The sequence below is a fragment of the Centruroides vittatus genome, unplaced genomic scaffold, assembly GCF_030686945.1.
Source record: "Centruroides vittatus isolate TY-2023 unplaced genomic scaffold, ASM3068694v2 contig_628, whole genome shotgun sequence".
NCBI lineage: Eukaryota > Metazoa > Arthropoda > Arachnida > Scorpiones > Buthidae > Centruroides > Centruroides vittatus.
In genome coordinates, this window is record NW_027122385.1 from 4,535,644 (window position 1) to 4,607,732 (window position 72,089).

Consider the following 72,089-nt stretch of genomic DNA (forward strand, 5'->3'; position numbering starts at 1 on the left):
GAAATGGAAAATTTCAACAGGTGGCTTTGATATATATTTTAATTATATATAGTCTATTAATTATGTAAATATATACAAGATGTCCTATTTTAATTAGTCACGCAAAATATCTCAAAAAATATGCATTATACGAAAAAATATTCTAGACCGAAAATGTTCTGTATCAAGCGAGATACTGTTAGTAATTTCTGTTGGTGAAGTTGGATCAATTAAGCCAGCAAGGATGAAAACGGGAGACGAACTAAACTTCTATACGTCTTCACTCCACTAAGAAGAACCACACATAGACCTCCAACCACTGGTCGTTAACAAAAAGGCAAGAATTCCCAGGGACATGGAAACAAAGGAAAATAAATACTGTCACCGTACATCACACTATATCTGTCAAAAGAACAGGGGACAAACTTTAACACGTGACAGCCACACGTCCAACAGATACAAAGTAGCACTATCGGTTTCATCATAAATTGCGCTATTATCGGCGAAAGCGTGGTCAATTTCACTTTCTTAACTGGAAATGTCCATATTTTTTTAAAATTAAATATTATAATTCTGCACCAAAAGCAAACAAAATTTTATCTAAAAACTATTTTGAGGGATGCAATTATTAAAAGTTATGAACGTTTGAAGTTTTACACACTCGCCACACTGTGGATGCTTGAATCTGTAAGTTCACTGAAAAGGGAGAAGAATGATCTTTATGAGACTATTATTATATGGTGACATCGGGATCATTATATTGTTTTTATCACAAGCTTAAGGGATTTAACACGCTGCAGATGTTTTGTATCAGTTCATTATTTGAACAAAAATAATGATTCCCCCAAATAATTATAGTTTCCTAATGACTTTCTTTAAACGTTTTTCGTTTTTCTTTTTTTTTTTTTTTCAATGAATTTCACAAATATCTGCATAAAACTTTAAATGCTGATAACTTCTGTTGACTGCATCTTTCGAAAAAATTTGTTTCTTTTTGATGCAGAATTATAATATCCAATAAAAATTGGAAGTTTTCAGTTAATTAAGAAAGTGAAATTGACCGCTTTCGCCGATAGTAACGCCATTTATGATGAAACTGATAGTGATATCTTGTTTCTGCTATCTTGTATCTCCCTTGATGCAGAACGTTTTCAGTCTAGAATATTTTTTCTTTGGATAAATATTTTTCGAGATATTAAAGATTCCTTCAAAAACAAGGAGCTAGTAGCCTATTTGGCCTAACTTAGTGAATTTTTTTGATAGGGTCTGTTTATTATTCATTATTATTTTATTCATTAGAGAACATCACTTCTCCTCACGGGGATCAGTCTCCCCGCACCGCTAACGCACAACGGGGATAGAAACTAGCATACATGGGAATCCTTTTCCAAAACGTAACATAAGAACAGTACATAACAAATAAAGAAAGTACCAAACTGAGCACCTCGCTCAGAAAGTAGAATTAACATCGGAATAGAGCCACTTTGCTCTTTAAAATGGTACGAAAAAAGTCCTTTAACTTGTTAAAAGTAGTTTCCTTCCTTATAAGATGATAAAACTCACAGGGCCAAGATAACCCATCATCCAAAGCCGTCCACTTTAGGTAATATCTTTCCTCTTCCCATTGAGTACAATCGTACACAAGATGTTCCAGAGTTTCAATTTCCTCTCCACAGACACACATAGCATCACGACATAAGTTAAACCTTCTCCTATAATTACCCAGACCATCGTGACCGGACAGGCACACCATCATTGTTCGTTGCAGCCTGAACCATTTCATCTGACTAAGCCTCTCTTCAACATTGGGTAGAAATGTAAAAGTCCTTCGTCCTTTATCGCTATGGATCCAACCCTCTTGCCATTTCCTGATTGTCAAAGTCCTCAGCTCCTTCTTAACCCAACTGATAGGAACATAACGAAAAACTGGAACATTTCCATTAGCCGCATTCTTAGCCAAGTAATCCGCACGCTCATTTCCAATGATACCGGCGTGTGCCCGAACCCATTGGAATTGGATATGATCCACCAGATTACTATCACATAACATAGTATGGATCCGAAAGACTTGCGCATGAGTCGAGCTCCTATCCAACATGGCCTCTAAAGCACTCCGACTATCAGTATTTATCCGTATTCCTTCCAACCGATAATTCTTGATACACCAATCTAAAGCCTTTTCAATTGCCAGTAGTTCCGCCTGGTAAATGGAGCAATATGATTCCAACGTAAACATTTCATGATAGATTTCCTCCTTGAATTCATAAACAACAAAGCTGGCACCCGTACCCGAATCCAACCGGGAACCATCCGTATAAATATCCGTCTTTATTCGGTAAATAGCCTCAACATTAACAGTACATCTCTTGGCTGGATGTGGCAAACACTTAGCCGGAACACCCCTGTCAAGATTATGCAGATTAAACGAAAGACCAAACAAATTGTCCTCCCTAGTATTCTTAATCCAATACCGCTTGGCCCGTTCCTCAATAATTAACTCTCACAGGCGCTTTGCCTGCAAGCACCATAAGGGCCTCTGTCGAAGTGGTCCTAAAACACCTCGTCATCCGTAATAACGCCGTCCTTTGCGCCTGCCGAACATACCTCTGTTGCGTAGTATTTTTCGCCTTTTCCCACCAGGCTGACGCAGCATAAGTCATGATCGGTATAAACATCCCGTCGTAAATTGCCTTCATAGCATCCGCTTTTAACCCCCAGGTGCCGCTAGCAACTTGGGCAAGCTTAGAAAAAATAATATTACTTTTAATCTTCAAGTTCTTGATGTGCTCATTCCAACTTAATCGATTATCCAAAATCACACCTAGGTAACGCAGATGAGGAACTATAGCAATCTTCTCACTTCCCATCTTAATAATTGGAGGTCGCTTCTGAAGAGCAGAAGAAAAATTTCTTGCAAAAACAATCGCTTGAGTCGTCTTAGGATTAAAGAGCAACTTACTCTCCATCCCCCACCGGACAATATCCTCTAATAGACTACTACAACTGACCTCAATATCCATACGGGACTTGCCCGGACAAACCACCATAATATCGTCGGCATACGATGTACAACGAATCCCTTTATCGATAATCTTCCGAAGAATAATATCAAATTGAATAATCCAAAAGCTCGGCCCAGACTTCGAGCCCTGTGGGCAACCCCTTTCGAGGGACTTCTCAACCTCGATGTAGTTTAAAGTGTACCTAGCTTTACGCTCAGTGAAGTAATCCTTCGCTAGATCATATAAGTTCCGTGGACAATGAGTTTTCCGTAGTTGATGCAGAATAATCTGCCACCACGCACAGTCAAACGCACCTTTAATGTCCAGGCTAATCACAACCGCATACTTGGCATCATGTAAAACATCCTTAATATCCTGAATCACCTTATTAATTGCATCATCAGTGGCGCGTTGAGTCCTAAATCCAAACTGGACTTCACTTAACAGGTTGTCATGCTCCCAATACCTCATAATCCTTTTTATCATCAAGTCGTCGAGAATCTTCCCCATTACAGGCAAAAGACTAATTGGCCGAAAGCTGCTAGGATCCATCATATCCCTTTTACCTGGCTTTGGAACTATAACTACCTTTGCCTTCTTCCACCTGGTAGGGAAAACCCCATGCAGCAGACAAGTGTTATAAACCTCCTGGAGAACATCCGGTCAGACTTCCCAAATTGCCCGAACTATCTAAATGACCAAGCCATCCTCACCAGGGGCCCGATTGGCCTTAATTCTCCTCATACACTCCTTGATTTCCTCAGCAGTGAAAGGAGGGTCGTCCCGCTCCAAGTAGCATTCACCCACCTCCTGTCTGATTTGTCGATGAATATCTTGATCAGACAATACAGGGTGGACCAAAAAGAATATACGTATTTCAAACTGATATATTTAGTAAACTATCGATAGTAGCGGTGTGCTGCGGGTATCGGAGGAACGAGTGCATTGTCTAGTTTGTGTCCATGTCCCCCAGATGTCAGTTGTGCTTGGTTACAATGACGTATTCACAGTTGTTGTAAAATGGCTACGCCACAGCACAAAAGCTTTTGTATTCTTCATATGTTGCAAAACTGGTTGTTTCCGAGGCTGAACAAAGACAACCTCATTTTTCAACAAGACGGGGCACCCCCTCACTGGAATCGTCAAGTTCGTCAGTTTCTGAATGAAACTCTTCCGAACCGTTGGATTGGACGTCAAGGAGCTGACGATTTAGCACTTTTCAGCTGGCCTCCACGGTCACCGGATTTGACGCCGTGTGATTTCTTCCTGTGGGGTTTCATCAAGGACACCGTCTATGTTCCTCTACTACCACAGAACCTCGATGAGTTGAAGAATCGGATCCGTACTGCCATTATATCAGTGACACCGGACATGCTTAGTCGAGTATGGCAGGAATTTGAGTATCGGTGTGATATTGTTCGTGTCGCTAGTAGAGGACATATTGAACACCTGTAATCTAAACTAGAGAGTTTCATAAATATGTGTCCCAAGTTCCATAGTTGTATGTCTTACAGTTTATTAAATATATCAGTTTGAAATACGTATATTCTTTTTGGTCCACCCTGTATATCATCCAACGGGAAGAAGTGATCAAGAAGAAACCTCATAGTATCACCTATGGAAGTGGTGTATCCAGAAGGAGTTTGAATTGATGTAGGAATATTCCTTGGCTTTAGCTTCCCAGTACTTATCTTGAAAATAAAATTCCACGGGTTAGCCGAATTTTCTTCACAGTAAGTTCTCCAAGAAGCCTGCTTATAATCCTTAATCTTAGCCTTGTAATGCCTCTCAAACTGAAGGTAGACATTTTTCCTTCTGTTCCTTTCAATACAATTTTGGCAACTTTGGAACCTTCTCCTCAACCTGTTATTATTTCTTCTCATATTCGTAAGATCACTATTCCACCATGGAACAAGGTGCCTCCCTGGATGCCTTAACGGGATACAATCCACACAAATATCATCAATCTTCTGTAAAACAATATCCTGCTTATCTTTAGTTTCCTCCCTTGTTGGGGAATTCCGTTGAATCAACGGACGGAGATCCCTAGTACACCTGGTTAAGAACCTTGACCAGTTAATCCTGTTAATGTCGAACCTCCTACTCACAATCCTCTCACAAACCTTTGGGAGTTGAAAGTTAAACGAAATAGGGGAATGATCACTAAGGCAGCTATCTGCCCTTACTTCCCAGTCCTTTATCCAAGCAAGTCCTTGATTATTACTGATGGTAAGATCGATCCAGCTTTGTCCACGTGGACCCACAAAAGTTGGTGGAGATAATGGATCATTAATAACATGTAACTCCTGCTCAGCCAAGAAGTCAACGAAATCATCAGCTTCCAGATCCTGCACAGTACCACCCCAACTGGGGGAATGAACATTAAAATCACCACAAAATATAATAGCATGTCCTGGGAACTTCCGCACAATCCGCTCGATGTTTTCCAAAGTACTAGTAATCGAATCACCAAATGGCCGATATAAACTACAAACAATAATCCGTTGACCATAAACTAGCACCTCGCAGCAAACGCAGCAAAAATTGCTTAAGTCCTGATGAAAGAGAACATCCATATCATTGTTAGAAATAACAACTGCAGCTAGTGGTCGCCCACCATTCTCTTGAAGTACACGTAACCTCCTTCCTAGGCAGGCCACGGAACCATGGACCAAATACGGCTCCTGAATTATCGCAATATCTATCTGTTCCATCCATTTATTCAGTTCGGAGTTGGCCGCAACTGCCTTTTGAAGATTAATTTGCATCACCGTAATTTCCTGCATAATATCAAGTGCTATCGTCTCCATAATCAGTTCTACTAATAGTTATCGCTTTTATCCTCTGAACAATAGGACATTTCTTATCCAGGGCATTATGCCTTGTATCTCCTAGTTTTTCATTTTTACAGTTTATACACAGCCTTATAGTATTCCTGTTTGGACAATCTCTATACCGATGTCCTTGACCACACTGACTGCAAACCGGATCTTCCTGAGTGCAATCCCGAGCAAAATGACCCATCTTGCAGCAGTGAAAACACTGCACAACGGGAACAAAATCATCCACAGGGCACCTGACCCAATTAACGTTTAACTTCCCAATCCTGATCAATTTTTTCCTTAAACTGGGCGTCACATCCACAACCCAACTAGTAGTCGGTTTATTCCTGTTTCCGAGAGCAAACTTCACCACAAAATCCTGGGAAAATTTTTTCAACTCTTCATACTCCTTATAGATATCCTCATTCTGTTCAAAAACATACTTAAATAACTCGGCTTTCACTATTTCCTTTGGAACGGCATGAATTATTACTTTAGGCAATTTCTTTTTGGGTTCCTTTGCCGACATACCAGAAATGGCCTCTACAGCCTCTTTCAACTTTGACTTATCTTCCTTACTGTCTAATTCAACCGCAACAGATCCATTCCGTAACTTCTGCAAACCTTTAATACCAATCCTCAAAACTTCCGGTTTAATGTTCTCCTTTATAATCCTCTTTGTGCGTTCTGCATCACCATCTTCCTCTCCTAGCATTGGTTGCACTATAAGTACCTCCCTGAATTCCACAGGCCTTCTATTAACCAAAGGCGCTCCAGTAATTGCCTGAGCAAAAGTTTTTCCTCGAAATCCTTGTCCTTGACCTTGTATTTCATTCAGTTGTTCCTTTATACTAGTAACCATCTGCAGTAAATCCTCCTTCGCAGACAATAAATCAATAATTTTCTTGAACTTGTCCATACTCTGGGTAATATGATCTCTGGATCCTATCTTCGATGTCTTGTTGGCAATAAGATATTGATGAAGTTCTTCTTGTAGTTGATTAGCTGTGATGACTCCTGCACTCTTCCCTTTACCTTGCTGACTGGCAAGGCTAGGGAAGTTATCATCACGCCCATGCGTGAGATCCTCCTCTTCATTTCGGGGAAGCACAACTTGTGTCCCCGGAAGTGGAGGCTCAAATGCCATACCACTCCCAGCAAACTTGCCTGAATAGGCAAACGTAAAGTAAACGCAACCTGTCTTTGGTTTCCCTTGCGGTACTTGCGGGCCTCACCACTTGGAGGTAGACAGTCACTTTCCCAGAGAACACGAGTTAAAGCAACGAAAAGCAGAGCAAATAGCTCAAAAATCGCCAGAAAACACACTCGTATAGCTCACAATTGGGACCGAGGCCCGATAGGGTCTGTTTATCTAGTTGTTGAAACTGTTCCATACATGTCTTCAAAAAAATTTAAGTTGTCTTTGCGTGTCTTTTTTCCGCCGTTTTCTCACATTGTCAAAGAAGATTCTGCCGCCTCAGCTCCCCATTTCTCCCAGAACTGTTTCATCTTCTCTCACCAAGGAAATTTATCTACAGTGTGTTAGGACACTCTTACCTGAAAGAAGGAAAAGATTACCGTTGAGAGAAGCTTTAAGATTCTACCTCAAGGATCAACAGCTATCTACAGGTATTTATTTCCATGCGAATTAGTTGTGAACTCTCTCTCTCGTGAAGGTAGGCGCGGTTAGATAGATCTATCTACTAATGGTTTTTGTCTGTATCTGTTGACATTTTTTTGTGAAATAAATTTTAAGTTGTTCTCCTATAAGTACTGAATTCGGGTGAATTACTTCCAAGTCTTTGTCTCTCTTTTTTTTCTTCTCCGTCTGCTTACCCCGAGTTCTCCATTTGGGACCGTTCGCGCTCGAGTTGTGATACCGATTCACTACCGGTGTCAGAATACAGTACATGGCTTCTTAGATATGTGAAAGATTGAACTCGACGAAATATTCAAAAGAAAATTCATTTTTATCTTGTTTTTCTTACTTAAATCTTTTAAATCTAAAAGAAAAAAAAATTTCCATTTTATTACGGGATGATGAGTGCATTTCTCTCCCCCGGAGTCGTTTCCTTTCCCAGGGAACTCAAAATGTGTCACGGGGAACTAAAACAAAAAATTACCTATTGGCGAAAAGAGACAACGTGACTTGAAAATATAAAAGAAAGACGGAACAGAGGTCGCCGAGAGTCTGGGAGATTATCCTTAGTGCCGTCCACAAAGGTTTATCGTCGCCGCCCGTTCCTCCCCGAATATTCTGTGTTTCTCCGGGAACACCTCCAAAGAATCCACGGACTTTGACTCCCGCTAGGATTAACCGCTGGTAAAGGCCACCGAGACATTTCTGGGACCTTCTTAGGCCTCACCCAGTGACTTCACAACCAATTGGATTAATCTCAAAACGGCTGCTAGCTGTCAATTCGACAGATATTCGTTATCGACGGCCGGATGGCCGAGCGGTCAAGTTGGCAGCCTACCGCTCTGGGAGACCCGGGATCGAATCCGAACGGGTCGAATAATCCCCAGGAATTTTTCGGGGGGTGGTCCGTTCGGATATGTCGGGCCCCGTCCCTCACCACCCGGTCGCCCCATTGTGGGCCTGGCCGAACCCATAATGGGCCTTCTAAAAGAGGCCCTCTTAGTGCTCACAGGGCGGAAAGAGTTAAAAAAAAAAAAAAAGATATTCGTTATCTATTTACTAGCAGATGAGCCCGGTGTTGCTCGAACAAAATGAAACAATAGCGAAGATTAAAATTATTAGATTATAGCCGATCTTACCCGTATTTACCGGGTGCAGAATTAGGTCTCCTTCTTTCTAGATTAATTAGAGAATTTTTACATGGTCTGAAAATATGTTCGATTTTCTGCATAAACGCAAAAAAAAAACCGCATCAAAAATAGTACAGTAAAGCCGAGTTATTTGAGATAATCCTTAAAGAATTCGAGTTTCCTATTAATAAAGGAAGACGTAGATTTTCGCCCTCGCATTATTTGAAAGTGTTGAGCAATGATGAAGTCGTTGAGAGAAGTTGGTTGATTTACTCTGTTACAAATGATGCTGGTTTTTGCTATTGTTGTATTTTATTTGATAATTAGTCTGCTATTATTGACTGGCCCAAAAAAAGGCTATTCTGACTGGGGAAATTTTCCAAGTGCCCTCACAATGCACGAAAAGTCTGTAAATCACAGAAATACTTTTAGAGCATGGAAAGAATTGGCCATTCGATTAAAACAGAAAAAACTATTGACGCTGAATATCAACGAATTATGGATATAAAAATTCAGCATTGGAATGGAGTTGTAAAAAGAGTTATGTCAATAATTAGACTCTTGGCCTGACAATACTTAGCTTTTCGTGGAACAACTGAACACTTGTTTCAGCCTAATAATGGAAACTTGCTAAAATGTGTAGAATTGCTTTCTGAGTTTGATCCAGTTATGGAAGAACATATCAGGAGACACGCTTCTGGAAATCCATAGCAAAAATTTTCAGTTCTTATATGACATTTTAAACCTTAAGGCTAGAAAATTATTATACCAGTCTCCAGTCAATATTTTCGGTCGAAAATGAATCAGATATAAATGCAAATGATCTTCAAGAAGAATCACGTGATATATCTCGAATGCAACCATATTCTATGAAATCTTTGGCTGTTTTAAATAATTTGTGCTAAAACAACTTAATTACTTTGTATTCAAATACTGTTGTAGCTCTGAGAATTTTATTAACACTCTCTTTGTAGCTAGTGGGGAAAGAAGTTTTTTCCAAATTAAGATTAATAAAACATTACGTACGAAGTTCAATAAGCCAAACAAAACTTAGAAATCTATCATTAATTTCTATTAAATATACATTGGCTGCCACTCTAAACTACACATCCCCAATTAACGAATTTACTAAAGTTAAAGTTAGAAGAGAAAACTGTAGTTGATAGTTGATATCAATATTTTATAGTAGTTTATATTTTCAAAATAAAAATAGTATTCGTACATTTTGTGCAGTTAAAAAATCACAGTCGAAAGTTATTTTAAAGAAATAACATATTTGGGCAGCATTTCGAACACTTTCATCATACTGAGAAAACCTACCGCACGGCCCTGCGTACCGTTTTGTGGAATCCGTTGTTTCTTCCAGTATAAACACTACAGGATTATCTCCAACAACGTCCAGGTGCCCCTATAAATATATGATCGAAATTCCTACTTTGTTGTTTGCCTTCTCTATGCTTTTCCAAACTTGTGTGTCGCCTGATTTTCGTTTCTTGGTGTTTCACATCAACCGAAATCACATAATCGCAAATGGAACAGCAAAGAACTTTTCCGTCTGTGCATACGTCTTCGTCTTTAAACTTATTTGCTAAAATGTTCAATTTAGATGCGGACAATTTTGCCATTTTCTAATGTCGCCGACACCGAACAAAGGAAATTGGAACTTTTGATACCAATGAAACCGTGTTGTGATTTATGTTGCTTTATGCTGACACAATGAAATGACTTCTTTCAAACATTTGGCAGGTTATTCATTTTTATTTAATTAGAGGAACTATTGTGCTCACAAGACAGGGTAAGATGACTTCAATATAGAATTTTCTAGATTGTTCTTTTCTTAGAAAAGAAAACACATGTTGCAGATTTTCAGTGAATCTGTTTACATTCTTAGAACAACCCTAAGGCTTAATTCTTTAGTCCAGAACATCCCGCTTTACTCCCTTTTCTTTCAACAAAAGAGAGTAAGCTAATTATCGTATTTTTTTCCTCAGCATACGTGGTCTGGTTTAACGAATTTGTTTTTTCCTCCTCAAGTGAATGAATAAAAACCACAAAAAAAGAGATAATTGTCAAAATGTTGTTTGAAAATGTAAAAACGAGGAAAGCTGGGTGCAAAATATATAGTTTGGGTAATAGTCACTGTTTTGGGGCAGGTTTGTGTTTTGGGTACATTTGGGTGCTAAACAATTTGGCAATGAGTGGGCCTACTGCACTAAAACCAATTTAGTTTGTCTTTTTACACTCTGCTTCTTTCAAAAATCGAGTGGGTGCGGCACCCAAAATCCGGACTTTACTCATCACCCAGCAGTCTGTATTATAGACTGATCAAACCCACGATGGGCATGGGAGAAAATTTTTCTTAATGCCCATGGGGCAAAAAAAGACGAAAAAGACAAAATAAAAATTACATTTTTTTCAAAACTATTGTAATAATATTTTAAAATAAATTCAAACGAATTTTTAATTTATATAAATTAAAATTTTTAAACTACAAAAAATATAATTACTCGCTAGGGAGCGCTGACCGGTGCTTGCGGTGATTTTGTAATTACTAGTAAAGTTCGACTAAAAAAGGGGAAAAGTCCAAGTTAATTCATGGAAAAAACTATTTTTATGTAATCCTTTGAGTTGCAATACTTAGTCTTTAAAAATATAGATTTAAAAACATTAAAAATGAATCCAGCAGCCAGTCCAACTTTAATGAAAGACCAATATGGAGATGATTGGTGGATGTGTTTGGTGAGAAAGAAAAACTTTTTGCTTTGAACATTCAATTAATCCTAAAACTTTTTTTACATTTAACTGAAATCTCTAATAAATTTTGTTATATTGAATATCAAACTGATAAAAACCAATTTTTAGATGAGAAATTGATAATACTTATCTAACTTAAATAAATTGATTTCATACTTAACAGTCTCCATTATTTTATTTTCAGTTTAAAAATAAATTTTACAATTTCTTATAAATAAACTGAGTTATAATTAATTTAAGTATACATGATTATATGTATATATGAACTCTAAGAAATATTTACTGATGTTTTCATCTATTTATAACAGACATCTTCAGGTATATAACGCAGAACAAAACGACGGCTACGTCGAAAGGATTTTGATGTAGCTGTTTTCTTCTGTGAATTACACATACATAACCTACCGTATTCGTGTGTTGTGTACAGGGCCGGATTTACCAATCCAGGGGCCCTGGGCACAAATTCGGTGGGGGTCCCCCCTTTAAGAGTAGGCAAATTTGATGATTTAGAAAGTTTACACCAAATACTGTACTTTCAATTAGATTTGAACTAGGAAGTTGTAAATTTCATTTTAAAATAAGGTTATTGTAAACATAGATATATTTTATTGTGTAAAACTAATTATTTTAATTTAACTGAAAAATACCTATGTGAAATTTTTTCCCGAAATTTTCCGATGTTTCATAGGTTTTTTCCCGGGTTTGGTTTTCTCTGCCTGTTGCCCTCATGATTAGGCCACACTAGGCTGTCGCGGTAATAGAAAGTAAATTATGTTTAAACATAATTTTTTTTAGTTTTGTGGGGCCCCTATTTTGTGGGGGCCCTGGGCACAGGCCCCAAATGCCCTTATGTAAATCCGGCCCTGGTTGTGTATGTGTAATTCTCTCTACTTGAAAGTACAAGTGTGAGACTTGGCTACACAAACACATCATTAATAGTCAGAAGTTTGTAATATTAACATGCCAAGTATGTCACAAATAGATGAAAAAGAGAATATTATATCATGTTTGATATACTGCAATAGCAGATGAAAATGAGTGCCAAAAATTAAAGTTTATTTCAATGCAATTTTAGATTGTGTATGTACATGCTTTAAACATTTATATATAAAAGAAAAATTCGTAGTAGACTACAAAATTTTATAGAAAAAATAACATGCACATACCTATAAGCCTTTTACTGGTGTGCTATGGTGTGCGTCTCAATATGCAATAAATTATTGTATATTTTGTTCCGAGACACACCGGTAAAAGGCTTATAGGTATGTGCATTTTACATTACTCCAGTGTAGAAATTCTACTATTTTTAGAAAAATAACAATTTTATATACATGAAGTATGTGTAGCAAAAGAAAAAGCATTAAAATTTGTAATATATATTGTGAAGCAAAAATTAACACTTCCTCTCATTTTTTCAAAGTATATCACAGCATGTATTATTTGTAAATTTTATACTTATTTTTTAAAAGATCTTTCTGTAGAAATTTGCTTTTTCAATTGAAATTTAGAGGAAACAAAAAATACCAATGTGGAATCGTAAATGAAATACTCTTTGTGCTTATAAAAACAACAGTGATCTTAAGGCAGAACATACTGGTTTTATCTAGTGTGATAAGCACTACAAACTGCAGCACTCCAAAAAAAAATAAAGAAACAAAATAATGTCTTGATTTTTACTATATAATAATGTAAATTATTTTATACAAGTAAAATTAATTTTTTTTAAAATTGAAACAGCGTACAAAACAAAAATGATTTTATTAGAGAATTCTATTGATTGTCTCCTATGACAAAAAATAGACTCACTTGAACCTTTAACTGGTGCATAATATGAATAATGTTAAACATTTTATAATTTTTAACATTAATCATATTATGTGCCAGTTAAAGGTTCAAGTGAGTCCATTTTTTGTCATATACACCACGGTGTGCAGTTGCGATTCAGATCGTTTCCTACTAAAGAAAGCACTGTTAAACAGTATTTCACATGTTCTGTCTTGTCAAAAATTTTATTCTTTAGTCTACTGAAGAGATCAAAGTGAAAAAAATGTCACCCCAAAAAATTTTCCAAAGTTCCTGCCAGTTGATAAAAAAAGTCCCAATCTGGAAATGCTGGACAGCATTTCATGAAAACTATCTTTGGTTCTCAATGTCACTTTCTGTTTTCCTATCTGAACTTGCTGTGTGATGTCATGACATCACACAGCAAGTTCAGATGGGAAAGCATGAAGTGACATCCCAAGCATGATGAGAATTGGATTCTCATTGCACAGGAGCTCATCATTCTGCTGTTTTTTCTGAAGTGTGCTTTATGATTCAATTTCATGTTGAATGTCGAAAGTACAAGTGTGAGACTTGGCTACACAAACACATCATTAATAGTCAGAAGTTTGTAATATTAACATGCTAATAAAGTTTGTAATACTAACATGCCTATAGAGCTGTTGTTAAATCTGCATAAAGACTAGTTTTATTGCCACTTTAATAAAGATATTGCCAAGTGGTGATTTTGAGCACTGTAGTTTGACCCCTGCAATAGTGTGTCAATTATCTGAAATAATTAAGGTAGGACAATTTCAGACAATCATTTTTTTTTTATAACCAATTACTAATAAGTTACAGTTGGTAGGAAAAGAGTAGTACTGTTAGCAAGTGTGAAAAGGTGAAAAATTGTCAAGAAACATGATAAAAATGGAAATATTTTTAGTAAGTTTAAGCAAATATTTAAGTTAGATTAAATATTGATATATGGACTCCATATAATATGTTATACTTTGGTGCTTATTATTCATAATTCTGTTATAAAATACCATTCTTTAATATTTTAGACTTTACTGTTGTGCTGTAGATCATGTTGTTCATTCTTTGATTTTACAGTTTGTGTAATACTTTAGAAGTTGTAGTTTTCTATAATATATAGCTATGGTGCATTTAGTATTGGCTTATTGTCAGTTTTACAGCATTTGGCAATAATGTTGATGAGTAAGTTTAACATAATATTTTACTGTTATTTGTAAAATTATTAGGCTTAAAATTACTTTTGGGCTCATTTTTAGAATGGATTTGGTGCTTGTTTGGGTGCTTTTTCCCCCATTTTGGGTACTAGTTTGGGTACTTTTAAATGCTGTATTATTGAGACAACAACCAACAAGAAGTATTATATTTACAAACTACATAGTTGTTTATTGAAATTTATACATAAAGACAAGCATTGTAATTTACAACAGTAACCATTTCAATGTTCTTAAAAGGAAGTTTTCTTGTTTGGAGGATGGAATGTCTTTTTATAAGGAAAAAATTTTTCTATGTCGACCGAGACTAAGGGGGCATGTTTCATTTTTACTTGGAATTGCAATCCAAAATATTTTTCAAATCTGGATTTTTTGATAAACTAGATCTGAGTTTGTCCAGGACAAAACTGTCCAGTGCATCAAGCGCCTGACTTACAACATTCCACTGATTCCGCATTTCGGTTTCATGTCTTTTCAGCATGTTGATTTTATCCACCAATAACTTGTATGAATGCATTGAGCAGAACTCTGTGAACTACTGGATCAGCAACCAATTTCTTGACACTGTTGATGGCTGTAGAATCGCCAGGAGGAAGTTCATTGATAAATGCATTAATTTTCTGAAAGTTCTTGCTGCAGAATACTACATATTCACATTCTCTATGTAGGGCATGGGCAAGACAAGTCACATGCTTTAGGTTGTTGTAGATCCACTTTAAATTTGAGAATGCTGACATGTAAGATGCTTGATCTGTAACGACAAGTCAAATTTTTTTGTACTGGACACCATTTGGCCACAATTTTACGCAAACATCATTGAAAGCTTGGGACACTGTAGTTGACTTCATATTTTCAAGTTAGTACCTTTTGAACATTGGTTGTGCATAGCATCTGATCAGTGGTGCAATGAGAACATTCAGTACATACTGTTTTGTGGAATCCATTGTTTCATCCAGTATAAATACTACAACATTGTCTCTGATAAGGTCCAGGATTTTAGATGTTGTTTGATCATAAACAGGTTTAATGTAGTATTTTCTAAGAGTGCTCTCATTGGGGACAAGCTTTCCCATATATTTCTGGAGAATGACGTAAAGGCTGGATTATTTATCTTATATAAAGATATATTTGCCTGCAGAAGAGCTGTTGTTAAATCTGCATAAAATGTATTATTAGCTTAATCTTCCTTACACACCGGTGATTCAATCAAAAAATACACTTACGTAAAACCAGATAACCGGAGTGATTAGTATTCTGAAGTCTTCTAGGCTATTCTTCAGTAGCCTGAAGAAGAGCCTAGAAGAGGCTACGAAAATGTTTGCGACCCGAATACTAATCACTCCGGTTATCTGGTTTTACGTAAGTGTATTTTTTGTATTATTAGCCTTCTCAGATTCTTTTCCTCTTTGAAATGAGGCCCCTATAAATTTCTGCTTGAAAATCCTCCTTTTCTGTTTGCCTTCTCTATGCTTTTCTGAACTCGTGTCACCTGATTTTTGTTTCTTTGTGTTTCACATCAACCAGAATCACTTAATTGCAAATGGGACAGTGAAGAACTTTTCTGTCTGTGCATACATCTTCATCTTTAAACTTATTTGCTAAAATGTTCAATTTAGATGCGGATAATTTTGTCGTTTTCTAATGTTGCCCACACCAAACAAAGGAAATTGGAACTCTTGCGCTCACAAGACAGGGTAAGATGACTTCAATATAGAATTTTCTAGATTGTTCTTTTCTTAGAAAAGAAAACACATGTTGCAGATTTTCAGTGAATCTGTTTACATTCTTAAAACAACCCTAAGGCTTAGTTGTTTAGTCCAGAAAATTTTGCTTTATCCCCTTTTCTCTCAATAAAAGAAGAGAGTAAGCTCATTATTGTATTTTTTTCTTCAGCATATGTGGTCTGGTTTAACGGATTTGTTTTTTCCCCCCTCATGTGAATGAATAAAAATCACCACCAAAAAAAAGAAAAAGATAATTGTCAAAATATTGTTTGAAAATCTAAAAAAGGGGGAAGCTGGGTGCAAAATATATAGTTTGGGTGCTATTCACTGTTTTGGGACAGGTTTGCATTTTGGGTGCTAAACAATTTGGCAATGAGTGAACCTACTGCACTAAAACTGACATAGTTTGTCTTTTTACACTCTACCCCATTCAAAAACCGAGTGGGTGCAGCACCCAAAAATCGGGACCTTAATTATTAGTCAGAAAAAATATAACTAATATTTTATTCTTGAATTTTTATTAAACTCAAGCCAAATATTTTAATAATAATATAATTAGTAAAAAATAATCATATTCTCTCCAAGGAGTGGATGGATCATCAGGACTTGGAAAATCAGGGTCAAGAGATGTTGGTAGGGCCAGTTGACTGGTGCCAATATCTTCGTATTCATAGGTGCTGCCATTGGCCTATTTATTTCTGTGCTGCCTGAATAAATCCTATTCACACATGTTCTTATTCATAACATAGAACGTATTTAATCTTTCTTGTTTTATTAAACTCAAGCCAAATATTTTAATAATAATAATAATTAGTAAAAAATAATTTTATGCCTTGTACTTTGAATTTCATTCCTTCCAGGAGGCTATTCAAATTCTGAATCATTCAAAGTCTGAATCCATTTTTTCCATTAGAAATAATGGAAAGTGAATTAATCTATTTCCAGACTCTCCAATACCCATTTTAATAAACTTAAAAGTTAAAATTATAAGTTAAGTTATAAGTTAAAATATTTTTGGATAAAAAGTATATCAGGCATGTTAAGCTTTATGAGTTTCGGAAAGGATATAATGCTGTGCAAACAGTAAAAAAATTTGTAATGTCTATGAGGAAGACATTTATAAACTTTAAATATTAATAATGCAAAAGTGAGAGTGACGGATGACTTGGATGCACAACAGATTGTGCTTACACTTTGTACTTTTTTACTGTGTGCACATTTCAAACTTTGAAGCATCATCCAAATGTTGAAACAAAGTTTTGTCAAATTTAACATTCAAAGTTTTCAGTTTAATGTCAAGTGTTACAGAAGTATTTTCAACAATATTTTTTAGCATATTTACTACTAAATTCTGAAACCCTTGGATGTAGAAATCTGTCCTCAATAAATTAAAATATTTTTCAATTCAATAAAATAATATTGAAAAATAAAAATTATTTTTCAGCTATATCAGGTAAAATATCAATAGAGAATGTTTCATTTTAACTGTATAAGTAAAGAATCAGTGAGAGAAATTGGGATATATAAGGTTCCATTTTAATCAATTACTAGAATTTGAAAAATATGCATCTACAGAAAAATTCATTAAAACAAAAATGTTAGATTTCAAGGGAGCCACAAGATAACACTATTGGTTTTGTCATAGATGGCACTACAATCATTGAAAATGGAGTCAATTTCATTTCTTTAAATGGGAACTCATGTTTTTTACTGAATTATAATGATTGTACATCAAAAACATTCTTTGAAACATGTACATACTTAAAAGTTATGAGCATTTGAAGTTTTATACAGCCGCCATACAGCGTACATATAAATCTCTCTATATCTGTAAGGTTTGCTGAAAAAAGGAATAAAAATGTTAATATCTTAGGAAACAGTTATTATTTGATGGAATCTAGATTAACATATCTTTATCACGAGCTTGATGACTTTTATATGCTGTGGCACTAGTTTTGCATCAGTTCATTATTTGAAGAATGATTCCACTAGAAGTTGAGATGCGCTTTCTGTAATTTGTAATGCAAGTATTTATTAAAATGATAAAGCTAATGCAAGAGGAGGTTTTCCTTACTTGTATTTTATATGATGAAATGTCATCTCTGATTCTTATCTTGATATGAAGGTTTCTTGAACCTGAAAATAATTCCCAATTACAGTGGAACCTCGGTATACGACCTTAATCTGTTCCTGATGTTTGGACTTATACCAAATAGGATGTATACCAAACCAACCTTTACCATAAGAAGTAATGTAAAAATGATTAATCCGTTCTCATGTAAAAAAACCCCTCTTGATATGATATATTAATGGGGTTGTAAAATAATTTAAACACTGTTTGAGCACATTAATAACAAAATAAATTTTATCATAGATTTTTAAAGTTATTACAGTATATTGTGTTATATTATTTAAATCATTAAATCAAAATCAAATCAAATCAAATCAAAATCAAATCAAATCAAACTCTCCTTAATACTAATAATCTGTTTACAAATTGATTAAACCCCTTTCGCAACATTAGCAGATTTATTAGCGAGGTTGAGACCAAAGTTTTAAACGTGAAAATGTGTACGTTGGATGTTTAGTGCCGCTTTCCTGTAAGCCTAGAAGTTTGAGAATGGCGTTTGGAAAGTCAGTGGAATCATGCTCGACATTCCAAATGCCATTGTCAAACTTCTAGGCTTACAGGAAAGCGGCACTGAACGTTCGACGTACACGTTTTTGCGTTTAAAACTTTGGCTTCAATATCACTAATAATGTCTATTTTTCACGATTGTTGATATTGCCATTCTCGGAATACGGTATGCAACAGTTAAATCTTGAACATGCATGCCACCTTCATATTTCTCAACAATCTCTTTTTTCAGTTCCATTGTGATTCTAGTCATTTTTTAGTTCTCTATTGCTTTTCATTTGCCTTTTTGCAATTCATGATTAATAAAAATAATAAAATTTTACTTACAAATTAAAATCAGAAGAAATTTAACAAAGTTATAAACCGTGGCACCGCGAACGTCTAGTCTGGTCTAGTACACCGATAGTGCTACTTGTTCATAGCTGGTGCATATAATTGAATTAAGTAGTATACCGAACGAAAGTCGTATACCAAGCAAAATTTGTTTTGTCCAAACAGGACATATTCCAAATTGGATGTATTCTAAAGCAGACGTATACTGAGGTTCCACTGTACAAAGATCTTAAGTTGTATGACATAGACTTGAAACAGACAAATGACATTCTGAAAAGCATTGACATTGGCCATGATACACAAAAGAAACTGGAATCTCTTTTTCAAAATAAAAAACTTCAGAGAATGAAGAGAAAGCCTTAACAGAAACCTTTAACATGAGAGATTTCTTTCTCATGTAAAAGGTTTCTGTGGTACAATTACAGCTTTATCTGAATTAAAATGCATTTTGCCTATGAAAAACCTACTACTTTGTGATCTTTAGGCACTGTTCCATCAGTAAAAATTGAAGAATCTTATTACATTTATCAATGAATGTGATGTCAGGCTTATTGTGATGAATTGTCTTATCTGTGATTACGGTTCTGTCTTAGTATATTTTGTGGGTATCATTTTCTAATACTTTTATGGAATATATTTGTAGTATAATACCTGGATGTTTAGTAATCTGAGTTTGTGTGCAAGCTCATGGTAAATCATGTTTGCTATTTGATTATGTTTATGTAAATAGTCTATTTGTGCTAAGAGCTAGCAACCAGAGATTGTATATTGTATTGTTTCTGGCAGAATGTGGCATTTTCTGCAAGAGTCATTTGTGAGTGATGTATCCTTCAGAATGTATTTTCTGTAGATTTTAGTGTTTACTGTTAGTAACCTGATCATGAATGGCAAATGAAAACTCTTCAGTCTCTTTAAACAGGAAACCCCTAGTCTGCCAATAGTTTGATGCAGTTTTGTCAACACAGTTCTGACCTAGGACATAGGCATGTTTACTATGAAGTGGCTTTTGTGCTCATGACTTCTTAATGGGTATTTATGTTGTTTGTGTTGAGTTGTGTCCAGGTGCTCTGTCTGTAAGTTAATGATGTATTGTTACTGTCTACCAGAGTTATAGTTTTATGTAATCTTGATATATTTTGTGGAAAAACTGTGTCAGTATTTGTTTGTAGTGGAAGTTAACTACATTAGTTAGGCCAACCATCTTCTTTGCAAGGAAGAGTTAGTCTTTCTATGGATGATTTTGGGTGATTTTGTTTATACTTAGTTTTTTTGTTATTTTCCTTCAGAATGCTCAAGATTTGGGTGTGTCCAGTAAATAACTCAGAGTAAATGAGTACAGGGACAATATATGTATTAATTGCTTTAATGGTATGTTTTACATTTAGGTGTATTCTTAATGCTGCATTTAATTTGTTCTGGTATTTGAGTGTGTATTATTATTATTCTCAAACATTTTTTATGTCCACACAAGTCACCAAATTTTTGATTATCTGCCCTAAACAAATTCCTCTGTGTTGTGTCCGGGTTGACTTCACTGTTGCATAAAGAAGTTAAGTGCTTTTTTATTACAGAAAAACAGTATTTTTTAGGTAATAAACCTAGAACTAATTTCTGGTGTGCATAAACAAAAAGTAATCTCTGCACAAACGTTTTCTAACTCCCTAGTTCATCTTCAGGTGCAATAGAATGGTTACCGGATGGAGTGCCTTTTGAAACAAACGTAAATTTATAAAAGTTTTTTGAAAGAATGTAATTTGAACCACCAATTTGGATTATAAATTTTGTTCTGAACATTTGTTCTGAAGGGCACTTTATCGGGTAACCATTCTATCACACCTGAAGGTGAACTGAAGAGTTAGAAAATGTTTGTGCAGAGATCATTTTTTGTTTATGCACACCATAAATTGGTTCTGGGTTTGTTATTACAGTATATATATCCTGGTGTAGTGTGAAGTAATTTAGTATTTTTGAACATCTTACTTTTGTTAAGCTTTTGTAAGTCACAAAATGGGTTTAATCTTTCATTTGAAATATCCAAATAGTTCTCTTTTTGTCCAAGAGATTAATCAGTAAATTAAAGAGATTTTTTTAAAATGTTGTTATGATTTGATATTTACTATTAGATATTTGTGTTTATATTGCTATCATAAAATAGATCGTATTAAACTTTCAGATTCTAAAATTAGTTTGCTAGCTTGTATTTAACTTTACATTCATTTGTCTTTTTGTTTAGTGTTGAAGTTTGTTGGCTCAATGAATCCATTTAAATTTTTATTTTTATCATCATATGTCGATGCTTTCATTAGTTGTAGATGCATTTTTCAATAATCTCAAGTTTCTGTAAGATTTTACTATTTACTGATAAAAGTTTCCTAAGAATGAGTAGTATATACTTTTTAAGTTAAGTGAACAATGCAGCTATAGAATTACATTTTAATTTCTATTTTCCAGCTTTGAGATTTTTCTCATTAACGTAAAGAAAAGTAAACTTAAAACTAATTATAAGAAAATTAATTTTAATAGTGATAATGATGGAAGAATGCTGGTAAATATTACATTTATTATTAATTAATTATATAATAAAAAGAATATATGGAATGCAAACTTTCAAAAAACTAAGAAAAGAACTATCAATTATAATCCATTCTTCTCTCTAGATCATATATCAAAAATTTTATGAAGTTTTTTGCAAATGTTTACTTTAGACAGGTATTAGTAATACAAAAATAAGTTAAAGATTTTCAGTATATACATGCTTGTAAAAAATCTGAAACTGGAAGGAATATGATGCAGCCAATCATTAACAGTCTGTCTTGGCTACACTATATAAACAAGGGTCACACTGAAATATTTGAGATACAGAAAACTATTTACTTGGTGAAATAACTATTTCACATGCATGAACACCAATGATCTGCATATTCAAATTACAGTAGAGAGTCGTTAATCTGAACCCCGGAAATCCGAATCGCCGGTAATCCGAACGATTTTCAGTCAGACTGTGTCGTGCTGAATCGAACGTTTTTAATACTAGATTTACTTCTAAAGTATAATTTTCATGTTTTTATATTCTTCAATATATTTATTTTGTTTGTACAAAATAAAGAAATAATTTTTAATGATACAATAGCCTCAATTATTATTATAAAAATTTTTGTTAGGCTTAAAATCGACGAAAATTCAACATGAAGTGACACGCAACGGAGAAAAATTCAACACGAAGCGACACGCGACGGAGAAAAATTTGAACATCAGACAGGTTAATATATTTTTTTGTACATAATCGGTAATTTGAACAAATCACTAATCTGAACAACCCCAGTCCCCAATTGATTCGGATTAACAACTCTCTACTGTAGTAATGGCTGATTGCAGCACTTGTTATATAACTGATGGAACAGAAAGTGAAACTTACATTATTATAGAGTTAATACAATACCATTATTAAGCAATGATTTTTTATAATTTTAAAGTCAGGTTAACTTGAAAACAATGCATAGATCATCTACAATCAGTTTTTTGCAACAAAACACCATCTAGAGCCACAGTATTTATATTCAAAATGGGTTACAGCTCTCTATATGATGAAAATCATATAAGTAGGCCTGTATCAGCAGTAGTCACAAAAAATGTGTCTGCTGTACAGAAAATCATAACCAATGATAATTGACATACCTATCAAATGGTATAGGCTGTTCTTGGTTTCAGATCTGCAGCTAAACATAAGATCTTATATAAAAAGTTGGATATGAAAAACTGTTAGTTATTGGGTTCCATCACACTACACCTTACACACTTTTCCAGCACTAGTTTAATCAAAACAAATGTTTTCAATCCCATTCAGGGATCTGCCTTAGGTTAAAAAGGTATTAAAATACAAATTAAAGAAAAGAACTGAATTCTAATGGTAGAACTATAACTGGTATTTTTAAATTTACAAAATTAAAAAAAAAATAATTTACATATTTTTAAAATGAAAACATAAATTAAGTAAATAAAATAAATTACACATGTTATTAGCAAAAATTTTAAGTTGAGTGTATGTTGTTCTCTTGCCTCATTGGGTTATAAACTAGAGATTGATAATGTTTCTTTCTCCTTGAAATTAATGTTTTCACCCATTCTAGATGCTTGGAATATTTCAAAAGCTTCCATTGATTGTAACTTGTTGACATCAAATACTTTTTTTAATAATTTAGCCTGCAGTTTCACATATCTAAAAGCCTTTTTCTGGTGTGTGTATCATCACTCTAAACCAATTAGTTACAAACGTTTTCGAACCTTAACGGTTCTTTTTCAGGTAACGATCCCCTAACGGAAATGTGCTTCGATTCTAAGTTGTGAAGTTCATCCAGGCAAAGGTCATTCATACCAACCACTGCACTAACCACCTCTGATGGCTGGAGGCGATCTACATATGTCTTAACGCTATTAATTAAAAAAGGCTTTTAGATACGTGAAACTGCACTATTCTCCGGTGTAGATATTATAACATCATTTGAATTTAGCTTGGTCCCAACATGCTGACACCCCCTCTGTTGCTTGCAAACTTTGCAAGCACTGTGGATAGACTATTTGTATGAACATCATGTTTATGTTCTCTAAGCCTTTGGGTTAATGATCTTTTAGTGACACCTATGTATGTTAACTTTCGACCAAATCTATCATTCCACACTGGGATAGTGTATATCCCAGGGGCTAAGATACTATCTACAGAATTTTTACCATTAGCTAGAAGCTTAAATATAATTGGATTATGTCTATAAACTATTCTGGCATTCATGTGCTTTGCTAATGTTTTATATGTGGAAGTCACCCTTGGGTCCACAGCTATAAATTTCTGAGGTAAAATCTCAAAATACTGTGTATCCTTATTAAGCCACAATGCATTAATGTCATCTTCCATGTTTTTAGCTAACGTAGAAATCATATTTTTGCTGTAGCCTTGAGCTCTCACTAATTCTTTATCTGCCTTATCTCCTTAATTGTGTGTAGCAGTGCATGTAACACTTGTTCAAAGGGCCTACACACACTGCTCTAAGGAAAATCTGTATAAAATTACGATTTGAACATACAATAAACTTTGAATGTTGTTAGGGTGCACACAGATTGAGCCAACTAGATGTAGATATGCAGAGCTATGCATGCCTATTGCAAGTTCAGTCAAATTTAGACATGTATCTCCACTACCCTTTTGCATTTTGAGGAAACTTAACTCCATTTCCAGATGCTATGGACAGTCTACTATTGAGATATAAAATAACTAAACACTTTGGATTAAGTTGAAAAATTGAATTTTTTGTATCTAGATTGCAAGATTTGCACTCTGTTCACTGTAAAGATATTCTCCATATAGCATCTACAAGTGACCTTTCCTGAACCATATATGAAATGGCAGGTAATACAAAAATTAATTAAGGATAATAAACCATGTTAAAATGAGAAAGCATTAACTCAAAACATATGTACCAGGATTAAAAACATACTGATTTTGATAGAGAAAGAAATACAAAAATTCATCTCATATTCTATATTTTTGATTTATATTTAATATTTTGTTCATTTTGAAGATATTTAATATTATTTTTTATTATAATATATCATTTTTTATTTTCAATTTTAGCATAAGCGTTTCCTAATTGAATCAACTGAACAAGAACCTGATGTGCTTTTCATTGGAGATTTTACTGTTTCTATGATAGCTCATACTGATGTGAGTCACAATTATTTAACACTAATTAGTATTTAATTTTTTAGCTTATATAATATTATAATAAAATACTAAAAGTAAATAAATAAATTGGTTATAATTTTTAGAATAATTTAAATTTTGACAAGAACATAACCCTCTATTAAAAAAAATTTAATAGAGGGTTATGTTTTTGGAAAGTAGTTGTCACAAAAAAAAAATTGTATTTTATTGTCACAACTATTTTCCAGACATTGCAAGTACAATCTTAACAGATAAAAAGATAGAATGTAGCTCTCATCACTAAGAAGTCAGCTATAATCTGAAACTGCAAATTACATCAGCAGTTATGATTTAGAATTTAATTGCTGTTACACCAAAAATTCCACTTTACTGAGATTTATGTTATACACTTGGTTTGCTAAGTGTTTCATTTTCATATTGGACAGGCTTTCACCTTATAATATTTTACACAATAAATGTTTTGTCCAAGATATATTTTTCATTTAGACAGTCTTCCTTTTTATACAGGGTCTGTTTTAGACAGGTTTTACTGTATTATGTATTTATTTTTAGATTATATGTATTATCCTTACCATTATTTTATTTTATAATTTTTGAAAATAAAGTATTAGATTCTAAATATTAATATGTTTTATGCAAATAAGATGAATACTTAATGAAAAAAATTACCAATTGGACATATTTAAAGAATGAACTTTTTTAGATATCTAGCACAAACTAACAAAACTAATGTTTTTAAAGTAGTTTATACCTCTTCTTCAGGTTTAAACTTAAACATTAACTATTCATTGAAGGAATGTTGGTGTTTGAAAATGTTTAAATCAATTAATACTTACTATATATTCCTCTAATTTGACTGTCATTAAGCTGGATGGTGCGGTGATGGATGTCGCCACCCCGCGGATATTGTGTTTTTTTTGTTACTTTTCTTCACATTTATGTTTTGTGGATTTGTTGTTGTTTGAATGCTTAATAATTTAATTTTATCTAGTTTTATACATTTTCTATAATTGTACTCACTGTTAAATAATTAATAAAGGTGTCTCATTACTCTCGTGAGAAAAGGCGAGACGAGAACTAGTATGGCGACAGTTGGTTAAAGCAAAGTTAGTCGTGTCTTTTTTCAAGAAACGAAAAGCATAAACACAAAGATCATTTATCACATAACATAAATTTTTGGTCCGTCGAGGCGGATTAAGTCCGATAACAAAGAATCGCAATCATTTCCAGTGAGGAACGTCTTTTTCAAGAAACTTTTTGATGCAGTGTGTTAAGCCTAACCTCGTGGATATTGCGTTGGTTGGAATATCGAGCAAAGTTCAGTTTTAGCAGAAAGTTTACTTTAGCAAGTGAGTAGAAAGTTTATATCGTCTCAGGTTTCGTTAGGTAAACGTAGCCGTACTAGTTTAATATAGCATATAGCAAGTTGGTATTCATCATGGACATCTCGCAACAAAAAAGGAACCGTAAGGTTATTAAACAAAGCATAACAAGACATTATAATTTTGCTTTTAGTAGTGAAGCTCAAAATGCAACTATTCATATTCTTAGCACAAGAATCACGTTATTAGACGATACGTGGAAAGAGTATCTGAATATAAGTAACAATATAATCATGTATGGTACAGCTGAACAATCAACAGCTCAAGAAAAAGATTATGAAGAAGTAGAAGAAAAATATATTCAAGTACGATCCAAATTATCATCATTAATCGACGAAAAGGCGCCAATAACAGAGACATCAACATCAACACAAGCATCACCACGACAGTCGAATGCATCATTTGAAGGGCAGGCAAGCTCCTCGTCGATAAAATTGCCAAAAATTGAACTACCAACATTTGACGGAGATTATTTAGAATGGATCAAGTTCAAAGACTTATTTTCAGCAATAGTGCATAACAATGCAACTTTAACAAACGCACAGAAACTTCACTACCTTAAATCAGTTTTAAAGGGAGAAGCTGAACAACTCCTACACTCCATTGAAGTCAGTGATGGTAATTATACAGAAGCATGGAAGATACTGCAAGATAGATATGAAAATGAACGACAGATTATTAATAGTCATCTCAAGGCTCTTTTTCAACAGCCACGTGCAAGGACTGATTCGGCGAGTGAAATCAAACGACTACTAGACACTACTGTAAAACACGTCAGAGCATTAGCAGTGTTAAAATTGCCGACAGATCATTGGGATCACATTTTGGTTTATACGTTAAGCAACAAACTCGATGATGAAACAAGAAAACAGTGGGAATTGAAGGCTACAACGACTACATTCCCTACATTCAATGAGTTGAAGCAATTTCTGGAGCAGAGATATCGTGCTTTAGAGATTTCCGTGAGCAATATGTTGAAACAAAGAACACAACAAAACATAGGAAAACTGTCAACTACACTCAAGGCTCATAGTGTGACTGTTTTAAGTTGCCCGGTTAGCAAGATAGGTTTGCTCTTCCTAGATTAGAACTCTGTGCTATACAACTCTTAGCTAAGCTAATGCATCGAGTGAATCAACAATTGCAAATAAATAGAGAAAACATTTTCGCTTGGTCAGATTCAACTATAGCTTTGTCTTGGATTAAAAGTGAGCCTAGAAATTGGAAAACTTTCGTGGCAAACCGAGTAAGTGAGATTCAGACTTATCTTCCTCCACAACACTGGAAGCACGTTAAATCCAAAGATAACCCTGCAGACTATGCGTCACGTGGGCTTAACCCAGCTACGTTAAACTCATGTGATCAATGGTGGAATGGACCAAGGTTTCTTTACGATGAGGAACTAACTTGGAAGGTAAATACAATCAATTATTGTGATGTTGACGAAGAAAGAAAGACAGCGGTCGCTTTCACAGGCAAAACTGATACTGAAGATCCTTTGAATATAAGAAAGTCATCTTCATGGTTAAAACTTCAACGCATCCTTGCTTATTGCAGAAGATTTATCAACAACTGTAAGAAAGAAAAGAAATATAGACAAATAGGACAGTTAACTCCAACAGAAACAAAACATTCTGCGATCTGCATTGTTCGACATGTACAGCAGGTTTGCTTTAGAGATGTTTTTGAAGCAATTAAAACAAATAACTCAAAACACAGATTACGCGCACTCGTACCGTTTGTTGATGAGCAGTGCTGTCTTCGAGTTGGAGGCAGATTGCATAATGCAAATATTAGTTTTGATGCAAGACATCCACTACTGTTACCAGAGAAACACCACCTCACAAAAATCATCGTGCAATATTTTCACAGGTTGCTGCTTCATCCGAGCATTAATCTCTTGATAGCTCAAATTAGACAACTGTTCTGGATTCCGCATACTCGAACTTCAGTAAAGAGGTATACTAAAGATTGTGTGGCTTGTTTTCGAGATCGAGCTTCGGAAGAAAGTCAACAAATGGGTGTCCTTCCACAATATCGTGTTCAGCAACTGCGACCTTTTTCGAAGGTTGGAATAGATTACGCAGGACCATTTCCTATTAAAGTGTCACATGGAAGAACAACAAAACACTGGAAATCATATTTAGCGTTATTTATCTGCATGGCTACAAAGGCAGTCCATCTTGAGGTCGTAAGTGACTTGACAACTGCAGCCTTTATAGCAGCTTTAAGAAGGTTTACTTCAAGAAGAGGTAAGCCCACTGATATATTTAGTGACAATGGCACAAACTTTGTTGGTGCTAACAATGAGCTTCGGGAGTTACTTCAATTTTTGAATAAAGACAGTACTAAACAGGAAGTTATTTCAACTAGTTGTAATCAAGGTATAAGTTGGCACTTTATTCCTCCTCATTCCCCACATTTTGGCGGATTATGGGAATCAAATATCAAATCTGCTAAGAAGCATATGAGACGAATCATAGGCAATCAAATTCTTACTTATGAAGAATTAACCACCGTATTTTACCAAATCGAAGCTTGTTTGAATTCCCGACCTCTGACACCAATCAGTGAAGATCCAAATGAACTAGCAGCATTAACTCCAGCGCACTTTCTTCTTGGGGAAGCCCTAACTTCTTTACCAGAACCTAATCTTCAGCATATTAAACTGAATCGATTATCCCGATGGCAGTTACTCCAGCGCATGGTGCAAGACATTTGGAAACGTTGGCATTTGGAGTACCTGAGCCAACTACAAAATAGACCAAAATGGGTAGAAAAAAGAAGAAACCTACAGTACAATGATTTAGTTCTTGTCAAAGAAAAGAATATCCCACCTACAAAGTGGATTTTGGCCAGAATTATAAGAACCCACCCTGGCAAGGACGGACAGGTCAGAGTCGTCGACATAAAAACAAAAGACGGAATATTTACTCGAAACATCAATCAGCTATGTAGATTGCCTGAAAACTCAAGTAATCTTGAAATCTAGGGATTTCAAGGTGGGCAGGATGGATGGTGCGGTGATGGATGTCGCCACCCCGCGGATATTGTGTTTTTTTGTTATTTTTTCACATTTATGTTTTGTAAATTTATTACTGTTTGAATGCTTAATAATTTAATTTTATCTAGTTTTATACATTTTCTACAACTGTAACCACTGTTAAATTATTAATAAAGGTGTCTCATTACTCTCGTGAGAAAAGGCGAGACGAGAACTAGTATGGCGACAGTTAGTTAAAGCAAAGTTAGTCGTGTCTTTTTTGCAAGAAATGAAAAGCATAAACACAAAGATCATTTATCACACAACAAAGCCAAGTGTTGTTAGTTAGTACTGTTGCATATCCTGTAGATATGCTCATTACATGAACTTAGTGAATGAATATAAGATATTCTAAATTATCCACTTTGTTGTGTAACTTAAAACATTTTGTAATTATATACTTATATATGTAAATCCAATGATATGAAACTATTTTATCTTGTAGATGTGGGAGAAACTTTTTATTGGAATGCATTGTTTAAATTTTGGAATTGCTGAAGATCAAACTCAACATGTTTTGTGGAGAATAGAAAATGGAGAAATTGATACACTTAATCCAAAGGTCAGTTGAGATTTAATGTGAAATTAGATATTAATTCTAAATTAATTGATAATTGGTTAAATCTTATTTATTCATATAATATTTTAAATTTTTCTACTAATATACAAATAAAATTGAAACAAACTGAATAATCTTTATCTTTTAATTATTATAATTATTCTAAAATTATTGTTATACAATTATTATAAAAAAGTAAATCAAATATATCAAAATATTAGTGGTGCATTATTGCTTTTGGGACTCAGGCAAATTTGAATTAGGAGACCCTATGTATTTTGACTTTAGACAGTTTTTTTTGGGAAATTCCCAGTATTCTCTTGAATTGAAAACTGCCCATACAGAAAATTAAAAAAAAATACAATTTTAGATAAAGTTTCTTTAAAAACAAAACAGAATTAGATATATGACATTTATGAACAATTAAATGTAATCTACAACAAAAGTTCATAGATTGAATTAGTACTTTTATTGAACCAAATAATAAAGTAGATTAATTAAACAAGAATTAGAATACTATGTACTTATGAACCATAGCCATTTAATACAACAAAGAAAAAGCACTTTTTATAAATTAAAAAAATTCTTAAGAAAACAACAAATTTTTTAAAAATTTGCAATTTCAATGAAAATTTAAAGAAAAATTTTAAGACAGGTTACAGGAATGAATAAACAAAATTTATTACATCTTCACTTTTTGTGCTTTTCGAGCTGAGAAATTGTCAGTTCATTGTAATCAATCCTGTTTGAAATGTCATTCTTGATGTATAAATATTATTGAATTATATAATTTTTCTTGTATAATTGAATTTCTAATATCATTTTAAATTCTTTTAAGGACATTGAACAATCACTCTGCTAATGAGTTGGAAACAAGAATTGACAAATATATTTTTAGAATTATGTTCACAGTAGGAAAAGTAGAAATTAGTCTTCCTTGGATCACTTTGTACAAGGAGAATCTAAATTTTCTGTTTTTTTGTAAATTGTTGATTCTTTCTTGATAATAGTAATGTAAATATCATAGGTATTAAATTCATAATACAGTTATCATACTATTTTAGTGATATTTCATTTTAGTGTTAAAATAGCAAAATAATTCAAAATATTTTGGTATGCCTCAGTATCTCTCTTAACTTCTGATACCATTAATTACAAATTACATTTAAAAAATTTACAATAAATGCTTGTTTGCCTGTCAATTGCACATCCTCATCCTTGATGTGATTCTAAGTATTTGTAAAAACATCTTCAACCTTTGGGTACACTAAGTATTTTGAAGTGTTGTTATTCAGAACCTTTTAAATCATAAATCATTTTAAAACATTTTTCTTTTGTTAAAAATAGAAACTGCAAACATGGAAATTCAGACACTCATGAAATATTTAAAAACAACAATATTTTTCCTTGTTTTTTATCATTTATCATTTATTTAATTGTATTTTCAATTTTTATTTACATTTATTTTTTCATCATTTATCTATCTATTTATTTGTAATTTTATTCTATTATTTTAATTGTTAATTTAAACCAACTGACATCTATGTTCTGAAGTTTATCTGTTATATTCTATTTTTGCTAAGTTCAGTTTTGTATTCTACCTGAAGATAGTTCTTAAAAGTGACCAAAATGTTTATAATTAAATTATTTTTGTTTATAATTAAATTTTTAAATAATTAAATTATGTTTATAATTTAAATTATTTTTTGTTTATTAAATTAATTTAAATTAAGATTAAATTTAAATTAATTTAAATAATTTAATTTAAATTAAATTAATTATTGAAATTAAGGTAAATTATTTAAATTAATCTGAATGTGAATTTTTCTTTTGTTATTAAATAGAATGAAATTTGTGAGCAAGAAATTGTGTGTATAAAATTATATTTTAAACTGAATGAGTGCAAGATTATAAAAAAAAAGCCTGAAAATAATGATAACTATAGTGAAACTGATTACATTAAGCAGATTCTAATGTATATTTTAATGTATTGTATATTTTACATTTGTAATTTAAGATTGTAAGCTAAATCAGTTAATTTTTGAAATAATAATTCATTATCATGAAAATTTTGTTAATGATTCAACAAGTATATGAATTTAACTTATTCTTTTTTATGTAAATCCATACTGAATTTTTGGAATAATTAATAATTAAATATATGTGGAAGGTTGATAAATTTTTGGGCTAACAGAAGCAAGCAAGTATACATGAATGTACACTACTTATTATTCAATATATTTTTCTTTTATCTTGATGCATTTCCTGCAGGGGTGTTCCAAAGTTTTTTTTCAAATTAAAAAGATTTAAAACTGGTCCTCCAATTATTTCTTTGTAGAAGGTGTGTTTTCCTTTCAGATGTTTATTCAGATAAGGGAAAAGATCATAATTCAAGGGACTTAAATCAGAAGAATAAGGTGGATTTTGATTCTTTCAAACTTCAATTTGCTCTATTTGGTCACTATTCTTTGAGCAGTGTGTGTAAACTGTCAAATCACACATTGCTTTCTGCTATTTTTATCTTTGCAGTTTCCAAGCAAAATGATGTGACACCTGTTAATTTTCACAAAAGTTATTACCAAGATTTATTCTGTGTGTCACATCATCCATTAAATTAAATAATTTAGAATATAATATACTTCAAATATACTATTAAGAAGGCTAGGCCAAGAACTTATCAGCCTGCTGTTACATAAAATCAATAAAAACAAATATATGCATTCTAATTAAGTCAAGTTAGGTGTTTTTCAATTAACTATTTATGTTTGAATATTTATTATTGTAAAATTTCAATGAATAAATCTAGATGACAAAAAATTATCAATTTTTTTACATAAAATTTTGCAAAATGGTGAAGATTCTGCAAGTTCTTTTGTTGTTATATTTATATCCTTATCATACCTAAAGATTCATAACTGCTTTGAAAATTCTGTATGTAACCATCATAACATGTTTTGGTTTTTTTACAAAAGTTTAGGCCGTCCTCAGACTACATTGAATAACGTAAAATCAGAATTCTTTAATAAGTCTTACAATTATGCAATCTGTTGAAATAAACAAAATGAACAGACACACAATGAATATTTTAATTAATGCTTTTTACTATAAATGCCTTTTACAATACATGCAACCCACCTCTCAATAAATGTGATTTGAAATACACAAAAAAAATATAAATACAATGTTAACATTGTACAATTTATAAAAAAAAAAATTATGAATGAAACTATCACACAACCATAATGCCATTGACATTTAAATCATTGAATGCATTAACATAAATTTTCAGTTCATTAAAGCATTTATAGATGTATAGATTCAATAGATTCCAAGAATAACTTGCATTTTTAAATATTTTTCAGTTAAAGAATATAGATTTATTTGATTCACTAAAGTAAAAAAGAATAATGCTGAATTTGTGAATGTCCAGAAACTTTTAAATTTTAAGTATAGTTAATTTTTTAAAAGAAGATCATGTAAAAATGTATTTTAGAATTGTAATTTTAATTTTGGTTAACTGAGTTGGGCCAAACTAGTAATTTGGTTGAAATGCATTTTGTAAAAAAGTTGAAACAATAGAAAATAAAACATCTTTCCAAATGTAAAAATTCTTGTTTATTTGGGTCTTGGTGGTCAGTGGCAAATAAAGAAATCATTATTTGTCATTGTCATCTAAACTGCACTAAATTAGTGAATCAAATAATTTAAAGATGTCACCCTTCATAGTTTTACAATACAGTCAAAGTTGGTTAATTTGAAGTTCAAGGGAAATGCAAAATAGTTTGAATTTTCCAAAATTCGAATTAAACAATTTCATTGATAATTATAAAGTAATAACAATAAAATATAATTAGTTTGATTGTCATATTTTCTTGTTAAGTTTAATTCACACTGAGAGCAAATTTCTGGAAAAAATGAAAAAAACAGAGTGAACAACATGTCAACATGACATTGTTTCTAGTGAATTCTACCATTTTGCAAATTGCTCAGGAGTTTGGAATTGTTGAACTTTTTCACTAGTAAAAAAATTTCATCACATATCTACAATGTCATTTGTTGTTGGGTATTTCTAACAGTTTTTAAGTTGGTTACAAAATCATCCCATAACTGAGTAGATGTCAAAATTAGCATGATATTCTTGCAATTTACATTTTTTAAACATATTTTTCACCCAACCACTTTTCATTTTAACATATCTTTTATTTTTTGTAAGAAATTTGCAACAGTGATTAAAAACAGAATGTCAAAAATGCTTTGTTTTTACCAATTTCAAAATTTGCAATTGTTTTTAGCTTTTTGCAGTCTGGACCAGTTTCACATTCATGTTTCTCTTTTGCTATTTGCTCAGTATGAACTAAGCTACTCCAGCTTTGAATTTTCAAACTCTATTAATTTTCAAAATATGTTTTCAAATTATCCAAAAATTAGGGAAAAAAAATTAAACAAGTAATTTTTACATTGCATTTATTAGGAAACTCGAGGAAAATTTGTAGAATTTGAATTATCCAAGTTCAATGGTAATAACTAATTTTGTAAATTATTAGCATATATAGACTTAGATATGAATTTGAAGCAAACTAAATGGAGCATATTTATATAATTATTATTGAGGCAGAGCATTAGATGTGGCTTATCAATTGTGTTCATTCTCAAAATCTGTTTGATTGATTTTGATTAAACTTTGTCATTTTCCATTAATTCCAATGATAAATCCAAAAATGTAATAAAAAATACAGGTCCATGACTTTGCTTTAGAGGTATAAGGTCATTGCATGAATGTGTGCAACAAAGCGATATCACACAAATTGTGTGACTTTGTCATGCAGTGCTCCTCAGTCACTATGGGCTGTGGGCACATATATAGGCTTACAGAATTGAGTTTGTTCTCAAAATTTAGTTATTTGATTTTGATAAAACTTTGCCATTTTCCATTAATTGCAATGAGGAATGCAAAAATGTAATGAGGGTCCATTTAAATATAAAAAACAGGCATGTCGGTGCTCTCTGATGTGAATGAACATACCTAATGAAATTTAGGCCTACGGGTCAAAAATAAAATCAGCATTGCGTATGCTTAACAGAAATTAAGTGCAAAAAATGAACAAAACATGAGACAATTCAAGAACAAATCAATTAATAGTGATTGCTTTGTTCTTGGGTTATCTCCCCCATGTACAGCAGGTAGAAGGATCGCCTCTTCTATGCTTAACAAGATCACTTCTTTCTGTTTGGCTTCACCTCAGTTCTGTTGCGATATCACAAAGTTGTGCAATGTCCTAGTTGTAAATCTATTTATAAAACTTTGATTTGTATATACATATGTACTACATACCCTCACACTCATAATCCAGAAAGGGTGAGCAGACAAAAGGAAAGTACAGTCTTACAAACTATCCATTTGGCAACACTTCAATCCATTTCTCCACACTTTCCTCCCCAGACACATCTCTTTTACTTCAGACTTATTCAAACAAAGACTTTCTCGGTCTTTCTCAACTGTGCTTTCCATCCATCTTTCCATGTATATTCTCTTCAACAGTTCTTCATCTTTTATTCTCTCAACATGGCTAAACCATTGTAGGGACGATATTCCCACCTTTCAACCACATTCTTTTTCTCCCACACTCTACCAGCACTTGTTGATTTCTCTTCTTGTTTTGCCACACATGCCTCTGAAATAGCTCATCTCATATGCAGTAATTTGTCTCCTATGACTCTCTGCCATACCCAATTTTCACTACCATACATGAGTACAGGAACCACAACACTCCATACACAGCCATTGATGTCTCTTTGGGCATGAATGGCTGTGTATGGAGTGGCACAAACTCATTCACTTGTTCCAGTTGTTGACCATCCAGCTCAATCTGTTTGCTCACCTTTGTGTTTAAACATAATCACTTTAGTTTTACTCACATTCACTCACAGCATATATTCCTCACACATCTCTTCAAAATTAAATACAAGTGTCTGAAGCTTTTTTAGCACAATGTCATCTGAATAAAAAAAATGGCACACTCATTCATTTCCAATTCTCATTCCACACTCACTCTGGATCTCATGCATGTATCTGTGAAAAACATTAAACAACTATGGGAACTTAACATACTCTTACATAAATTGTGAGTCACTCAGGCACTTTGCAATCCACAAACATGCATGCTTTGATGTTTTCATATATTGTTATCATACCTAAGTAGTTTACCTCTCACTTCATAATCACATAATGCTTTTCACAGTTTCTCCCTATTTACTCTATCATGTACTTTCTCTAGATCAACAAACACTGCAAAATCTTTTTTACTCACATTTAAACATTTCTCCACACTCATTTACAACATGAAGATCTGGTTCATACATCCCTTCCCTTTCATAAATTCACATTGCACTTTCCGTATTTGCTTTGCAGTCAGCTCAACTCGATCAACCAACATTTGTGCAAACACTTTTCCAGATATTCTCAGCAAGCTTATGCTATGGAATTACTTGTAGTCTGTCCTTTGACCCTTTCCCTTGTATATTCGGAACAATCACAGAATTTCTCCAATCATCACAGCACCATACTCTTATCCCAACATAAGATGCAGAGTCAGAGCATCCATTCTTTCACATTTTTTCTTCTATTTTAACATTTCTATAGTTGCATCATCCAGACCAAGAGATTTGCCATTTTTCATCCTTCTTATTGCATTCCTAGCTTCATTGAGTTGAATAGGATCATATTTATCACCATCTTCATTTATCTCTGCAACTGTTCTTCCATTCATGCTACTTCCACTGCCCCTTAACAGGCTCTCAAAATATTCACACCTCTTATTAAAATATGCACTCACATTCATTCCACAGCAGCTCACCGTTTTCACATCATAAAAGGGATATGCTTTTTTTCCGTTGCCACATATACTCTTTATTTGCTTCCAGAACAGTTTTATATTTTCCTCAAATGGCCCTTGTAAACTCTTGGTTTCCATTCTTCATTCATTCTGTCCTTGCTATCCTTAATTAATTAAGCATCTTCTTATTAATTTTGTTCCTCACTCACATTGCTATTCACTTGGCCCATGTATGCAGCATTTTTCTCTTTCACTTTTTGCTGAACTCTGTCTTCCACCATGTTAGTCCCTCTCTCATGGCCCACTCTTGTTACGCCACATACCTCTTTTGCTGCTTCTAACACACAAGATTAGGAATGCTTCCAAACCTCCTTTACGTCATTCATCTTCTCATCCACTTTCCCCAGTTTCAACTGAACTTGCTCTCTAAACTTCTTTTTTCTACTCTTTAGGCACTCGTTTTCCTTCTTTGTTCTGGCATCCAATCTTCAGTTGCATTCTTAATACCACTAAGTAATGGTCTGAGCCACAGTCAGTTCCTCTCATAACTCTTGTATCTTCTACTACACCTCTTAATCTATCATCAAACACAACAAAATATATACTCCTCTGACCTTTTTTATGATTTTTCCTTGTATACCGATGAATGGTCTTGTGTGGAAAAATGGTGTTGATCGCTTTCCACATAGATCTCAACTAATTGTTTTTCATTATTATTCATCTGGGAATCATCATATAGACCCAGCATTCTCTCAGATGTCTGTCTTTTCACACTCACCCATCCTTTGATATTTCAAGTTATAATCACATGCTTCTGTGGATCAAACTCATCCAATACCTCTTTTGACATTTCCTAAAATTCATCCTTTTCAGCATAACAGTATTTACTGGGGCTTACACAATGACAACAATTACTTTGCATCTTCATTTTGAAGCACACTTATATCATTCTTTCGTTTATTTTCTTATATTCCATGTACTCCTTCATGTGTGCATTCACTAAAACACCTACTCCTGCATTTGCTCACTCTGTCTCTTGCACACCAGACCAAATCAACACATACCCAATTACATCCATACATTGCTTGCCTTTCACTCTTGTCTCACTCATGCAAAGAACATCTCATTTTCAATAATTTCTCTTATTAATTCATTTACTTTATATTTTGCCCCTCTTTCATTCCACACACCCAATTGATATTCACACTTCTTTCTTCTTATTAGCCTATTCTGGTCCTGTCACTTCCTGGTTGGTGGTGGACAACTCTCAAGGTCAAGGGTTCTTTCCTTTTGCCTTCTCTTAAGAAGATAAAATTTTTACTTGGTGGTGGTGTTAACCCCATGCACAACCCCCAACCTGCAGGACCAGTTGTTCCACCTTAGTCTGGCTCCTATCCTCTGATGCATTCAGCATGGATATCCCTGTCAGTAGCAAAGCTACTGTGATGTAGCTCATAGGATCTAGAAGGCATGCAAGCCTGCTCACCATATCAAGGTGGGGATCGTGTAGCAGGTTATAATAGAAATTTGTTTCAATTGTAAATTTATACAATTTTCTGTTTAGAAATTTGTTTATGATTTATTGTTAGGTAAAATTTGATATTTAACTGTCAAATAGAAAAAAGTAATAAAGATGTTTAGTCACATAATATTAGTATATCACTAGCAATGTTTATAATAAAATTTTTAAATTTAATTTACAGATTGTAGTTTTGGGTGTTGGCACTAACAATCATGACAATACTGTGGAACAGATCTTGGAGGGAATTCATGCTTGTGTAAAAGCAATTACTGCTAGACATCCTTCTGCAACAGTAGTAGTTGTTGTAAGTATAAATTTTCTATTATTTGAAATAGTTTTTATTTAGTCATAATTAAAAATATGAACTATTTTCAAATGATTTCATTGTCCAAACAATGTATGGTTGTTGTTGTTGTTACTGCTTTCCTTGCGAAAATTTGGTAGTTTGCCCCAAAAAAGAATTGATTTTTATGAATTCATTAGTATTAATGTCAAGCGTGTATACCAGACCATCTTTTATAAAGTAATCATCCCTGATTATCACTCTGGTGTTAGTTGAGAATTCTGATTTAATTTTATTAAATAGTTGTTTCTTTCTGGTTCTATATCTTGAACATACATGTGTTCTAATGACAGTTTTATCCATCTCATTTTTTATGTTTGTTCTCATTGTCCAGAATCTTTTAAGAATTGAATTTCTATCTTTCACTAACTCTGTTATTAATTTTATCATTTGATTATCTGAACTTCTCTTTCCTAATTGAATTAGACCCTCTTTTTCTATGTCTTTTAGGTCAAGATCTATGTTAATAAATTTTTTAAGCTCTTGCAGCTTATCATCGGTTTTAAATGGGAAATTAATAACAACAAGATTTCTTTTGGTGTTTTCATTGTACAATTTATCCAACTCAAACTCAAACATACCTTTAGGTTAACGCAGGGCTTTGTTCTATCTTCATATTGCTGAATTTTCTGTACAATGGTTGTTATTTCTTTTTTCATTTTCATATTATCCTCTCTGAACATGACTAATATCATATCTAATTGAATGAATTTCTTGATTTTATAGTTCAAACTTCTCTTGAATTAGATTATAGATCGATTTTAGCGAGTATCTCAAGTCACTATCACTTATCTGATCAAGATGTTCCAATGTTTCGAAATAATCCTCAATTCTAGATTTACTCATAATGCTTCTGTTATTTCTGATTTCTTTCTCTGAAGTATATTCTTTGCCAATAAGTTCGACTAGCTGGCTTGTTAATTGAGAATTCTGTGCGTATTCCTTTCTAGGTCTTCCACGCCCTCTTCTTTGCATATTGGTTTGGCTTATTTTTACTGGAGAATGTTCAGAGGGCCAGGATTAGTTTCAATTCCAGCCATTGCTAACAGCAACAATATTAGATTCAATGATAGCGAAGTCATTATTAAACTTTGAATACTTGAAAGTATTAAATAATCCAGTGTTTCACAAAAACACACGTTATTTGAACAAGGTCAATGAAAAAAGTCGCCAACACTGATGATGGCTAGGAGCCCCCCCTTGTCCAAACAATGAAAATGATGAAAAACATTACAGTATTAGTATTATTTATGAATAGATTTAGTTTATACTGTATATGACTTCATCAAATATCTGACCATATATTGTATATGATATTGAGGTATTAACTGTTCAGAAATAAATTCCATTGTTTGGTTCATACATCCCTTTCCTTTCATAAATTCACATTGCACTTTCCATATTTGCTTTGCAGTCAGCTCAACTCAATAATTAATTAATTATTAGTAATACTAGAAATTATTAGTAATACTAATTATTGTACATTTTTTGTATATAAAAAAGAATCTTTTCCTAGATGTTGACTACTAAAAGAAAATGTCTTCTAATAACCAACTAAATATTGTGTATAAAGAATGGGGAGTGTTATTGAGTGTTGATTGTATTGGCATGATTTCTTTCTCACCTTCACTTTAATTGCTTATAATATGATTACTAGAACCCCACCAAGAGATTCTAATTTATGACTGTTCTTCTGGAAATAGATGTAAAAGATCACCTTGTGGATCAGTGTTTAAATTTCAATGTTTAGGGTTGTATTTTCCTGTGAAATCAATACGGATGAAAATGTTGAAGATATGCTTTTGTCTATGAGGTATTTTTTTGGAAGCTTTTATCTAATGAAATATAATATGAGAAAATGAAAGCTGTTGTTGACAGACTGACTGCATTTGAGTCTTTTTATCAAAATATGTTAATTTTATTGGCAAAGTTTGAAGATGATAATATGGATATCACAAGTAGATTGAGTTGTCTAGTACTCATTTAACAAATCATTATTATTTGTTAAATGTAAAAACAATTCTCATACATGCACAAACTGGATTGCTATTATAATATATATTACTGCATTTTTAAAAAAGATAAACATTTCATAAATACAATGCTTAATTATTATCTTATCATTTACAGCTACTGGTAGACTGCATTGTAGTACAAATGACTTCGTACAGTTGTTGGCACATTGCCAGCATTCCATGTGTAACAACACATGGCCAAAGCAAGCCAACAAATCAGAGTTCATTGCAGAATGATACAGATATAGTGAGGTTTGTTTTGATGCAGTGCATACCTAGGTGAAACAAAATATAGCAAATACAGTATTTTATTTTGGGGATCTCGTGCCAAATTTTTGAGATCATCATTGAGAAATTTATGAAAAGCCTTAAGGCAGAGAGAAAGCCTTTGTTGAGAGATGATATTTTAATGTGGAAAATAACAGGTAATTCTTTGTAAAAGCAGAAAATTATAGAACTTCCAGATTCTCTATTAGAAGTTTAGATCTTACAGGAACAAGATGTATTTATTTGTGAATGATCATTGTAATAGTGCTAATCTGGAAAAATATAGTGGTGGTATAGATATAGAATTGGCAATAACTTACTTCAGTTAAGCTAAAGGATGATAATATACATTGCAGTAAAGTGTGGACTATTGCAAGGCTGCAGAATATTTTCAGGATTGAAAATTTCCACTGAACAAACAAAATTTCTCTGAAAGTTATTGCACATTAGCACACAAAATAAAACATTTTGAACAAATTAATACTTATTACAACTAATGAAATTAAATTATATAAATAATTAAATTGGCCTATCCTATGATTTGCCACACAACAATAAACTGATAAATTAATTTAAGCACATATAATCATTACAGGATGGCATGTACAGTACAATTAAAAACTAGATATAGTACATTGATTAATTAATGGAATTGAAATTGATAATGACCTAGTTTTAGTACAAGAATCTAATTAATGAACTTTTTGATATCCAAAAACAAAATTTCTTTACCATATAACAGTTGTGCAAAAATTATTTAAGAAATGCACTGATTTTTTGCAAAAAGATGACAAATTTTTTAGAATTTTTGACTGACTTTTTCATCATTATTTTATTTTTTTAAAAACACAATCATACTTTTATGATGTTTTTAAAATTTATGAAATGAACATAGTAATACCAGAATAAATCAATGAAAAAAAATATTAAAAATAAAGGAAAAGGTCTATAAAATGTTCATAAAACTTCTGTTCAATTAAATTCTTATTCAATTCTGTTAATGTTAAATTAAATAATTCAAAAAAGTTTTTAATTACAGTTTATTGATTTGCAAATTTCTTGTATGGGGAATAAGTGAATATTTCAAATTTATTTTCAGCCAACTTGAACTGTCAGCCATGAACTTTCATCCATTATAAATAGTTCCAAAAAGCATTTTAAAATAAACATGGATTTTTTTTTTCAATTCTTTTTAAAGCATTTGTTTTAATTTTGGTTTTTCGTAAAAATTGAAACCATGGTTCTATAATTGAGACTGACTTGTCTTTACTGTAACATGTAACTGTGTAAGTAGGCAGCAATGTAACAAGTGACTGAATTGATTAGAAACAAAGTAAACAATATTCTGATTTTACTTTTAAAACACATGATTCCTGTATTTTGTCATATTTTTCTAATTAGTGTCTATAGACAGCTGAGATGCTACTTCATTTTATTGTGAATTTTTGCAGTTTCCTGGAATGGCTTTTCCTTGATCCTCACTTGCAATTAGATATATTTGCACCACTTGACTATCAGTTGTTGGAATGTTCAAGGTACAGTACATGATAAATTATATAGTACAGAATTATATAATAATGTTTTGACAGAGCTATTTGAGACTTTGTTAGTATCTTAGAGAAACGATGTTTTGTTTGGAAAGTTGTGTTTGGAAGATGATCATTGTGTTACAATGAAATGCCAGTAAAAGCTCAAAATTTGGCTATTCTATGGAAGATCTATTGCAACTCATTTGGTAGACTCTCATTTAATCACAATGCATTTCCACATACCGTATTTTATTTTGGTTTCAAAAGAGACTGATTTCAGTACTTTGGTGTTAGTTCTATTGAATATAAGCTTGATATTATCTTGGTGTAGTATTCTCTTAAGAACGTTAGTCAGTTTTGACAGTCAGAATTAAAAAGCTTGTGTAAAATGTGATCTTTGATAACTGATTCATGGATTATTGTAGGAGACCTCAATGTAGGAGACCCTCCAATAGGGGAGCTTATGGATTTAGTGATTTGGTGTATAAGGGCATTAATGTAACTATTGTTAATATGAGAAGATACAAAGATAAGAGTGTTAATAATTGGATGTAAACTTTTGGATTTTGTATGTAAACACAATTCATATATTTTGAATGAGAGAACATTTGGAAATATACCAACAGAGTATTCTGTTCTATTGTATGTAGGTCAATTTGTTAAAGAATTGTGACAGAAATGTGTGTTAAATTTGATATTGGATTTGGACATCTCTGTTTATTTTCTGTTTAACTTTTTTTGGGAGATCCAAATCCCATAAAGATGCCAGTATATTGATGAATAACTGTTTCAATTATTCTGTTGCAAATTATAAGAATTTTTTCTGAAACATGTTTTTAATTGAAATCAGTAGACAAGCTGTCAGTTTTTCAAAATGTATTATACAATAGTCCAGAAAATTTATAAAGATATTCAATTATTGTTGACTACTTTCTATCTATACTATTTATAACTTTCTATCTTCTTTCTTAAATAACATACAGTACATAGAATAAGCTACAGGAAATAATTATTATTGACATGGAGCATTAGTGAAGTCTCTTCTATGTTGTTCACAGAATTGTCTTCATTCTTGAAATTTGATGAATCAATTTCTATTAAACTTTGCCATTTTCTATTAATTGTGATGAGTCCAAAAAGATAAAAAATGGGAGATTATGACTTGTAAGTTTGACTTCACTGTATCTCAAACAATATCTGTGCTCCCTGGTGTGCTTGAGCATGCCTAAAAGAATTTAGGGGGCAAAAATAATAAAACAGCATGCACACGCCTAATGGAAAATGGGTCCCAAAAACAAACAAAATACAGGAATAAAACAATCATTGCCAAGCAAATGTAAGGATCACCACCACTGTGTCCAGTAGGTGCAAGGATCACACACTTAATCACAATCTGATAACACAAACACACACACTTTTTCTCTCTCATTAATTCTCACACACATCCATACACATACACATGATCATATATACACAGTCAAACACATGTCAGTGCTCAGGTTAGATGAAGAGAAAGATAATTTATTGCTTTATATCAGTGTTTTTCAACCTTTTTTTACGTCACAGCACACTTTAAACTTATAATTAAATTTCCTAAGCACAAATTTTCATGCAAAAAATCACATGATTTAAAGTTGTTTGTAAACACACTATCACCATATTACTTGCCATTTAACCTAATTCTTTTTGTTTATATTTATTGTGAATTAAATAAAACAGTATTATTGTTCCTTAAAATAGCAGCAGGTTACAATAACAATTATTTAAATTAACAATTTTCATTTACATCAGAAAAGCAATTAACATTAAGTCTTAATTTGCATTTAAAAGTGGCATGATAATTGCCTTTAGAAACCTGCTTAACATACTGTTATTTTTAAGTTAAAAAGTTAATTTGAATTAAATTTGGGTAGTTATAGATAAATTTTTGATTTAAAGAAAATTTTATTTAAAATGAAATAACCCAATGTTATGCTCATAAAATTTCGCTTATGAATATATATTTTACTACGTTATGTACCATATTTAAGGACTATAAGACGCACTTTTTTCTTCAAAGATTGCATCCAAAATTCAGGTGCGTCTTATAGTCCATAGCGTCTTATAGTTCATAAATACGGTATATGTTTGTTATTATAACAATGAAAAACTCTTATAATCAATTTAAAGTGGTTTTAATTTTGACATGTACATTTATTGTTCTTTGGGGCTTCTTTCCAAAATAGTTTATTTAATGACTTTCAAAAATCTTTACAGCACACTTAGGATCCTCTTGTTGCACATCAGTTGAAAATCACTGCTTTATACTAATACTAATTTTAAAAATTTTAATTACAAAAATATTCTGCCTCAATTCTATTGTGATTAGGGATTGCAATTGCTGGATCCCTCATCCAGCAATCCAGCTGGATCCAGCGCTGCAGATCCGCAAATACTCAATTAACTTTCTAAATAATTGCGCAAAAGTCTACATCGTCGCGTTGCTGCTTTGCTAACTACTAGACTGCTACTAATTACTTACTCACTACTTTACTAACACTAATAATTAAATTATTTATAAACAAACTATACCTTAATCAATCCAACAAAATTTAATAAAATAATAACGTATTCAATCGCTTTTAACGATCTTCCTCAGTTACAAAAAAATACAACATTAACCGTAGAACATAAAATGTGTTTGGAATAAATATAAAAAGAATAGTGCTTAATTACATCCCATTTTTTTAAAACAAGATACATAGATGTACTGCCAGGTCTGGTAATTTTCGTATTGTATACCGACATAATCCCACTGTTTTCAAACTTTTAAGAAACGATAAAAAGAGGATCGGAATTCAACAACGGGTATATATTCGGTGCCTTTACACAATCAACATTTCAATTCCAAGCTTGTTTATGTGGGTGCAACAATGCAGCAGTTTAAAACAAAGGCTCAAGAGCACAAATATACAATTAGTAAGAACCTTGACAACACTGCGCTGGCATCATACGCAAGACAGAAGGATGTTAACGTCCAATGGGATCAAGCGGCAATTATAAAAACGATGACGAATAGGCAAACGGTCAAACATCTTGAGAGATTGGAAATCTGCAAGGTGCACATGACAACTGGTTGTATAAACCATAGAGATGCAGACTCATTGTCTACCGTGTGGAGATCCTTTTACATTAATTAATGTTATTAACGGACAATGCTGGTTTCGTTGGATCTTATATACAGGGTGTATATAAAGGGATCTTATATACAGGGTGTACAAGATTCCACAAAGAAAAAAGTAGTACCCAAATTTGCCGGTAGGGGTGGATTGCTCTACAGATGTTTCTGAGTACCGTCAGTTTAAAAAAAACACCCTGTATATATTTTTTCCGCTATTTATTTTGTTTATTTATCTATATTTTGTCCGTTTGGGCGTTTTCTGTTAATTTTTATATTTATTCCGAACACATTTTATGTTCTATATTTAATGTTCTATTTTTTTTTTGTAACCGAGGAAGATCGTTAAAAACGATTGAAAACGTTATTATTTTATTAAATTTTGCTGGATTGATAAAGGTGTAGTTTATTTAACTTATTCTACTTCCAGTATATAGTTTTATATACTTATAAATAACTACAGACTAATATGTACAGCCTATATATGAAAACTGGTAAGACTGATAGCCACTTAGCCACTGATTATCCGTCCTTACATTATTATAATATATTAATATAAATTAATCAGTAGAATTACCTTTGCTATTATTTAACTTAAAGATTACATTATAATTATAATCTAACTAAACATTTAAAGGTAATTATCTCTATCTCAAGTGTTAAACCGAACCAAAGTTAAGTTTACTACCTAAATGTGTAAGAAGTTTTACTGATTTGTAGTGACCAGTCTAAATAATAAAAGCTTCTTAAATATTTTTTTAAAATGTTTTATTTCATTAAAAAAAACATAAATTGCAGGATAGATAGATAGACAGATAACACTTTATTGCACCAAAAATACATCCACGCTGGATCCAGCTGGGATGATTTCAATCCAGTAAAAATCCAGCTGGATTCAAAACACTGCTGGATTGCAATCCCTCAATTCTATTGTGATCTGACAAAGTTGTACATTGTTTCTAAACAGTTCAACCAATGAAATTAATTAACAGTTTCATAATTGAAAACTTGTTTCAATCATAACCAGGAACAATATTTAATTTCAATTTTCCATTATTATTATTTAATCAACCATAACAAGTTTCTCTTGTGTATTTAGCTTTTCACTACAAATTTCACTATAAGATTTATTTCTTAAAATATAACTATCTAAAAATTCTTTAAAATAATTAAACCAAGAAGTTTATGGTAAAATAAACATCTCATTCTCAACACTTTGTTTACAAAACTTTTTAACTATTCCAAAACTGTTTAGAATTATAAAGATGAAAGAATCTGTGATTAAACTCTAAAAATATTCAAATTTTTTCTTTTTGTAAGTAAGTAATTTCTGATAATTCTGGGTTTAGAAACATTTTTACATTCATTGTTATGTAAAAATTAATTCTTAGTAGATCAACAAAATTATAAAGATACTATTCACTTTGGAAGGAAGATTTAGGAAGAAAGGAAAACTAAACAAATGTTATTTACAACCTCCTCAAACTGGAAGGAGGAGGAATGAAAAGTTAAGTCTGCCAACTCTAATGTATTAGCATGGAAGTTGCCATCCTTGCCTATATGATTGAAAAGAAAGCCATGTAGTGCACAAAAGCAAGATTCTATCTTGATTGATGGATATATCAGTTCAAAATTGCATACATGTAAACTAGGTTATGTAGACATTTCAAAAGTTGTATGGGAGTTCTTAATGCTCCTGTGGTAGTTATCCAATTTATTTGTGATGTATTGATTAAGGAATTTTTCGATTAGTATCATTGGAAATGCTGACCTGTCCATAACAGGATGTAGTTGATATCTAGGTTTATGCATATTGGCAAAAACAAAAATTCTTGGAACAGAAGGTGTCGGTATGGAGACATTTCTCATTTTTAAGGCTCATGCTAAAGGTGTTCTAGTGCAGTGTTCCGCAACTGATGTGCCGTCACAAGCTGAAAGGTGTGACGTGAAGTTTTACATGTTCTATTAATTTCAAGTTTTATTTATATATTTTTATCACAGTTGCTATGTTTCTTATGCTTGTATTTCATTCTCTGCTGCAGCACTGATGAAATAAGATGATGTTAATACAATAAACACATACTGTCGTCCCAGTACTCACTTATTCTTTTGGAGTTATACATTGGACTTGCACAGTTCTTGAGAAACTCCAAATAAAAGCAAGAACAACACTTACTAAGCATAAACATCATCCTAAATCTGCCATAGAAAGATTAACCCTTCCAAGTAAAGATGGCGGATGTGGCCTGATTACTAGTTAATCTCTACTACAAACAAATACAGACACTGCGAGAGTTTTTCTACAAAAACAAGAAACATCACAGTTACATAAAGCAGTAACTCTAGCAGACTCAAATAATACACCATTAAATTTACATTCACAATGTATGGACATGACACAACATATAAATATGTGGTGGTCTAGTATCACCACTTAAATGTTTGTTAAGATTTGAAATATCTGAAGCCGGGTTTCTTTCCTAATGGATTTATTTACAGTAATCTACAATACTTGCTACACTTGTCAAGTAAAGAGATCTCAGCTACAAGATTTAAGGTAGAACCGTACAAGTCATCCGCAGAGAAGTGAACAAGCCAGAAAACAGCAGGGAAAAAAGCCTGTGGCGGGCAGACTGCACGAGCTTTTATATTCTCCTGAAAGTGCTGCCTGGATTTTCGTATGCAGTGCCAGATTACAATTATTTGGCCACCACAAATAGCATAGACACCATTAAGCAATTGTGGGTACAAAAGGCATTCCATGGCAAACATGCCTATGACCTGGCCCAGGATTTTGTTGACAAAACTGCATCAAACAGCTGGTTAGCTCAGGGATGCCTCTTTGGGGAGACGGAAGGATTCATGATTGCCATACAGGATCAGGTCATAAATACTAAAAACTACAGAAAACACATACTCAAAGATACAACACTCACAAATGACACATGCAGAAAATGTCACATCATGCCAGAAACTATACAACACATCACTTCTGGTTGCAAGCTCTTGGCACAGACAGATTATTTACACAGACATAATCAAGTAGCAAATATAATACACCAAGAGCTTGCAAAGAAACACAAATTATTAGACATCCACAAACCATACTACAAATACATTCCACAGACAGTATTGGAAAACAACATGCACAAAATGTACTACGACAGAGCCATAATCACAGATAAAACAATTTACCACAACAGACCAGACATCACACTCATTGACAAACACAATAAAATCACATACATTATAGACATATCTGTTCCAAACACTCACAATGTACAAAACACATGCACTGAAAAAATTCAGCAAGTACACAGAACTTGCCCAGGAAATAAGGCATCTGTGGAGGATGGATTAGGGTGCTTATTGTACCTGTCGTCGTCATACCACACCATGCTACACAAAAGCCTGGGAACATTAAAATTGAATAGAAATGTATACATCACACTACAGAAGACCACTATATTGAATACATGTCATATTGTTAGGAAATTCCTGAATACAGACACACACATTGACACACTTATTTAATTTTTGTCTTGTTTGTCTTGTCTTGATGGCTAGTTACTATGCCTTGACTCTGGTCCGGCATAGTACACAGCCATTGTGTCAACCGAGTATAACTCACAAAACCCAACATAACAATAATAACAGGTTTATGGCATTACAAAATTCTATTAATAGTATCATCATATACTTTTTGAGGGAAATAACATTTTGTGCCATGTTGAGTCATAGGTGTGCCACAAGTAGAAAAAACTTGTGGAATACTGTTCTAGTGAAACAGACAATTCTGTTGTGTAACTTCCAAAGATAGTTAGAATATGCAATTATGCTGTAAATTCCATTTCAGTGATGTAATCAATTATGTCTTTTTTGTATGTTGATCTACATATGAGGACTAGGTCTTTGGATTTATCTGACCTACATAAGACTATATTCTTATCAGCCATTCATGTTTGGATGTTCTGATGGAATTCCAAATGGGGAAGTTTTGCAGCTGTGTGCTATGGTGGCAGATGGTTAAGTATGTTTTCCATCTGTAATATCCTTTAGTAAGGTCATCAAGACCCTCGAGATGATTTTCAATATCTGGGATGATGTGTTCCGGCTTCTGGATTGGCAGCAGGGGAATGTGTAATGATCCAAAGCTGATCTTATTTCAATTAATAAATGGCAAACTACTACAGCTTTAATTGTCTATGCCTTGGATGAAAATGTGCAGGTGAACATTGAAAAGGCACATCTCATTCACCACACATGGGAGCCCTATTTAAGTGCCTGGAAATGTTGGAAATTACAAGGCTAGTAGAAACAACATGGCTATCAACTACATAGACATCATGTTATCTCTAGCCTGGAGGGCATTATTGGATATTTAATATTACTTTTACATGAAGCTATTTACATCTCAATACAATCACATGACATCTGATGATTGTTTTATATTTTAAATTATTACATTCTATCATGTGTTTCTTAATAAGTTCTTTAACTTGAGGATGATTGATAAAAGCAATTGAAAACATTTGTTTTATCCACCATTGTTTCATGAGCTGGATTTTTAGTTGTGTTTTGAATTTTAACTATTTTGAAAAATATGGTTTTTCAAAATAGTTTACTGTCTTTTCGATATTGTGGTATTAAGAGATGTTGAAATAGAATTAAAGATAAAATTCATTATTGGTTTAAGGTAATTTTGTTGTTTTCCTACACTAACAGTTGTTTTTGAATTTGCTCTTTGATGTCAATTTTTTTAATGTAAATTAGACCAAATAAATCTTTTATCAGTTCAAACCTGTTTTTGTGCGATTTGTTTTTTTTTTGTGTGGTATATGAAAATTTCAATCAAATTGGAACATAATTGACTCCTGTAAAATTTTTTAAAACTCTATTGGATGTTTTCTATGACATCAGCAGGTTTTTTCATTTTTTATTCAGTAAAATTTTTTTCTCATACGTTTTTCTGGTCCCCTCTCATTTTAATAGCATAAAAATCATAAATATTATGTTATATTTGAACAGATGTGGTAAGTTAGCTCCCCTCCAGCTTTAGACTGCAGGTGTGAAATTTCACTCCTTGTTAAATGAAATAACACTTCCTGCAGCTATATTTATCAAATAAAATCATTTTTTAACGATTATTTTTGGCGGCCAGTAGCCTCAAAGGAAAGGTCAGTTGCCAAAAATGTAATGTCCAGAACACAATAAATGGTGGTTCCTTATTTTGGGAAGGACTTTGTCTTCAAATAATTAACTTATTACATGTTAAGATTCGTATATAAGTGGAAATAATTAATTAATATAAAAAATAAAATTCTTAGAGGATTTTTTTCCCATTAGGGATTGCAGAAAAAGGCCCAAGGAGTTAAATAAGCAATTCCTAGTTATTTCATACGGTTTTGAGTTATTTTCTACGTGAGACTTTATGAGACTTTTTTTATGCGGTCCCTATTCACCACATAAAAACAGGTTTGACTGTATTTGGTTTAAAGTTTATCTTTACAATTTTGAGAACGTTTGTTGTGCTAATTGTTATATGAAACTAAACAAACTTCATATTTTTTACTTCCATAAATTGGGAATGATTTTAGATGGTCTTATGGGTTAGCGATGATAAAAATACTTCAAATGGCGTTGGTGTTCTATTTATTTTTTCATAAAGTATACACAATGAATATTTATAAATTATATAATTATTTTACTAAGTAGGAATGATCTTTCTATAATTATGTATGGGAATAAATTTTTATTTTCTACTGTTTTTTGTGTACTGTAAATTATTGCTTATTGGTGTGTTTTTTGGTATTGTTTTATATACTGTTTGGTATGAATATTATTAATTATTTTGTAAGTGCAAATATTATTTATTGCTAATAGAATAGTTTGTTATGTAACATATCATTGTAATGAATATTTGAACTTGTAAATATTTTTTGAATAAATATATGTAAATAAATGAGCAATTATTTATTGTGACACTGTCACAATGCAGGACTGCAATTTTTTATTCATATTCTTAATATTTTATTTTATTTAAAATATATGTTTTCCATCTCAAATTAGTAGCGTCTTGCCCCTGTACATCATACTTTTCCTGATAACAACAAAGTTGCAGATCATCTATGTAACTCCATTCAGAGGAAAATTTTTGAATTGAAATTACTTGACTTTTTGGTCTAAATTGGAAGTTCATATGTAGTTAATTGGACCTCCTATTCTTAAGCTTTCCATATCTAACACTGTTCTCGAGATTAAGGAAAGACAAACAGATGTACAGATGGATGACAGTGGGAATTTATGGGTCTACAATTTTTTCAAATTGCAGCCCAACAACTTACATATGTTAGGCTCAAAGATCGAAAATGCTCATTGAGCAAAAAACATGACCAGAATGTGTTGTGACTAATTCAAAACTGACCACAAAGTGAAATTCACATCGTGGCTTTCATGATATTTGACCACTATGTGTTGTGGTGATCAAGAAAAGCCATAACGCGTTCTGAACATTATCTGATGCAACCATGATACAACGGACAGGTTGAAATTGGTTTGAATGTTTTAGTTAGGGTGCTTGACATTGATAGGGGGCACATGCAGCTCCCAGAAATGTTTTAGTTGTTGTTATGAGCATAAGGTCCTTGTTCACTATCAGTTAAGAAACAAGGAAGATCTTCTTGATTGACTTTATGCTCGTAATGAATTTATAATTTCTGAGAGTAACTTTATTAACATTCAGGACATACCTCAACTTCATTAACATGTTGCTCGGCATCCACGTTAACATCTAGAAGTAAGCAATGGTTTATAATGTGTCACTGTAAAACATACTGTATTGATATAAAATGCAAATGTCATTTAAAGAACATAAAATGCAACTCGAAATATCATGGTAATAGTTCTAAAAATAAATCACTCTGCAACATTCTTGATTTTCATAAAAAAGACTGATGTAATAAAAGTTCTTGACAAAGTAATTATTTTTAGTAAATTAGTTGTTTGAAAATGTTGACATCTTGAACACCTCAACAGATTTTCGGGAATGATTAAATGTTGAAAAGTAATCATAAGTTACATTTCTGTATGTGGTGAATAATTTTGTTTTCTACTTATATAAGATAATTGAAGATACATAAATCATAATGAAAAAGAAAGTTTTATTTCTTATCATCACCTCATTATTAGTTAACATCCAGAACTTGTGGTGGCTTTTAACAATAATAAATCCATCACACAGTGGTTTCTAACTTTAGCAGCTGATTTTTATGTCATCGTGTAGAGTATATCAAGCACCTACAAGTACATGTAGTTTGACCTTTAGCACTTTTAAGCAAAACAAAAAAGAACAAATGTGTATTTTTCTCCATACATTTTATCTTTTGAAATTTTTTAAGTATGAAAATTAAATTTCTAGGAAAACTTGTAAAACTAATATTGTTCAGCACTAAAAATTGTAAACAAAAATGTTTCGAGGCTAGAACCCATATTTTAAAGTTACAAACCATTGTGCGTCATTATCATCCTCTATTGTGGTTGCATCAGCTAACGTTCAGAACGCATTATGGCTTTTCTTAATCACCACAACTTGTCGTGGTCAAATATCATGAAAACCATAATGCAAATTTCACTTTGTGGTCGTTTTGAATTAGCCGCAACTCATTGTGGTTGTTTTTACAAATGCCACAACGCAAATTTCACTTTGTGGTCATTTTTTTCTCTCACTAAGTGTTTTCAGTCTTTGAGCCTAACACACATACCAATGATATGTTTAACACTTTAACTGCCATACGACACGCCAGCGGTCGTACTAATTAGGGCCGTACAGAGCCATCCGACGCGCCGGCGGTCGTACTAGTTAAGGCCGTACAGAGCCATCCGACCGCCCGTCGTCGCTATAACCAATGTAGTTTCACTCAAGGTTAAATTATCCTGGCTTCGTAAGACGTTGTTTTACATCCTAGTGGTGGCCTCTCGCGGATGTCTATGAAGTTTGTTTCCGACTGCCGGCCGTCGTATGGCCTCAGAAGTGGTCCGACGGCCGGCTGTCGTAGTTTTTTTAATAAAAAGCTATTTTATATCTAATAGTGAATAGTTAAAAAAGGAAAAAATATCGAAAACTAGTTTAATTATTCTCTTTTGTTACATATAAAGTAATTAATATTAAATATTTCATGGTCTTATAGTCTCCGGTTTCAGGCCATACGATGGCCAGTCATCTGTTGTACCCTGATATATTTTTTTTATCTTCACTCTACCGACTGTTATATAATGACCCTTTTATTTATATCATAATAAAATATTAAATATCAAATTTTCTCATTGTGGCCTGAAAAAATGGAAAATATCATATTACAGTTAGCCTGATAAAACGCAAAATATCATATTACAGGTGGCAGTTAACGTGTTAATATGTGAACAAACATTTTCAGTCATCTTCAGTGGATAATGAAATGTTTGTTCAAATGATTGAATGTTTCCTGTTTAAATTTACATTATTAAAAGTTAAGAGAATGTAACTTGATAATGGTCATTGAAAGTGATTGAGAATGTTGTTTGCATTTAAACAAATATGAGTATGTATAGAGTTCTAAATATACAGGGGTGCAAAAGTAGGTATACAGTTGAAAATCTGAGAAATACAAATGTTTGGTGTTCATTATTATTATTATTATTTTTTTATTATCTCTTATTAGTTTGTATTCCTTATTTGTGATTTAATTTGAAAATAAATATAAATGTTTTTTCTTATTATCTCCCTGTGTGGTTTTTTTTCCATAATGACAACTGTATACTTACTTTTGCACCCCCCATATATAAAAACTCTTCAGGCTGATTCTTCAAATAATTTTCATCATAAATAAAAGTACATATCTATATATGTTATAATATATATAATCATATGTTCAAAATGACATAGTTATAATGTTGAAAATTACCACCGCCAACAGTAATAGAGGATTTTATCCTATGCAGCATTGATTGGTGCACACATTCACAAATACCAGGGGTGAGTCGTTCTTTCACCGTATGTAACAATGCAGTGTTGTAATTCGACAACATTTTCAAAGAGGTCACACATTAAACATATGTAATTTTAATACTGTGCTGTTTTGAACATATGTTCATATACAGTTTTATGGTTGAAATTATTCAAATAGTCAGCTCCTGAAGTTTTTGCATATATTAAGATTCACCCTGTGTAAATTTTATTTTGTTTATGTATACTTAGTAGAATAACCAGTTCAAGATTTATTAAGAATGATTGAATAAATACTTTTTCAAGAGTTTGAGCCAAATGATTTTTTGGAAAAATATTGTTTTAGTATTATAAAAAGAATGATTTATCATACTTTCAACTTTTTTAATTACTAATTGTTATAAATAATGCAATTAATAATAGTTATACTCTGGTATCTGGTATATTAAATGTGAAAATAAAAATATTTAAGAAGTTAAACATCAAATGATTTGGCAAAGATTTGAATAAATAGAACAATTTGAAAGACGTTTAGTGGAATTGAATGTTTAAAATAAAGATATGAAGTATATCATAGTGTTTGTTAGATCATGGCATTATTAGTTTCATATTTACAATCTTCAATGCAAATATGAAACTAATAGCAGAATTTCATTAAAAATACTAGTTTATTCATTTTAATTTTATTTACTTTTAGAAATTGTTCCCTTCTGGTCAGAATCCAAATCCTGTGAGAAAAAAGATAGAAGAAGTTAACAAACAGTTAGAAGGAATTCTCCATGGCATTTCTCAAGTTCAAGTAGTTAATTTGGATCCGGGTTTTGTGCAAATAGATGGTACAATTAGTCATCACGATATGTACGACTATCGTCATTTGACCCGTCACGCAGCTCGAAGAGCATATGAACCGTTAGCAGATCTTCTCCAGCAACTAATATGTGAGAGGTCTGGTACAGAATCTGCTTCCTATGATTAAACTTTTTGTTTTTAAAAATTATTACAGAATTAAGTCACACTTAAAGCACTTAATATCTGATAAATATGAGGCATTTATTTATTAATATTCCATTAATAACTTCTTAAATGAGGGTAAATTTTATTTGTTGCATGCAAAAAAGAGGAAAAACTTAAATTTTTTTTGCAATACTTTAAAAATTTTGTGTATATATTTTTACTTTTTGTTGATCTCCAATATTAAAAATGTGTTGTGTTTAGGATAGTATATATACAACATTTGAAAATTTCGTCGTTTAAAAGTTATTATCATTTTACGGGACACACAATAAAAACAAGTGGCATTAACGGGATCAAAATATCGTTGTAGCTTATTCATGTAGCTAATGGATACACGTAATGCACATGCCATAACACAAAATATATCACTAAGTAAACACTGTGCCTTTTGTAAAAGTGTGTCATTTCATTTTTTCAAAATAAAGAAAATTTCTTACGAATCTTCTTCCTCTGCTGTGGCCTTAGCACTTGCATAAATGCTCATATTTTACAAATAAACAAATAAAACAGCTGCCATTAACAAGTCAAAAAATTTAGCTTTGTTATGTTTGAAAGTTTATTGCTAGTATTAAGTTTAAAAATTCTCTAAATAAATGGTTAGAATGAGTAATAAAACTTTCTAATTAATTTTTTAATTAAAAAATTTTGTATATAACTGAAAAATTATTTTCTATAAAGCTTTTTGATATTGCAGTCTTTCTATTCACATGCAGATATTTAGGGAAAAGGTTTGATTACATTTATTGTAAATGTGATGCACTCAGGATCTGCCTGTATTTGAATACACATAATTACAGGTTTATCACTTTGTAAATATTTAGTGTAATATCAATAAGTGTACGTGTGGATGCAAATGTAAGAAATTCTCAAGAAGAAAATATAAATGCAAGAAAAACAACGCCAAAATGTGCAATTATTATTGTGTAAAAAATTTATATTAACATTTATTAATTTTTTACACTAAAAATAAATTTATAAAATTTTGTTCAAAAAATTTTGTAGTTTGGTGATAACCATTAAAAAGTTTTCAAAGAATGTGTGATTTAGTGTAAAATATTAAAAAAATTAATTTCTAAATTCTGAATCACTTTTATTCAGGTAAAGAAAAAAAATTGAATGGTGAATCTTAAAAATGCTACAAATTTTAAATTAATGTAATTTTTTTAATTTTAAAATAATCTTTTTCTAGTAGAATATTTTTCCTATATTTTATTACACATGTTAATTGTGAAATATTACATTTCTGGAAATGGTGTTATAATTACTTTTATAAAATACTTATTTCAGTGTTCTAAAAATGTAGAAATTGTAATTCTTTCTTGTGGTTTTTGTCCATGTATATGTTTATATAATTATTAAATTGGCTTTTGTAACCATTATATATGGAATAATCACACACCACAAAATCTTTACTAAATACTTCAAATTCCAGTATACATTTCGGCCTTTACAGTGGCTCTCTTCAGCAGGTCTGTGATTTTTCTTAAGAACTTAACAATAGGTATGTTGACACTTACTTATTCTGCCATTCATCTTTAGTATTGAATTATTTTACCAACAATGAATGTTAATAGATATATAAAAACATAAGTTATAACAAGTAATTGTTTATTGTGACATCATTACAATGTTGGGCTGTAGTTTTTAATCATCATTTAATTTTAAAAAGTCATGTAACTTTCAGTCTGGACTGAAAGTTACATGACTTTTGATATAATTAATCAGAGTCTCTGGTTCCTAAACTTTCCATATTTGGTGTTGATTTTTAGCAGTGCCTTGCTCCTGTACATCATACTTCTGATGATTATGAGTCATGCCTGTAACTCCATGCTGCAGAAAATTTTGAATTGAAATCATGAATTCTGATCCAGACTAGAAGTTTGTTACCAGAAGTTATAGTTGGTTGGGCTCCAGCCCCTAAGCTTTTCATATCTGCTCTAGATTTTCATCCAATTCCATTGTTGAGATTAACAAAGGACAGTGTGACAGACAGGCAGACAACAGTGGAAGAATGTATATGTGCAATTTGAAAATTACATCCCAAATATCCAAAATACCTAAAAAAAACTGGTTATATTAATTAATATAAAAACTGTCCTTTTTCTTCACTTTTTGGTCCAAGTTGCCCTTCTTTTCATCACTTTATAGGTATTTTGTATGTTTACAACTTACATTTTTTTTATATATCTGTTAATGTTAATTGTTGGAATAATAATTCAATACTAAAAATGAATGGCAGAATAATGTCAATGTACTGTACATATTGTTAAATTCTTAAGAAAAATTTACAGACTGGATGATGAGGGCCATTGCAAAATGCATGCTGGGATTTGAAGTATTTAATATTTTTGTGGTATGTGATTTGTCTATATATAATATATAATAGCTGATCTAATAATTGTAGAAATTGTGGTTTAGGATGATTGAATAGTTGAGAGAGTATACAAATTAAATGATTATTTAATCTATGAAAATGGTTAGCTTTTGTTTCAGAAATCAAGGGTCAAAATTGGATTTAAACTCTGATCATTCAAGTCATTGCCATCAAAGTATTACAGATATTGTAAAAATTTCGCAGACATTATTTTACTGTAAATTTGGCAAAAAGACAGTAGTGGTATAATAATTATTTTGAAATTGTTCTCAACTCATGTTTAAAATTAAAAGTTCCTTGAATAATAGTTAAATTTAGACAAAAATTTCAGACTTTTGTTTTTCTATATTTTGTGTTTTCAAATACTGTGTATAAATTCAGTGAAGTTTATACCAAATGCAACATAATCCAAACATTGTGAACTTTGTAGTTAAACAATACAATCACCTTGCTAATTGTGATTTATGGTGCTGAAAGGCTATGGTGCCATTCTGAAATGTCAGACCTTGTTCAAGTTTACTAAAATTTGTATAACTATAATATGAAAATTGTAGAAACCTTATTTAAAATGCTTAATCAATATTATCATTATTATTGTCTTCATTAAGATGTTCTTCAGCAGATCTTTAAGTTCACTATAAGAGCACTTAATAGATCTAAATAAGAAATGGATGTCGCCTCTAGTGCCAAATTATTTGGTACTTAATAGTTATTAGTAGTGGAAATGTAGCCAGATTTGTGAACACTTGATCACAAATGCTCATTGCTCAGAATTTTTGTTGTACCAGTTTTGAGTTGAATGCCAAACATGCTTGTATTATGCTGTCAAAGATTATACGGTTTGCACAAGGTAACAGTTTGAGAAATGTTGCATGATTGAACACAGGATGGCTGTTTCATCAACTTGCCTGCACCTGGGCACCTGATTGCAAGATGGTGCTGGGACAGTAGATACCTCATTGTACACATATATGGTGGGCAGGCTGTGGATGCCCCAGGAATCCACAAGGAGAGATGATTACTTGATCATTGCTCTTTCAAGCACAAACAGATGCTATAGTGTTTGTCCAACATCCAAAGTTGAAATCTTGCTACAGAGAGCTGTCTCTAATACCACTGGTTGGTGACTGAAATAAATTAGCATGCACAGTGACTATTACACATTCTGCCATTAGTATCTGGACATCATCTGCTTTTTCTGCAGTGGAACAAGGGCAGAAGCATGGACTGTTAAGAGCTGGCTGTATTTGTGTTTAATAATGAATTCTAGTTCTATTTGGGAATGGTTAACTATTGTTAGTGTGGACTACTAATGAGCACTTCAGTCCCACCTTTACTATTAAGCAGCACACTGTCTTTGTGGCTGGGAACCATCTCATATAACAGTCAGTTACACATAGTAATGGTATGAAGGACATTGATGACATGGCATTTGGGAAATCCTACTGTCTTGTATTGCCTTTTATGGCTGGATTGCAAACAACTATGTTCAAGCAAGATATTGTTTGGCCACACACAGCCAGGGTTTCACAGGAATGTCTGTCATATTGTCACAATTCATTGGCCTGCCTGGTCTCCAGAGTTGTCACAAATAGAACATTTGTGGGATCAGATGGATGCCACCAGGTTCAGCCATGTGAAGGATTTGATATGTCATTTGCAACATGTGTGTAAATCTGCAGGATAGCCCAAGTTCCTGTATACTTCTATAGTTGACTGCATTGCCACATTATCCAGGCAAGGAAATTGAAATATTGCCTGCATATAAATACAGTATATAAATTCTAATGTATATATTCAATTGAAAACATAATGCTTATTGAACGATAATGTAAAATTCTGTCAACGGTGCAGAGATAATTAAAATGAAAAGTTACATTTTCACTTAGAAATTATTGATTGGCACGACTTTTTCAAATTGTTAATTTAATCCACAACATAACTAATATTAAATTAATATTACTAAGAAGAAATTCTCCCGTCAAGCATGACTGAATGTTTTTATGAGAGAGTAGAAAGTGAAGAATTGAGAAAAGCTCCAAGTCGAGCTTGACGTTGTGATACTGTTTCTGCAGCCCTTCACAAAACCGTTCTTACTCGATGTTGCTCAAGTCGGACTTCACGGCCTTTGGGGTCTCAGTTGTTCTTTTAGATCTAGAAGTTACTTGACCAGTTTTACTCTTACGCTTTCCCCTAGCAATTTTTTCCGACAAAATAACGAGTCTTTTTAATTCCACGTTGTTAAAACAGATGAATAAGACGAGCGATTAGCGTACATTAATTAGATGAGCGATAACACACTAAATAACGGGCTCGTTAGGTCATTACTTCAGATTGGATAATAGAACGTCACGTATCACTGTGGTAAAGTTTTTGTTTTTTTAAATTATAGAAGTGACATTGTAAAGTTTAAAATATGAGATTTGCCGAAATATTTAAAAATGCAACTTAAGGGAAATTTCCTCGTCAGGCACGAACGTCACGTGGTCACCGACGTTTTATCAATTTCGGATCCAATGATCGCTCTTACGTCGGTGACGTAAGAACGATCATTGGATCCGAAATTGATAAAACATTTGTTCTATAGCTAATATTTCCACAAAATAAGTAGCCTATACTTTCCGTCAGAACATAAAACGAATATAACCAAAGCATTCATCTAGATTGGACAAATTGGAGGAGTTATTAGGAATTCACACACACACACACACCAAGGCTTTTTTGTTAGTAATATCGATTTATTTTATAAAATTAGATTTATGATTTAAGTAATAGTGTTTTTATGGATGAAATTTAATAAATTAAACAGTTACTTGTCGTTACATTCATGAAAATAAAATAAAACGTTACGCTTTTTGACGAGTCGAAACTTGTTAAAAATTGCTGCCGTTTTATTGGATTCCTAAATACAGTACTGTATATCTACGGAAAGATGTGCACTTCAGCATGATTATCCACGGGATGACTGAAAGGCATGTGTCAAATGAACCCATAATACTAGGGAACAGCCATTTTGTATCCTAAAAATTAAACGTATCCCTTCTCTACAACATGCTGATTTCGGTTAGTCAGTGAAATTTTTCAATGAGCAGACCAGTGCTTCTCCACGAACAGTTTATTACTGAGCACTACGAGATTTCACTTAAAATTTCATAATTTTATATATACGATTACGTTAAAGACTTTTTAAATAGTTTTATTAAAGGTCCTATTAATATTATTTTAACACTTGTTTTTCTTTACTATTTAAACACAGTATCAAAGGTAAACTGGCGATCGAAATCGGTCCGGGAAATTACTTGAAAACAGCCCACAAACCCATTTTTTAAAAAAAATGATTAGAACCAACTGTATTTTTCTTGCTAATTTAGTCTAAAAATTAAAATAAAAAAACTTTTGAACCTCGTTTTATAACAAATTTTATTTAATTTCTGCTGCTCCAGGAATTGGAATGAAAAGAAAACTGGTTTATGGACACAGTTTGAGAAACACTAAATAACCGTGTATGGGATAATATCTGGTTGTATTATTATTCGATATGATTATAATTTGCGTTAATTTTTGACTACAACCAAATTCAATTGAATTTCAATAATATAAAAATAGTAGAATAAAATAATATATCAAACTAAACTTAGTTGAACTTAAATATATTTATTGATATTTTAGTAGCGAAAAATTAAAGATTAAATTTAATATGTATAATATTAATTTAAGAAATAATTATAACGTATTTCATAAAATTTTAATACAGAATACACAGTTTCCGACATTAACGTCTAAAATTTCTGAATTTTGCAGGGAGGTTTGTTTATCAGGAGATTGATGCTATTAAATTTTGGTGATTAAAGGTCGAGGGAGTGGAGAGATAAAGGGGTTGTGTGTATTTCTAATAGGGTCGGACTTAATGACAATTTTACTTGTTATTAACATTTACAATTTTTTATAAAACTCATCCCTACTCTCAAAATTAAGCTTTTTGCCATTTTATAATAGTTAAAAATATAAAAAGTTTTTAAAATAAAATATGATAACAGATGGCGTCACCAAATGTTTCCGGAAAATTAAGCAACTCGTTGCTGGAATTTTGAGTTGGCATCAAATCTCTATCACAGCCTACAATAAGAAACAGCCTAGTCAAATGGGGGAAATCCCATTGAAGAGTTGTGTCCAAACGAAAATATTTTCTCCCGCTAGATGGAGCCACACAACGGACCATAACAACACACACTGATTAAGTTATCCTAGCTACATGCTGTCATATGTTCGTAAAATAAAACAGTAATTCAAACAGGATATAGCAAATTATTGATTTTTTTTAATTAAGATTTTGCCCGGATTTCTGCAGAACAATCTAAAACAATAGACATGTTATCAATAATTATCTAGACGGTTAAATGCGATAATAATTAATGGGCTAGATGTACTGTACCTATTCTGGTCATATTAAAACAATTTTCAACTTTAAAAAATATTTTTATATCCTTACAATTTTTTAAAGCAATGAAACAGTAAAAATAATGCAAAAAACATGTTCTCTTTTACTTTATTACAATAATTTTTATTAATTTTAACATTTTATAAACAAAATTTAAATTTTTTAAAATATACAAAAATCACGAGTTTTCACCAGGCCTGTACCAGTTGTGGCCACCCCATGTTTATAGAGGTGCCACTTTTATTATTTTTCTTGATAAAGCTTTATTATTTGACGTTTTGGGTCTATGATTCTCCCGAATATAAGTGTCGTTCACAGTTCTTATGTAGTTGGAAATGTAGGGTCTGATGAATTTTCTTAGAATTACATTACACAGTATATTTTGGTGTCCATCTTTACCACACATAAACAATGGATTTTTCTCCATCCAAGGAAGAATAATCTTACATAAATTATGCATCACAGCTGGTTGCTGAATTAAAAATGGTAAGCCTGCATGAATAGCCTTCTCCAGTTGCTGCAAAAACCCAATAAACTCTACTTTTGGATATAAGAGCCCGCCTAGATCATTTAAATTTATTATGCCCATGATAGGTGCAGGGGATTTCACTGATGCAAGTATGTCCAAACAGTCGGAACATTCAATTTTCTCTTCGGTGATACGTACTAAGTATCCAGCAATGTATGCCATTGTAGCAGATTGAATGTTTGGCTTTATAATATTGGAAGGTCTAATCTCTAGCTGTTTCAGTTGTGGCTCAATATGCTTAGTAACTTCCTTGATAGTATAGTTCTTATCCATGCATGCCTTTAAAAATAATAAATTATTATTATAATGATTACTTTATTAGGTATATTAAATTAAATTAAATTAGGTCTATTAAAGTAATTTATTAATCAAAATATAATACCTGATTTACAATAATGGACATGTCTTCATTAGGAGACATCCATTCCTCACAATCTAAGCTTTCTGCATTGCTTTCAAGGGATGCACTAATTAGTCCTGTTTTAAGAATTGTATGCAGTCCTTGCATTATGCTGCAGGCGTTTGTCTGGTCATTGAATCCAGACATGGACCGCAGTCCACTAAAAAGGTTCTCTATATCATCTGAATTGAATTTTCTGGTTAATATAAAATCAAAACCATTCTCCAACAAATACCTGATACACAGAACAGTGGATCTGGTTGTGAGACAAGCAGCTTCATAAGTTTGCTTACTGATAAATTGAACATTGGGACTGTCACAGCTATCTTTCCAGGACTGTAAATATCCCAAAAACTCACCATCCAACCAATTGAGCCTTTCATCATTAGCAGAAACAAACTGCATCACTGTTGCATTTCTGGAATGAATGTGGTGTTGAGTATTGCTGATATTGTGAATAGCAAACCATTTTTGCATCATTTCCAAATACTCAATTGTGCCCTCGGCCTCAACAAAGTTCAAGTTCCCAAACCTGTGTCCGTGCTTCTGTAAAAACTTCAGTGCAGCAATTACATTTTGGCTGCATATGTCCACTGCACGCTTAACCTTCATCTTATCAAAATTTGTTGGATAGACATGTTTAAAAGTTAAGCATCTTACTGGTTTAATAACATGATCTCTCTGTAGGTGAAACAAGTTTCGGAGAAATACACCACTAATATGTTTTCCATGATTCACCATTACCCTACTTGGAGAAAGAAGCAATGACCAGAAATTTTTTAATATATGACATGGATCATATGATAGGAATATTGAACGATTATTATCCATTGGATGTGGAATCTTTGGAATTGGAGGGTTAACAGCACTAAGTAATTCAAATAACTTAACATTTTTACTATGGCCATCAGCAACTATCCTGAGTACTTTTAGACCTGCTGTCTCCACTGAATGAATCACATCTAAAGTTAAAGTATAAAGTTCCTGACCTTTTAAATCATTGATAAAAAAATATGCAACAGGAATTCGAAAATTTTTTGATAATCCTGAAAACACAAAACACAGGAGACTATTTGCTGTGACATGTTCAAGTCCAAGTTGTTTTTCCAGGCCATTCATTTTTACTGTTCCCACTACTTCGTCTGCTTGCTTGTTATACTGTTGATTAGGTTTAATGGTCATTTCATCCAAAATAAGTGAACCTAATTTTTCCACTTGTGACAACTTTTTTGCCTCCTGAGTTAATCGTTGCTTAATTAGGGAACCCACACTAACCCCAGAAACAGAGCCTATATATCTTTTCAATGTTGATTTTGATGGTAATGATAAAAGTGGAGTTTTCCTAGCAAATGTATATGCCCTAGAAGACTTTTTGCTCCATAAGACACAGTATTTTACTGTGTTGTCACTCCAACGAGGCTTTTGTTTATTGTAAACAACCAGCTGTTCAAGTATGAAATCTGCTTTGCAGTTACCTAAAAGTACAATATAATTTTATTAGTCACTAACACAAATCTGCCAAAAAAGTTAAACAATCAATAGCAGATTACATAAAACCAATTTTGTGTTATAATGTACTATATTGATATAATAGGATATTAGGAATATTAATATGTTATCACATGAATTATTGTAACATACCTTGGGCACTGTCATTCTCTAAGCTTTCTATATGATATTTTTCAAGCTTTCCAGCTAACAATTTATTTTCTGCTTTCAATCTACGTTGTTCTTCATACAGGCGCTTGATAGTGTAATCTTGTCTCCTGCATTTCTGCTCCAAAGTTTTCAGTCTTCTCTTGTCAGAATTCAGTTTTAACATTGTATAACTTGTCCCTACAGAAACTTCTATACCAGATGCAGAACTAGATGGCCTTATGTCACAGTCTGAAAGTTCACATCTGGCTGTGGAACTAGAGAACCTGCTTTCATAGTCTAAAAAAACAGCTCCGTCCACAGGACTCATTAATGGAACTTGATCATGTACTTGTTGCTCAGATTGAACATGCTTTCGTTTGGTACCAGTACAAACTCCTTTCTTGGGACTAACCTTTTTTACTTCTCTTCTGGCTTCTTTACAAACAATCTGCTTATAGGATGGGTATTCGGGAAAAACGCTTGGGACGGCATTTCGAATCAATATTCTCTTTTTCAATCCTGGTTTATAATCTGATTCTAGAAAGTGCTTACTGCAGACAACTGACCAGTCACTTGGCTTCCAAAGTTTGGAACTGTTTTCATCTGTAAATTTTAAAAAGAGTTAGCTTATACAGTAAATCTATTAGTTATACCATCTATAAATAATTTGTATGCATAAATAGATAAATTGTACAAAAATTTAAAATGCAATTGCAATATAGCCTAATCTCATTGAAGTTAGGGGTTGTGCAAAAACCGTACTTGTCCTCATTAAGGGGGAGTATATGTATTTAATTTTATTTGTATTTTAAAAAGCTGAAATTAAATGCTTTTCAAATACACCCATGTAGTTTTCAGCAATGTCTTTCTACCGTTTTTGAAATATCCGAGAAATTTGATAAAAGGAAGTAATATATAAATTTTCGAGGGTTGAAATTTTCCATGTGCTTTTTTAGGGAGGTTTTATAAAAGCCACAAAAGATCATAATGGGAAGGGGAAGTAAGATTTGGGAAATATGGGGACACGTGGTTTTTGCACGAACCCTTACAGCATATAATAAAATAATTGCAAAAGTGTAGCATCAATGGCAAGTAGCATAGATGTTATAAAATTATTCGTTTTTCCTACATTATTTAATTATGGAGTATTAAATAAATCTTACCTTTTCTACTGACAGCTTTTATCCATTTTAAACGTAAACTCTCTTCCGCTGGATATTCGTGAAAACTTGTTCCATCTTTTTTTGATTTATTTGATGTACAAAACGGCACAGAGCAATGAACCATTTTAAATCAAACTTTATAAAAATTTACCAATATCTTGATGTAAAATATTTTCAAAATTTTAATTTTTTAAATATATTATAACCACGTCTTTACAACAGAATTAGCATTGATCACTTGATCGAATAGTCCGGTCATCAGCGCTCCTAGTGAGGACTATGTGCAAACCGCCTCAGGAATCGACACACGTGTTCAGAGCAAATGACTAGGCTGTTTCTTATTGTAGGCTGTGGCTCAAATCTATATCAATCACTCCAAAATGGCGCTGATTAAGAATTCTTGGAAGACCAATCTAATTCAATTGAAGAAATTTTATTATTATTATTATTATTATTATTATTTATTTATTTATTTAAAATTTTAATCAAAATAAAATTATTACTAAGTACAGTAGAGAGTCAATTATTACTAAATCGGAATCAATTGGGGACTGGGGTTTTTTTTTTTTTTTTAAACTCTTTCCTCCCTGTGGGCACTAAGAGGGCCTCTTTTAGTAGGCCCATTATGGGTTCGGCCAGGCCCACAATGGGGCGACCGGGTGGTGAGGGACGGGGCCCGACATATCCGAACGGACCACCCCCCGAAAAATTCCTGGGGATTATTCGACCCGTTCGGATTCGATCCCGGGTCCCCCAGAGCGGTAGGCTGCCACCTTTTACCGCTCGGCCATCCGGCCGTCGGGGACTGGGGTTGTTCAGATTAGTGATTTGTTCCGATTACCGATTATGTACGAAAAAATATATTAACCTGTCCGATGTTCAAATTTTTCTCCGTTGCGCGTCGCTTCGTGTTGAATTTTCGTCGATTTTAAGCCTAACGAAAATTTTTATAATAATAATAGGCTATTGTATCGTTAAAAATTATTTCTTCATTTTGTACAAACAAAATAAATACTGCATATTGAAGAATATAAAAACATGAAAATTATACTTTAGAAGTAAATCTAGTATCAAAAACGTTCGATTCAGCACGACACAGTCCGACTGAAAATCGTTCCGATTACCGGGGTTTCGATTAACGACCTCTACTGTAATATAAATAATATAATTTATCATTTAGAATGATTTTTTCATTAGAGAAATTATAATTTAGCTGTAATCTACGCTATTTATTTATATATTAACATTTAAATTTTGACTTTTCTGACTTAGGCTATAATTTTCGAGAAAAGTACTTTGAATCTTTTAAAAACAAAAATGTAAATACATAAAATACCTTCTAAACAATAGGACGCATTAGTTACAATAGTAATAACATAGTTAGCCTTCTAAAAACGATGTCAACGTGTTTTAATTATCAATATTTTGTGCAGGAAAATGTTTCGAGGAAAATAATATACTTGTATAATTGAATATTCTATATACCATTAAGAGTCAAGTACTACAAAGGTAGAATTACCCAACAACATGACAATAGCGGAAAACAAAATAATGAGAACCAGGAAACTGTAAAATTAGTTTTTAATAGAACTAAATTTTTTATTTTTGTAGGTACAGGTATTAATAAAAATTTTACTTTCATATCTGAATTATTATAAATTAAAATTTATGTTTTAAAATATATTTTTATCTGACGGGTATTGAAAAACCTTAATATAGAGAGACAACTGTATCAATAAATTAAGATTATATATATTTAATTTAACTCGCAATAGGAAGGATATTCATCAATTTGAAGGTCTTTTATTATCTTGTTCTCCTTGATTGCTATATAATATATAATGTAAGAATTGACTTATACATAAATGCTAATTGCGAAATGTTACTTTGGTAGTCGATTTAAATTGTAAAATCTATTTTTGTGGGTGTTTGTGTTTGATTTATTTGTATGACATTTATGTTAAATTATTTTGCTGAATTAAAATTTAACTTTAATTATTTTGTTGAATTAGAATATTAGCCAGATCTTAAACATTCGAATATTTCGAATGCGTAGTGAACTTAATAATAGTACATTATATCAAGGATCTCCACCCTTTTCCTGAGAAGGACCACGTGAACTGTAAAAGACAAGTCTGGGTCATGTACAAAAGTTGTAGTCAAAGATTAAGATTTTTAAAATTTTATTTCTGTGTAACAACGAACATATGAAATATCAATGTGAAATTTGCAACTGCTTTTTCAAAAGAACGTCATCAAAATTGGGAATAAATTTTCTGGAACTCAATATTAAAATCTCCTTCAGATATTCGTTAGGCCAGGAACACACATGCGTAAAATTCAGCGTAAAATCTAGTATAAAACAGAAAACGTAAAAATTTTTCTGAAATTTTGGCTGAAACAGAACTGAAAATAGAGTAGAGCGTGTCTCTACTTTTTACGCCGTAAAATTTTTACGCCAAAATTCCTCCAATAAAGAGAAGTCTTTTCTGTGACATCAAAGTAGACACGTGCTTTTTATTCTAACAATGGCGGCAACGAGGGTTAACTGTACAATTGTGACGGTCTCGAAAAAACAAAAAATAAATGAAATACAGGGGTTTATCGAATCCGTTCGACCACATCAGTGTCATGCATAAAGACACTGTATTTAAACAACGTTTATGGATGGCTGTAAGTGCAAAATTTCAAACAACAGGTAGGTCTTGTAAAATCGATATATAGGCCTAGTATTTAGATCACACGTTCTTTATTTGAATTCGGAATATAAGTCTATTAATTTAAATTTTCTATATTATAGCAGAGGAAGTGGAGAAAAAATGGAAGGTACAAAGGGATAGCCTATATAAGAGGAAAAAGTTAATAAAATTAGCACTGTTGGTGGCAGTAGTGTTTCCTATTCGGCCAGAATTTTTACGTATGTGTGTTCTGGCATAAAAACGTAAAACAGAAACTGAACTGAAAGCTGATTTCTGATTCAGTTTTCTGCCACACAATTTTACGCATGTGTGTTCCTGGCCTTACACAGTGAAGTTCGATATTTTGATTTTATTTTCGTAAAGGTGTGTAGAGATAAAAATAGAAAATATTCTTCGTACAAACTTCTTAATACTAAAATTCTCTTCAGATAGAGATTTGTAAAAGTTTAACAAACTCTCTTCTCTGAATAGGTTTTTATAAAAATCATTTGCATAAGAGCTATTAGTTGTTATTTCAAAAATTTATGTGCTTTTGAGCCAATTTTTAGTATTATTACCCAAGTACAATGGATTAATCAGAGATTGTTCTCAACTTCACCTAGTGCAGATTATTATTTAAGAAAAGAAGCATTTGAACACGTTCAGTATCTAGTCTGTTTTTCTTGTGGCAAATTAAATCATAGGTGCTGAAGACAATGCCAGATTGGGGGTTCCCCAAATGTAACTTTTCGTGTTAATTGCGAAAAAAATTTGAAAAAGTATTAATGAAGAAATTTTGTGGGAATTTCATATTCTTGAATGGAAATTAGGGAATATATAATATTTTTATTTTTTACTTATTATTAAAAAGGAATTGGTTTTTAAACCTTTTTTTTATTGCATCTAGTGTATTGTTAACTTGACTAAATTGAGAAAATTCCAATTAAGCTTGTTAAAACATCTATAGGTCTACAGGATTTTATAGTATCCTGATAAAAGTAAAGATAAAAAAATAAGAAGTAAAATCAAACAAATATACAGTTATATACAGGCAAGCATCTAATGGTTAATATAATATCAATTTAAAATAATTGGAAATACCTGCATTTATAAATAAAAGACTTTGTGAAGATATAATAAAGTAGGAAATTTAAGAATGCAAATAAAACATGCGAACACATCTAAATAAATACTGTAAATTATTTGGCTTATTAATATCGTAATATGTATAGTACATATAGTTTTCAACAGCGCCTCTTCAAACATGGCTACCAGATAAATAGAATCAATTATCTCCAAAATTTCTGCAAAATTTTCCCTAATTACGGAATTTTATCTATAAATTATCCACAATAATATCAATATTACAGATACAATTTTAATAATTTCAATACTCGTTAATCCAAATATTAGATATTTTACATATTTTCAAATTATGAAATACAAGAAATCTTTATGTGAAAATTCAACAACTTTTCGAAAAACATTTTAATAGAAAGTAACGAGTATTAAAATTATTAAAATTGTATCTGTAATATTGATATTATTATGGATAATTTTTAGATAAAATTCCGTAATTCGGGAAATTTTTGCAGATATTTTGGGGATAATTGATTCTATCTATCTGGTAGCCCTGGTTGAAGAGGCGCTGCTCTACGTATGGCCTGAAATATGTACTTATTCGTGGTATTCGAACTTTTTTTTTTTATCAACGGAATATTCGCGGTATTCGCTCATCTCTAAACATAAACGATGTACTATATTAATTTTAATAAAATAAATTATTGTAGGATTATGTTATATTTTAGATAAACTTCAATTTTTAAAGCTTTATTTTAATGTTTCGATAATTTTACAGTATTTCTAGGTTCAAGTGAAAATTTAAAAATTTAATAGTTAAATAAACTTGTTTTAATACAAAAACTAAAAGGAGATGGCAGCACATAAGTTTTTCTTGAACATTTTCGTTTAACGTAATTAAATGATGAAAATTTGAAAATTAAATTTGAATTTTAAATTAAAAATATTAAATATTTAAAAAAAATAAAGATTTTACATTCGATTTTATTAACAATAAAATTAGAATTATATTAATTAGAATATTCAACTGAATTAATTTATTGACGAAAATTTATTTTAATTTTAATTTATTCGTTTTACTTTCTGTATATTAATTTTTGTAAAACGAATCTTTTACTATAATTTTTATTTTATTTTACAATGAAAAATAATAATAATAATAATTTACTAGGAAATGTTTTGTATTAATGCCACAGGCATAATTTATTTACGCAATAATTTTCTTTCTATGACGTCAATTGATGTAAGAGATGATTCAACTAGAAGAATTAGTTGAGCACGAACATTTAATAATTATTTATTAAAATAGAATAATTCATAGGTGCAATATAAATTCGTGTCACAACTCTTTCGATGTCATAAACAATTTTTTCATATAGGAAATTAAATGCACAGCTTTATATATTTTGTATGTATTTATAAGAGGAAAATTTGAGTGATAAATGCATTATTTTTATTATTTTATTTGAATAGAATTTAATGTAATTTTTAATGTTAAATTGTGTACATTAAAGATTTAATTATAATTAACTTGTTTTTAAAGTAATTAATATACGGTAATTGAATTAAATTTTACAACTAAATTTTCATAAATTACGTTTTTTTTATTTAAAATTTTATTTTTAAATTAATCTTTATATAAAATTATGTAATCTATATTATAACATTTGTCCTTTTTTAAAATAAATTATTCTACAAAAGTTAACTTATTCATTGTTTACTTCGTAAAAAAATAAAAGATCCAGACTTCCTATGACTCATAATTCATTAATTTTCAATTAGGAAATTTTTGTTACTTAAGAAAAGAGACAATAAAATTCAAAATCGTTTCCTTCTGGACATGATTTTTCCTTGAAGTGTATAATAAAAGTTTTGAAGTTTCTTTTTAAAAAGATTTTAAGACAATTAATGAACGTGTGATTGCCAGGGCCTCCCAAAGGCCGAGAAACGTACTGGCAATGTTTACTTTTCTATGACCCCAGTAAATTAGAAATAAAAGGCCAGGGCTATCGAGAGGGAAGGAGAACCGGAGAAAACGTATGGACGCGTATAGTGCCTTCTACCAATACAAATTAATGCTATTTTTATCAACAAAAAAATAAAAACGTTAAGACTGCTTTTTGTTAATAAAGTAACATTCTATATTTCATTTGTTCAAAAATAAATGATAAAAAGAGTCCGCTAAGGGGAAAAACGGGCCCCTTCTATCTCCGGCTCTATATAAGGTCTCGATGGCAATGAACGAGACACCTTTAAATGTTGCATTATATTTTTAAATAATAAAATTTAAACAATAATGAATGTTTTTGAGAAATGTGAAGCTTGGGATAAATGGCTCTGTTGGCTCCAGTGATAGGATCTGGGCATGACACATCTTAAAATGAGGTCTAATTCACAAAA

At 32.1% G+C, this 72,089-nt stretch overlaps 2 protein-coding genes and 1 long non-coding RNA gene across 3 annotated transcripts; all 3 read left to right on the top strand.

The window, feature by feature from the left end:
• Positions 1–11,096: 11,096 nt before the first annotated feature.
• On the top strand, positions 11,097–56,424 carry Paf-AHalpha (Platelet-activating factor acetylhydrolase alpha). Its single transcript, XM_067275576.1, has 5 exons — positions 11,097–11,311; positions 24,656–24,745; positions 29,616–29,732; positions 38,266–38,388; positions 55,073–56,424. The coding sequence occupies exons 1-5, from the start codon at positions 11,246–11,248 to the stop codon at positions 55,349–55,351; spliced, it is 675 nt and encodes a 224-aa protein (XP_067131677.1). The 5' UTR covers positions 11,097–11,245; the 3' UTR covers positions 55,352–56,424.
• LOC136979471 (uncharacterized) lies at positions 26,085–27,215 on the top strand. The gene is made up of 2 exons (XM_067275479.1): positions 26,085–26,098; positions 26,132–27,215. The coding sequence occupies exon 2, from the start codon at positions 26,184–26,186 to the stop codon at positions 27,213–27,215; it is 1,032 nt and encodes a 343-aa protein (XP_067131580.1). The 5' UTR covers positions 26,085–26,098; positions 26,132–26,183.
• On the top strand, positions 47,594–48,673 carry LOC136979568 (uncharacterized). The gene is made up of 2 exons (XR_010881404.1): positions 47,594–47,808; positions 48,116–48,673. It is a non-coding gene; the product is annotated as an uncharacterized lncRNA (long non-coding RNA).
• Positions 56,425–72,089: the final 15,665 nt, after the last annotated feature.

Bases quoted from the DNA above. Each gene is read 5' to 3' on its own strand.
- Paf-AHalpha (XM_067275576.1), top strand. From the start codon at position 11,246: ATGAATCCAGCAGCCAGTCCAACTTTAATGAAAGACCAATATGGAGAT. The intron at 24,746-29,615 runs GTGAGTCACAAT...TTTATCTTGTAG, and splicing joins CTATGATAGCTCATACTGAT to ATGTGGGAGAAACTTTTTAT. The intron at 29,733-38,265 runs GTCAGTTGAGAT...TTTAATTTACAG, and splicing joins TTGATACACTTAATCCAAAG to ATTGTAGTTTTGGGTGTTGG.
- LOC136979471 (XM_067275479.1), top strand. From the start codon at position 26,184: ATGGACATCTCGCAACAAAAAAGGAACCGTAAGGTTATTAAACAAAGC.